At 35.5% G+C, this 72,089-nt stretch overlaps 2 long non-coding RNA genes across 2 annotated transcripts; one reads left to right on the plus strand and one right to left on the minus strand.

The window, feature by feature from the left end:
- Positions 1 to 30,208: 30,208 nt before the first annotated feature.
- Positions 30,209 to 34,311, minus strand: LOC137398510 (uncharacterized). Its single transcript, XR_010978952.1, has 4 exons — positions 34,147 to 34,311; positions 33,005 to 33,165; positions 31,971 to 32,105; positions 30,209 to 30,559 (listed from the first exon to the last, which is right to left on the minus strand). It is a non-coding gene; the product is annotated as an uncharacterized lncRNA (long non-coding RNA).
- Positions 34,312 to 41,266: 6,955 nt separating this feature from the next.
- Positions 41,267 to 45,586, plus strand: LOC137398881 (uncharacterized). Its single transcript, XR_010979036.1, has 3 exons — positions 41,267 to 41,681; positions 45,014 to 45,156; positions 45,454 to 45,586. It is a non-coding gene; the product is annotated as an uncharacterized lncRNA (long non-coding RNA).
- The last annotated feature ends 26,503 nt before the right edge of the window (positions 45,587 to 72,089 follow it).

Raw genomic sequence — 72,089 nt, forward strand, 5'->3', positions numbered from 1 at the left:
GTATATCGTATTAATCAATTTACTTTTGAATAAGTTATCTCGCAAAATTTATTTTAAATCATTCTCTCATGTAAAAATTTTTTTAATCCTTTATATAATTCATCTCAAACGAAGCATGAATTGTTCACTGCTCTCTTGTATTCATGATACTTTCACAGTTTTTGTTTTATTTGATAATGTGGCTGCAAATAAGAGCTTTTTTATTTTGTTGAAAATTAGATAAAATATTACTAACTATTTTAAAACACCACTTTAAAAAGCAACTCAGAATTTAAAAGAAAGATTCCTCACGTGTTTAAACATTAAAATTTGACCTTAGACACATTTTAACAGTGTCAGGGGCGATATAAAAATGTGCCTCCGTGTAGCTAAAAGCGCTACAGGCTAGTATCAAAAAACCAAGAGTTGTGTGACAATTTCTTTGTTGCATGTAAACTCATCAGCTAGGAAAAATTTAGAGTTGTGAGACCACTTCTGTGTATTATATAAATACGTCCTCCTTATTTTGTCATTTCTAGAATCAACACCACAATTTCGAAGCTCAAAAATTGGTAGGATGTACATGTAAAAGTAGTGATAGTCTGCTATGTGACAGACCACTTGAAGGAAGTTAGAATTTCTAAAGTTGTAAAAACCACCGAACCGATGCAGCTTTGTGTGCATGGTTAGTTCGATTGCCAACAGTTGTCAGAAAGATTAAGCAAAACTAAAACTATATTGATGTTATCAATTAGTGCACTTTTCACAAGATTTATTTTTACCCTAATCTTAGTCAAAACTGTAGTTATTGTGTTTGCTATAAGCTATAAGAAAACAAGGTCTTGAGTTTAGAATGCTTTGAATTATTTCTGTTAAAGAAACAGAGACTGGTATAAATTGCTTGTTCAAGTCATATGGTTGAGCTGAATTCAAGCCAGCTAACATAACAATATCAAACCTGCTTACTTTTATTATTGTAACTGTCTGGTGAAACATTGATCTGTGGTACCTTTGGTTATGATCAACGGAAACAATATTTTACAAAATGGAAACTCTATTCCTCAAATACGATTATCTGAACGCTAAAAGGTACAGCTCTGATGATATAAATGAAAAAACAGACTACCTTAATAGCTAAATGTGATACATAGAAAAAAGAGACAATAGCAAATACATGCAAAGGATTACCATTAAAACTACTCCACTGTTTTGGTAAAAGAATCACTTTATCATATCAAACCTTTGAATATAATAAATATTAACTCTGTCAGTCTCTCTTTCTAAAGAATAATGACTTTATATTCAAATAGAAATAAAGAAACGTGAGAACCTAAATATATCATACAAATATGCATTTGTATATATCATATGATTTGGAGGATATACAGAGGGGAAGGCTATGAATACATTTGTTTTAACCAAGATGTTTTAATCTACTCTACATGCCACTATGACATGAGAGAACCTCTGTATCTCAGGATGCTACAGCAATTCATTACCAGTGCTCTCCTTAAAATCCAGTAGTTAGTATAAAACTACTTACCTACAATAGCTGTCATGTACTGGTTAACACTACATATCAGCTACTCCTTTCCATTATATACATATTAGCTAGATGCTCAGCATTGCCCAGGGAACAAAAGTCTTTGCACCGAAAACTGTTTTTGTTTATTATATAACAACAGATACCATTTTAACTTTCAAATTTCATATCATGAGAATTGTTTTGGGCAGTTTAAAAAAATTAAAAGGAAAAATAAAACAACCATATAGGTTTTCAAATTTTGTCAAACAACTGTAACTTTCCAACTTCATATAATAAGGAAAATGCTTTGTGAAAGTCAAATAAATTGAGAAACAACATAAAATAACCATAAAAGTGTTTAAATGTGAATGTTACATAATTAACAGATTTATGTAGTAGCTAAATTAAATTTGCTTTAATGAATTATGAATAATTACTTTATAATATTGAACTGGAAATAGAGAAATATGTATTCCCATTACCAAGCACGACCGAAGTGATTGTTTGGGAGCTTTATGATAAATGCATATGCACACACAATTCTCGAAAAAAGTATCCATCAATGGCGGTGACCAAACCCTTGTACCGAAATCCCATCCAACAATTTACCCATTTTTGTGTAGAGCCGTTTAAGTATTAATAATGATACAAAACACATATAAACCTATGTAAATATGTTACTAAGTCTTTAAAAAGTTGACGCCATATCCTAAAAATTACTCATCTGATCGGATTATACATAACTAGACATATTAACTTGGCCTAAAATCGCAATAAAAACTTGAAAAGCATTTTTTAATCAAAATTAAGACCGACCAACAAAAGGCCGACAAAGCCGTGCGACAGAGAGTAGAACCATTAAGTCATCCGCATTTCACAAGAAAAACGTGCACATTTCACCAGTCTATGGCATTGTCCAATTGCCGAAGGATTCTGTAATTAACGTAGAAGTACTGAAAAGTAATCGTTTCTTTTCTGTCGATTCTGCCGGAATCTGACATTTTGCACACTTATGAGTACTTTGGTATTCCAACTGATGTCCAAAGCAGTGAAAGTGAAGGAAATGACGATGAAATTTTTTCAACTATTCTTATAATCTTATTACAATATTTAATTGAAAGAATAATTATTTGATTTTAAAAGATTATTATAATATATAGTTATAAGGATAACATTCAAATTTACAAGATCGAGGTATATAGTAACCGAAGGTGTGCAAAAGCTACTGTTATTATTTTTTCAAAGATTTTGTTAATGATACTGCGGCGGTGCCCAATATCGCGGTACTGCCAAGCCGTTTTTAATATCTGCAAAATTAAGTAATAGGTCTACATTTCCTTATAGATAAACATCTATTTCTATGACAACCAGCTAAAACAGGTTTAGATTTTTAAATTTAGCATAATCTTTTAGATATCAACACAAAAGTCTAGATCAATATCACAACTTTTTGATATTGGTTGCTATGACCAATGATATACAGCTTCCCGCGCCTCTGTATATTACACATCAGCTTGCCATTTTATTTCAATATGGAATTTATCTTATTGCAAGGAAAGATATAAACATATAATATTTTTCTTTCATTATTGATGTTTGTTGTACATAATAAAACCCAGTACATTACAGCAACCATTGCAGCTACCATTGCAGTTCTCTTATTTGACTGCAGTGCCATTTGGCTGCTAATATTTCATTTCTCAACTAGCAGTACCCTTTCTTTTTCCATGATCACTTCAGTTGTGAGCTGTATCACAGAGGAATGTCTAGCTGTATATATTAAATAATTTGGAGGATATACAGAAGAAGAGGCTAAATGTACATTTGCTTTAACCAACATGTTTCAACCTACTGTACATGCCACAATAGCATGAGAAAACTTGTGTATCTCAGTGAGCCACAGCAATTTATAACCAGATGCTCTTCCTGAACTCCTTTAGTTTCTAGTATTAAACTATTGACCTACAATAGCTGTCGTGTACAGCTGGTTAACACTACCCAACAGCTGTTCATCTTTTTTCATGTACATATCAGTTTGATGCTCGGCTTTGCGCAAGTAATAAAAATCTTTGCAACAAAAACTTATTTTTATTTAACATAAAAACAACAGTGACCTTGTAACTTCAAACTTCATATCATGAGAAATGTTTTTGGCAATTTAAACAAATTAAAAGAAGAAATAAAACAACTGTACAGGTTTTCAAATTTTATCAAACGACTGTAACTTTCAAACTTCATACACTAGAAAAAATTTTTGTGAAGGTCAAATAAATTAAGAATCAAAATAAAACAATTGTAAAAGTGTTTTATTGTGAATGTGTAACAATTAGCAAAGTCATGTTGTAGCTAAATTAAATTTGCTCTGTTATGATTACAATAAAACAAATTGTTTATGATAGAACTAGTACAAACTGTAAAAAAATCCTGAACAGGTTGAATTAATAATAACAGTTTGATGCATAGAAATGTGTGTATAAAAAAAGTTAATGTTCCAGTAGAAGATAAGTATCTAAACTTTAAATACAATGATACTGACACCTCCCGATACTGGTACAAATCTAAAAACAAGATATCCAACAGTCTTTGTCTGACCAAACGGAGAGAGACTGTAGAGGTGGTTCCTACTTGACATAACACAGTAGTTCGAGTGAAAGTATTGGCCTTTGCCAATTTTTCAATTGAACTGGAAATAGAAGTTCACAAAAAGCCGAAAAAGCATCATGTTTCATAGAGTTAATAGAGTTTCGAATATTACGTCGTTCAGCGTGTGATGTCAAGAATTAGGTGTATAAAGCATTTAATAAACACTTCTAATCTTAATTACCTTCATGGTCTCGTAGATAGAGATTTGGACTGCTAACCTTTAGATGGAATTTTTGTGAGATGGAGCCCATCAGATTGCGAAATTTCAATATCCAAGATTATATTAGCTACAGCCACCCACACCGACAGATATCCAAACAAAAGAACAATCGTTCAGATACGTATATAACAATATATGTTTATCTGTATATATAAGTATAATGTAGATATGTATATATATATATACTATAAATAAAAACATGTTATAATGTTTTACTATTGACACAACATCATATACATCCACACACGCAGTTAGTCTACTGTTAAAACAACTGAGGGTTTGTCTGTGTATAAACCACTCGCCTGGGAATGATGCCAACAAGACACTAAAGCACAGGCTACTAACTAAAAGTACTAAAAGTAAGTCAAGCATCTTTAGGGAGTTCTGCAGTTGCCAGACTCGCATTCCCAAATATAGTTCCTCTAACATGAATTTTAACTTTTGTGTAGCTGGACTGTCCGGTGATTGGTGGGATTAATTTGTTGGCTCTGTAATCCCACCTACCTTAATGATTTGAAAGAACCAGCAATAAATAGCTCATTGGATCATGCTAAAAACACCAGACCTCAATGTCACACTGGTGGGTTACTTCATCATATTTTACCTGTCCAACTTCGTCAATCTAGTATATGGCATGATACCATATGGTAGCTTTGGTATAAACAGTGGGACAAAAAAATTCACTAGCTAATAATATAACCACTCAGGTTCCATTATAATGTATTTTACTTGAATGTTATTCAATCTGTTATTATAAATATATTATTAGTGATAGTGTTATTAGAAATAAAAAATGTGTTATTTGGCTCATTATAAATACAATTATACATTTCATTATAACAAAGTATGTTATCACCTCAGTTGACTATAGCACAGATTTTATAGCCACTGTTTACTATAGCAAAGTTTATAATAGCCACGGTTTACTATAACAAAGTTTATATTAGCCACGATTCACTATATGTTTACAAATATCTTAAAACTTTTATTTGAACTCCACAGTGCTTTATTATTTTCTATTTTCTTTCACAGTGCGCTTCAGAAAATTGAAATTCAAATAAAAAGTGGCTTTGGTTTTTTAAACTTGCCTGTCAGACTTTTTGTTAAAATAAATTTAACCTTTTAAAGGGCAAAGTGAAAGTTGCCTTTATCTAGCAGTCTTTTTGGGGCAGAGCAACAATAACCCTATTAGATTAAAAATGTATGATGTAGCTCACCTGCATTAGGAAGCTGAGAAATATTTCTACCATTTGATTTACCATTAGATTTGTAGTCTGTTTCCGGTCTTGCCCAGAGACTCGTCAGCTTTGGCAATACAAGCCAAGAACTTTAATTCTCTATTTATACTGATTTTCAAAGCTAGTTGTCATATATTGACAACATTAATTATAATTAAATACAACTTTCTATGCTCTAATGCGTTAAAAAGCTCTAGTAATAGTAAAAGCCAATAATTGAGTGTTTTTTCGAGCTGTTGAGCACCATCTACAAAGAGCCTGAGAGATCCATAACAAAACAATAAATTTATTCCAACTGCTCAGACAGCTTAACTCATGCAAGTACCACCCTGAATGCTGGACGATGTTTGCTAGCAAGTCAATGTATCAGAGCACTCTTAAAGTTGCAATGAGTATCAAACCTCTTGAGAAAATTAAAGCTAATATAGCAAACTCAATTTATTTTGTTTTTCAATAAATAATCCAACGATCACCAATCAAGAGGTACATGTAGATGTGTTCTTTTAATGACAAATTCTGCATTCTCTTCACTTAATCATTTATTTTTCAATAGGATGTATCTCACTTTTAGACTATCATTTGTTGGTGTCACCTGTATCATTTAATGATAACTGTGGATACTAGATTACAATAAGTGATTGTCAAACCCCTCACTCCACATCTTACATCTAGCTAGCTACAAAAAGCTACTGTATCCTTTTCATTAAGTATCATTAAGGTCCATATTTTTGCTCCAACCGACGCCTGCAGTTGCATCTGACATGCCTTTGTTTGCAGGTTTAACACCCAACAAAAGAGATGTGAAAACCGATGCTGTTGATAAACTGCATCTTTAGCTTACACAAGTCTATGTGTCTGTGCAGACTGCAGCAATGAACCGACTGATGATATTGAGGATAGTAATCATATAAACAGTAATGATAAACTTTAGGATTATATGTAATAGTTTTGTTAAATGGTTGGCTATATTCCTGCCAGATTGATTGAAAAAATTTGATATACCATGATAAATAGGCTGGGTAACTTGGTAAACATGCTATATAATATGATAGATGTACAATGTAACAAGATGCCCATACCTATTGTACATTGTATTAGATTGGTAGAAACAGTAGTTAGAAATATTGTAGAGGATCGTCATAGCTTTGTAGCAAGAGTAGCTTCACATATCTTTTGCAATGCATATAGTATAAATACCTGAAATTTTTGCAGAGCTCAGTTTTTTAATATGTTGCCATAATAAATTAAACAACTAAAATGTTCTAGATAGGGTCTGAAATTTGAAAGAATTGTATCCATATCACGCATCTGAATCGGCAATTTTCAGTAAAATTGCTAGCAGTAAGCTTAAAGCTAAATTTTTACATAGATGGCATTGAAAAGGTCAAGGAAATATTAGACATTCACTTGGCTAACGGACTTTGTGACATTATGTTTGACAGATATCAGTTGGTTTGAATAAATAGTTTATAGCGCGTGAACACAAGTTATAAACTATTTATAGCTTGTTTATAGCTTGTAAAAATGAGCTGTAAACCATGGTGCCTGTTGACTTGAATAATTAGGATATAACATGGGAGCACAGACTATAAACACAACTGTTTCTAACAGGCTGGTTTCTAACATTCCTGTCATATTTTTCACCTTTCAAGCTCAAAAATTCAAAGGGTGTAACATTAGTGATTGTGCGCTAGGCGTCAGACAACTTGAACATTGAAGGTTGTAAAAACAACAGAACTGACGCATGTTTGTGTATTATAGATAAACTGTATATATATATATGTATATGTATATATATATATATATATATATATATATAGTACTATATATGATTAACGCTTTCATTCATGTATATGGAAACGATACCTTTTCATTTTTAGGTATGTTTGTTTGAAATTTTGATTAAAGCACAATAGTAATAAATATTAACTCTATCAGACATATAGTACTTTAGCTACTAATCCTCCTACATATATTGAGGCTAGAATTTTGAGGCTGTTCTGTTTACACAGGGCTTTTCGTTACTTGCACTAGAAACTTCTATTCAAAACGACATGATGTAAAAAGCTTTGGTCTGCTAAAAGTTTTTGGACGCTAATATCGACCATCTCAACTGTGCAAAAAAGAGGTTGAGGTCAGAAAACATGGTGAAAAACATCGAACAGCCAGCAGAATACGATATGGTTTTAGGCAGAAGCAACGATCAAAACAAAATTGGCCGAGCAAATTTAAAAATGGCAATATTTGTTTTTAAATGTTAATTTTTGTTGCTGTTCAGGGTTATTATTATGGTTTGCTTATGTCACTTTTTTTGAATACATATTCATAACATTTGATGAACTATTATTATTAAAAATCCTTTAAATTTGTATTGTTATAATATATTATTTGATAGCATGATTGCGGTAATCTGAACTAAGCTTAAAATAGACCGACGCTCGTAACTCCTGTTCTATTGCACATAAAAAGCCAGTTTTTGCGGCGAACTGTAACAAACACATCAACGAATGCAAAAGGCTTTCATGCAATTTTGTTAAACATACTCATAAAATGGAAGTTTACCTGCAAATTTAAAATAGAATAAAAACTTGAAAACTAAAATAAATTACACCGCAGGCTATAAAATCATTGTTGGTTAATTGCAAGCAATGAACACCAACTGTTAGCGACATGTATCAGCTTTCTCATGCATATTTATTGTAAATGCTACAACAAGCAGTAGGTAAATTAGCAAGTTTTTTTGCACTAAACATTTCAATGTCGCATAGCCTGAAGGACATTGTAAAATATAGGTGTTATTCAATTTGCCAGTAAGAGAGTTAAATTTATCTTTTCAACATTCTGACGAGGTGTTTGAAAAATACAATGCCACGTTTGATTTGAGCATCTCCTCTAACAAAGCACCACTCTAAGGAAGGCATTGAAAGGTAGAACACTATATTTTAGATACGGAATCCATGATTCGCCTCTCTGCTAATCCTCTCAAACAGAGCTCTTTTTTTCCTGCATCATTTCATGGAATCTGCAGATCCACTGTCACTATTGAGGTTTGCGTGCAAAAACATCTATTGTTAAATATTTCCAATAATATAATATACAAATATTGGTAAACATTGAGCAATCATGGAGATCTATGGCATCTGTAAACTAGGAGTTGTCCTTTCAACTACGGAAATGTACATGTATTTGCTCACTTGATTCAACACTTTTGGAATAGATGAAACATGGCTATGTTACAGCAATGGACCAAATATTGTATTCTGTAAGCGCTAGTTACATGTATTTATAAAAATTTCAGACCTCTGTTTTTGATCATGTATAGATAAGAATACTTTTCCTACTAGGCCCCTTTGACCTTCAAGTGCCTTTGTTTATCTTAATTAATTTTTTACTTGTTTGAAGTCTGGTGGCCATAGGTCAATTTTGTGTCAACAGGTGGCAAAAGATTGGGTCTATAATAATTAAATACTTTTAGCATATTTCTAACCTAGTCTTTATTATGCAAGTGTCCTACAGCTATTTTTAGTTTATAATCTATGAATAATTGACCATTAAACAGGGAGTAGTAATACTAAAATAAAATTATTCCTAAACTGTGTGCAATCAGTCAAACCAGCTATTCAGAGTCGTAAACCTACATTCACGTCATGTTGTAGTAGGGAGTATTTAATCACGCCGATAGAAATTAGGTTTGTAGTCTGTTTCCGGTCTCGCCCAACAACTCGTGAGCGTTGGTAAGAACAGGCGAGAACTTTAATTCACTATTTACACTGTTTTCCGAAGCTAGTTATCCTGGACTGCATAACTCACTATAATCAAATACCTCATTGTAATGTACTAAAAAGCCTCACTAATAGCAAGGAACCGATAATTGAGCGTTTTTTCGAGCTGTGGAGCAACATCTACAAAGAGCCTGAGCAATCCACAGCAAATAGACTCAAGTTATCTAAACAGCTCACACAGCTGAACTCATCCAAATACAGGGCTGGATGCTTGATGAGGTTTGCTAGCAAATTAGTGTATCAGAGAGCTTCTCAAGCTGCAAAGAATCTCAATATTCCGGAGAAAATTAAGGTGAGAAAACAGCAGAATCGCTTTAATTTATCTTTCAATTAATAATCAAATGATTATCAATCAAGGGATAGATCTATTCCTCTAATGAAACAATCTACATTGTCTTTAATTATTAATTTTTATTTCAAAACAATGTTGCTCATTGTTAGACTATCATTTGTTGGTGGAACCTGTATCATTGAGTGATAACTGTAGATACTAGACTACAATAAGTGCTTGTCAAACGCCTTACTCCACATCTTACATCTAGGTAGCTACAACAAGCTACTGCCTGTTTTTCCATAAATATCATGTCTATATGGTCTATACTTTTGCAACAACAGTAGTCTGCTGCATCTGACATGCCTTTGCTTGAACGTTCCACACCCGACCAGTTAATACAAAAAAACTGATGCTCTTGGAACTGCATCTTTAGTTTGCACAAGTCTATGTGACTGTGTAGACTGCAGCAATACAAGAAATGATGAGATGGAGGATGGTCATCGTATAGACAGTAATGACGAACTTCAAGATTATATGTAATGGTTTTATTAAATACTTCACAATATGCTTTTTAGTACCGATTGAAAGTTTTTGATGTATAATGATAAACAGACTGTACACCTTGGTAAACATGATATACAATATAATAAGCCAATGACGTAACAAGATATACATACCTATTGCAAATTGCATTGAAGTGGTATTTTGTATGAGTTGGGAATATTGTTGAGGATCATTATAGCTTTGTAGCAATAGTAGCTTCACATATCCTTTGCAATGCATATTGTCTAGATATCCTGAATTTTTTTGCATAGATCTGTTTGTTCACATGTTGGCATAATAAATTATATAATTAAAATGTTCTAGATAGGGTTTTTAACGGAAAATATTTGTATCCACATCAAGCAACCGAACCAGCAAATTACAGTAAAATTGCCAGCAGTAAGCCAGATGCTAAATTTTTACATGGAAGGCGGTGAAAAGGTCAAGAAAGTATTGGACATTTACTTGGCTAACAGACCTTGCGACATTATGTTTAACAGACATCAATCGGTTTGAATAAATAGTTTATAGCATAGTTTAAACTATTTATAGCTTGTTTAAAACTTGTCAAAATGAGCTATAAACTATGGAATCAGTTGACTTGAATAATTAGTATATAACATGGGGGCACAGGCTATAAACACAACTGTTTCTAACAGTCTGGCACATAAACTGGTGTTACATGCTATGAAGTCCTGTCATATTTTTCATCTTTGTAACGTGTAAGTGGTTTTACTGTCTTTTAATCTTTTACACAAATAGTCTCAAACTAAGCATGAATTGTTCACTGCTATCTTGTATTCAGGATGTTTTTACAATTTTCGTTTTCTTTGCTAATATGCCTGCAAATTAAGGTTTTTTGTTCTTTTGTTATCAACAAATTAGAAGATTAGCAACTTAAACACCATTCTAGAAAGTATATGTAACTCAGAACTTGAAATTAAAAGTTTTCACACGCTTTAACATGAACATTTAACCTTAGACATGTTTTAATAATCTCAGCTGTGATATATAATATGTGCCCTGCTGTAGCTAAAAGCGCTACAAGCTAATATAGAAAAATGCAGACTTGTGCGACGATTTTTTCTTAGCATGTAAACTCGTAAGCTATAAAGAATTGGGAGTTGTGTGACCACTTCTGCATATCCTATAAATATTTCCTCCTCATTCCTACGATCAAAACCACAACTTCAAGGCTCAAAAATTCAGAAAACGAAACACTAGTGATTGTACGCTAGGCGTCAGACAACTAGGAATTTTGTAAAAAGCAACAGAGCTGATGCAGGTTGGTGTATTATATATAAACGGTATATATATCATAATATATATATATATAATATATATACATTGACATATACATATAAATATATATTATATATATTTATATAAATATATTTATATATATATATACATGTATATATACATTATATACATAAACTTCGAGTAAAATTTCTACTTAGAGTTTTTAATACTATAATTACAAAATAGAGTCTCTTATTATACAAAAACTTAAAACTTAGGTTTAAAACACATTTATTACTAGTAATTTCATGCTCTGAAGGAGCAATCATCAAATAAAATATGTCAATCAACTACAGGTGTTTATATAATACAGGTGGTGCAGCTAACATTTTAAAATGTTTAAATACATAGAGTACAGGGTTCTATTACAGCTTATGTCTTGTGATTGCCTAACAAATATTTGTCCACAAGTATGGGTGTGGATGACAGTTCATTTCGCTTGTTCATTATAACCAACTCCGACATTGGTATGATGTAAAATTTTTCCCACACTGGATCTTGGGTTCTATATATTTAAACATTCTAACCTGTTAGCTACTTTACCTCCATTATATAAACAGCTGTAGTTGATTGAAATATTTTATATGATAATTGCTCCTCCAGAGCATGAAACTATTAGTAGTAAAAGTGTTTTAGCCATAAGTTTTAAACTCTCGTCTGTGTCTAAAAATATATAATTAGGATATGAAAAAAGTCATTTTCTCACCCCGGTTAACCCATATGGGTGGTAATTTCTGCTCAAACTCGTGTCTCCTACCAGAGACCTGGGAGTTTGAGCACTCAACCGTTTTTGAACCAGTAGCTCATTTTTCAAAGCCTTGTCCTGGTTCAGCTACAGGCAGCGCTGTCTTTAATTGATCGGGCGACGTCTGAGCCGGCATGGCTTTGGTTACTGCACTCATCATAGAAGTTGTAGACAATATACGGACAAAGGTTTTGTCTAAGGACTTGCCAGAAGGGTGCAGTTGTTGGGGTTAGAACCTAGGACCCATTTCTCACTGCCCCAATACCTTACCAACTGCACCATCTGTCCCAGATATACAAATCTGGGACAGATGGCGCAGTCCCATCTGTCCCAGATTGGACTGCGACATCTGTCCAATCTGGGACAGATTGGACAGATGTCGCAGTCTGTCCAATCTGTCCAATCTGTCCCAGATCTGTCCAATCTGTCCAATCTGTCCCAGAATTAATATATATATATATATATATATACATATATATATGTATATAAATATACATATATACATGTATATATATACATATATATGTAAATATATATATAAATATATATAAATTACTATCAGTAATACCTGGCGTTGCCCGGGTATTAAACAAACCTTTGCGCAGAAAATTGATTTGTATTTAACATACATGTATAATAACAACACTTGCCATGTTGGCTTTCAAACTACATATCATGAAAAAATTGTTTGGTGTAGATGAAATAATTTTAAAGAAAATAAAATCCACCGTAAAGTTTTTCAAAATTTGTTAAACCAATGTACCTTTCAAATTTCATATCCTGTAAAAAAATGTTTTGTTTGTTCAAATAAAATTAAAAACATAAAAAATATTACGATAAGCCATCGTCAAACGCCTCAGTCCACATCTTACATCTAGGTAGCTAAACAGGCTACTGCTTCTTCTTCATTAAGTATCATTATCATTTGGTCTATATATTTTGCAACAACCGATGCCTGCAGTTGCTCCTGACATGCGTTCACTTGCAGCTTCAACACCCAACAGTTGATGTGAAAGCCGATGCTGTTGCAAAACTGCATCTTTAGTTTGCACAAGTCTATGTGTCTGTGTAGACTGCAGCCATGAACCGACTGATGACATTGAGCACAGTAATAATGTAAACAATAATGATAAATTTTAGGATTATATGTAATAGTTTTATTAAATACTTTGCAATATTAAACTACATAAACTACGATTATTAGTATTTTTGAAGCATTAATAATTATCTAAAAATTAGCTTATATTCACAGAGCAAATTAAACTTCTATTCAGTAATCTTCAAGTCCAAAGCGAACTTTTTTTTTAACCATCAAACTTTCTAGTTTTAATATGGCTTCAGCAGGAAATGTCATAAGGAAATATACATATATATATACATATATATATATATATATATATATATATATATATATATATATATATATACATATATATATATATATATATAAGAAGGTGATACAAAAGTTGTCCGCATAATTCTTTAGTTATTGAACCTAAATACACAAAGTAAGTTATAACTTTTGATCATCAAGCCCTAAGTCAAAAACGACTATGTTTTTTTCTTCTGACAATTGAAACTTTTAATGGTAATATGTCTTCCCTAGGCACCTCCCGTGTTAGAAACAAAAAAAAACTGTTGATGACATAATAGTTGAATTAGATTTCAAATTAATCAAATACTCAGCCAATGAAAGCAACAGCACTGACTCAGATGGTGGTGAAAGTATAATAGTTTTGTACAAGTTAGGAGTATTGTAGAGGATTGTTATAGCTTTGTAGCAATCATAGCTTCACATATATTTAGCAATGCACACAGTATGGATGCATTAATTTTTTTGCATAGATTTGGTTGTTAATATGTTGGCATAATAAAATGTATAACAAAGATTTCCTGGATGACGTTTCAAATCAAAAAATTTGTGTACATACCATGCAGTCAAATCAGCATTTTTAGTAAAATGGCTGGCAGTAAGCCGAAAACTAAATTTGTTCATAGATGGCAGTGAAAAGGTTAAAGAAGAATTAGACATCTGCTTGACTAACAGACTTTGGGACATTGTTTGACAGATATCATTTGGTTTGAATAAATAGTTTACAGCATAGTTTAAAATATTTATAGCTTGTTTATAGCATGTGAATACCAGCTATAAACTATGGGGTCTGTTGACTTGAGTAATTAGTATATAATATGGAAGCACAGACTATAAACACAAATGTTTCAAACAGTCTGGCACATACACTGGTGTTACAAGCTACGAGCTTGTGTCATATTTTTCATCTTCGTAGCTTGCAAACAGTTTTAAATATTGCCTATTTAATTTTTTGAAGCGATTTCAACCTCCGATTCAAAAGAGCAATTTTGAAAACACTGTATCAACAACAAAGTACTGCTAATGATGTAAAGATCCATATTCATATTATTACACAATTCACTGCTATCAGAGGTTGGATTTTCATCGTCTTCATTAGTGACGTCCTTACAAGCCTTCTTTTGCAGCTTTGTTCTCAACATGTTTTAAAAATACTTTAATTACTGTCAAATACAGTATTTTAAAAGCACAATTTGAAAGACGATTAACATTTGTATATAGAATTAACCAATTTATTTTTTAATACTTTATCACGCAAGATATATTTGGAATCATCCTCTCATGTGACTTTATATTTAATTTTTTACACACATAACCTCAAACTAAACATGATTAGTTCACTACTATCTTGTATTCAGGAGACTTTTACAGTTTCGTTTCATTTGATAATGTTGCTGCAAATAGATGCTTTTTATTATTTTGTTATCAAGAAAATAAAATATTACTAACCAATTGAAAACACCATTCTAGAAAATAATTCTAAACTTGAATGAAAAGTTTCTCACTTGTTTTAACATTGAACTTTGACTTTAGACATATTTTATTAGCGTCAGGCGCAATATAAAATATGTGCTATACTGTAGCTAAAAGCGCTACAGGCTAATAGAAAAACGGGGGAGTTGTGCAGCAAACGTGCTGAAGTGTAAACACTTCAGCTATGAAAAATAGAGAGTTGTGTGACCACTTCTGCGTATCATATAAATACATCTTCCTCCATCCTCATTCCTTTCGATCAACACCACAACTTCGAAGCTCAAAAATTCATAGGATGTACATGTAACAGTGGTGATAGTGTGCTATGTGACAGAAAATTTGAAGGTTTTAAAAACCACAAAACCGATGCAGGTTTGTGTGCATGATTATATTGGTGGCCAACAGTTGTCAGAAAGATTAAGCAAAACACAAACTATCTTGATGTTATCAATCAATGAATTTCATACATGATTCACCTTGACCCTATCTTTAGGCAAAACTGTAGTATTGTGTTTGCTAAGCTATAAGAAAACAAGGTCTTGAGTTTAGAATGCTTTGAATTCTTTTTGCTAAAAAAACAGAGACGGACATAAATTGCTTGTTGAAATCAAATAGTTGAGCTGAATTTAAGCCAGCTAACATAACAATATCAACTCTGTTTACTTTTGTTATTGCAACTGTCTGGTGACACATTTATCTGGGGTAATTTTCATTATCACCAACTGAAACAATATTTTACAAAATGGAAACTCTCAATTCTTCTAATATGATTATCCGAACACTAAAGGGAACAGCTCTGATGATATAAATGAAAAACCGACTACCTTAATAGCTAAATGTGATACACAGAAAAAAGAGAATACCAAATACCTGCAAATGATTACATTTAAAACTAGTCCCCTGTTTTGGTAAGAGAATCACTTTATCATATCAAACCTTTAAATATAGTAAATATTAACTCTGTCAGTCTTTCTTTCTAAAGAAAAATGAGTTTATTTTCAAATAATAATAGAGAAACATGTGAATCTAGATATATCATACAAGTATGTATTTGTATATATTATATAATTTAGAAGATATACAGAAGAAGAGGCTATACATACATTTGTTTTAACAAAAATATTTTAACCTACTATAATACATGACGCTATGACATGAGAAAATTTCTGTATCTCAGGGTGCCACAGCAATTAATTACTAGAGGCTCTTCCTGAAATCCAATAATTAGTATTAAACTACTGACCTACAATAGCTGTCGTGTACTGGTTAACACTACCCAGCGGCTGCTCCTTTCCTTCATATACATATTAGCTAGACTCTCGTCTTTGCGCAGATAATAAAAGTCTTTGCACCAAAAAATGTTTTTATTCAACATATAACAGTGGTTTTCAGTGTTTAAATGTGAAACAATTAGCAAATTGATGTAGTAAATAAATTAAGTTTGTTCCGGTACAACTACAATATAAAACAATTTGGTAATGATATCATTAGTACAAACTGAGAAATCAAAATGAAAGTCCTGATTAGATTGAATTAATGATAACAATTGGTGGCATAGAAGTTTGTGTATACAAAAAGGTTACTGTTCCAGCAGAAGATATCTATATAAACTTTGAATACGATGATACTGTTACAGCGCCATACTGGTAAAAATGTAAAAAGGAGATATTGAACTATCTTTTTCTAATCAAACGGAGAGAGGATGTAGAGGTGGTTCCTATTCAAAACAATACATTGGTCCACGGTAAGAGTATTGGCCTTCCCAACTTTTCAGCTGAACTGGAAATAGAACTTCACAAAAAGCCAAAAAAGCATCATGTTTCATAGAGTTCTTAGAGTTTCAATTATTACGCCATTCAGTGTGTGACATTAAGAATCGGGTGTATGAAGTATTTAATAAAAATACTAATCTTAATTACCTTCGTGGTCTCGAGAATATAGATTTGGACTGCTAACATTTATATAGAATCTTTTTGAGTTTGAGTCCATCATATTGCGAAAGTTTATCATCAAAGGTTTTATTAGCTATTATAGGCAGCCGGACCGACAGTTATCCAGACAGAGGAACAACCTTTTAGATACATACATAAAAATATATATTTATCTGTATATACAAATATAATGGAGATATGTATATATGTGCTATAAATAAAAACAAGTTATGTTTTACTATTGATATAACATCATGTACATCCACACACACCGTTAGTCTACTGATAAAGCAACAGTGTTATTCTCTGTATATGAACCACTCACCTGGATATGATGCCAAGATGACACTAAAGCACAGACAACTAACTAGGAGTAAATGAAACATTTTTAGAAGTTCTGTACTAGCCAGGCTTACTTTTCCAACTATAGTTCCTCTAACATGATTTTAACTTTTGTGTAACTGGACTGTCCTGTGATTGGTGGGTTAGTTTGTTGGCTCTGCAAGCCCACCCATCTTAATGATTAGAAAGGACCAGCAATAAACAGCTCATTGGATCACGCTTAAAACACCAGACCTCAATCTCACACTGGTGAGTTACTTCATCATATTTTATGTGTCAAATTTCATCATTCTAGAATATGGCATGATACCATATGGTAGCCTTGGTATTACAGTGGGACAAAGAAGTTCACTAGCTCATAATATAACCACTCAGGTTCTATTATAATGTATTTTACTTGCATATTACTCAATTTATTATAATAAATATATTATTAGTGATAGTATTATTAGAAATAAAATATGTGTTATTTGACTAATTATAAATACAATGATATGATTCATTATAACAGGTATATTATACCCACGGATTACTATAGCAAATTTTATAATAGCCACTATAGCCACTATAGTTTACTATAGCAAAGTGTATAATAACCACGGTTTACTATAGTAAAGTTTAAAATAGCAACGGTGTACTATAGCAAATTTACAATAGCCACAGCTTACTATAGCAAAGTTTATAATAGCCACAGTTTATTATAGCAAAGTTTATAATAGCCACAGTTGACTATAGCAAACTTTATAATAGCCACGGTTGACTATAGCAAAGTTTATAATAGCCACAGTTGACTATAGCAAACTTTATAATAGCCACGGTTTACTATAGCAAAGTTTATAATAGCCACGGTTGACTATAGCAAAGTTTATAATAGCCACGGTTGACTATCGCAAAGTATATAATGGCCACGGTATACTATAGAAAAGTCTATAATAGCCACGCTTGACTATAGCAAAGTTTATAATTGCCAGAGTTTACTATAGCAAAGTTTATAATAGCCACAGTTGACTATAGCTAAGTTCATAATAGCCACGGTTGACTATAGCAAAGTTTATAATAGCCACGGATTACTATAGCAAAGTTTATAATAGCCACTGTTTACTATAGCAAAGTATATAATAGCCACGGATTACTATAGCAAAGTTTATAATAGCCACGATTTACTATAGCAAAGTTTATAATAGCCACGGTTTACTATAGCAAAGTTTATAATAGCCACGGTTTACTATAGCAAATTTTATAATAGCCACGGTTTACTATAGCAAAGTTTATAATAGCCACGGTTTACTATAGCAAAGTTTATAATAGCCACGATTTACTATAGCAAAGTTTATAATAGCCACGGTTGACTATCGCAAAGTATATAATAGCCACAGTATACTATAGCAATGTTTATAATAGCCACAGTTTATTATAGCAAAGTTTATAATAGCCACAGTTGACTATAGCAAACTTTATAATAGCCACGGTTGACTATAGCAAAGTTTATAATAGCCACAGTTGACTATAGCAAACTTTATAATAGCCACGGTTTACTATAGCAAAGTTTATAGTAGCAACGGTTTACTATAGCAAAGTTTATAATAGCCACGGTTGACTATAGCAAAGTTTATAATAGCCACGGTTGACTATCGCAAAGTATATAATGGCCACGGTATACTATAGAAAAGTCTATAATAGCCACGCTTGACTATAGCAAAGTTTATAATTGCCAGAGTTTACTATAGCAAAGTTTATAATAGCCACAGTTGACTATAGCTAAGTTCATAATAGCCACGGTTGACTATAGCAAAGTTTATAATAACCACGGTTTACTATAGCAAAGTTTATAATAGCCACTGTTTACTATAGCAAAGTATATAATAGCCACGGATTACTATAGCAAAGTTTATAATAGCCACGATTTACTATAGCAAAGTTTATAATAGCCACGGTTTACTATAGCAAAGTTTATAATAGCCACGGTTTACTATAGCAAATTTTATAATAGCCACGGTTTACTATAGCAAAGTTTATAATAGCCACGGTTTACTATAGCAAAGTTTATAATAGCCACGATTTACTATAGCAAAGTTTATAATAGCCACGGTTGACTATCGCAAAGTATATAATAGCCACAGTATACTATAGCAATGTTTATAATAGCCACAGTTTACTATAGCAAAGTTTATAATAGCCACGGTTAACTATAGCAAAGTTTATAATAGCCACGATTTACTATAGCAAAGTTTATAATAGCCACGATTTACTATAGCAAAGTTTATAATAGCCACGATTTACTATAGCAAAGTTTATAATAGCCACAGTTTACTATAGCAAAGTTTATAATAGCCACGGTTAACTATAGCAAAATTTATAATAGCCACGGTTTACTATCGCAAAGTATGTAATAGCCACGGTTTACTATAGAAAAGTTTATAATAGCCACGGATTACTATTGCAAATTTTATAATAGCCACGGTTTACTATAGCAAAGTTTATAATAGCCTCGGTTTACTATCGCAAAGTATATAATAGCCAAGGTTTACTATAGAAAAGTTTTTAATAGCCTCGGTTGACTATAGCAAACTTTATAATAGCCACAGTTTACTATAGCAAAGTTTATAATAGCCACGGTTTTCTATAGCAAAGTTTATAATAGCCACGGTTTACTATAGCAAAGTTTATAATAGCCACGGTGGACCATAGCTAAGTTTATAATAGCCACGGTTTACTATAGCAAAGTTTATAATAGCCACGGTTTTCTATAGCAAAGATTATAATAGCCACGGTGGACCATAGCTAAGTTTATAATAGCCACAGTATACTATAGCAAAGTTTAGAATAGCCACGGTTTACTATAGCAAAGTTTATAATAGCCACGGTTTTCTATAGCAAAGATTATAATAGCCACGGTGGACCATAGCTAAGTTTATAATAGCCACAGTATACTATAGCAAAGTTTAGAATAGCCACGGTTTACTATAGCAAAGTTTATAATAGCCACGGTTTACTATAGCAAAGTTTATAATAGCCACAGTATACTATAGCAATGTTTATAATAGCCACAGTTTACTATAGCAAAGTTTATAATAGCCACGGTTAACTATAGCAAAATTTATAATAGCCTCGGTTTACTATCGCAAAGTATATAATAGCCATGGTTTACTATAGAAAAGTTTATAATAGCCACGGATTACTATTGCAAATTTTATAATAGCCACGGTTTACTATAGCAAAGTTTATAATAGCCTCGGTTGAATATAGCAAACTTTATAATAGCCACGGTTTACTATAGCAAAGTTTATAATAGCCACGGTTGACCATAGCTAAGTTTATAATAGCCACGGTTTACTATAGCAAAGTTTATAATAGCCACGGTTTTCTATAGCAAAGATTATAATAGCCACGGTGGACCATAGCTAAGTTTATAATAGCCACAGTTGACTATAGCAAACTTTATAATAGCCACGGTTTACTATCGCAAAGTATATAATAGCCACGGTTTACTATAGAAAAGTATATAATAGCCTCGGTTTACTATCGCAAAGTATATAATAGCCACGGTTTACTATAGCAAAGTTTATAATTGCCACAGTTTACTATAGCAAAGTTTATAATAGCCACAGTTGACTATAGCAAAGATTATAATAGCCACAGTATACTATAACAAAGGTTATAATAGCCACGGTTGACTATAGCTAAATTTATAATAGCCTCGGTTTACTATCGCAAAGTATATAATAGCCACGGTTTACTATAGAAAAGTTTATAATAGCCACGGATTACTATAGCAAATTTTATTATAGCTACGGTTTACTATAGCAAAGTTTATAATAGCCACGGTTTACTATAGAAAAGTTTATAATAGCCACGGATTACTATAGCAAATTTTATTATAGCTACGGTTTACTATAGCAAAGTTTATAATAGCCACGGTTTACTATAGCAAAGTTTATTATAGCTACGGTTTACTATAGCAAAGTTTATAATAGCCACAGTTTACTATGTGTTTACAAATATCTTAAAACTTTTATTTGAACTCCATGTTGCTTTATCATTTTCACTCTTCTTTCACAGTGGCACTTCAGAGAATAGAAATTCAAATAAAGAGTGGCGTTGTATTTTCAAACTTGCCTGTCAGAAACTTTGTCAAGGTAAATTAAACTCTTTAAAGGGCAAAGCAAAAGTTGCCTTTATTTAGCAGTCTGTTTGGGGCGAAGCAGCAAGAACCCTATTAGATTCAAAATGTCTGGTGTAGTTTACCTCTGACTAACGGTAGATCTTTAAAGAAATATGCATTAGGAAGCTGATAAATATTTCTACCAGTTGTTACATATTTCTTGCAAGTAACCTACAATGATCTTATAACCTGCACTGAAATATTTTATAGCTTTAAATTTTTGTTTATTTTTTAAATTCAAGTCATATTTTCATTTTATAACTTTAATTAGCAGTGTTACATAACAGATAATTGCATTCATTGATGTTTGCTACAGTTTGCATCCAGAATTATTTTTTATGTGGGATATTAAAGTAGTATTGAGCGTCGACCCTTTGTAAGCCAAGTTTAGGTAACCAGAATGATGCTATCAAATAATTAAACGCATTAAATCAGCAAATTTATAAGTTATCTAATAATAATCTATCAAATGCTACAGATATATTTAACAACTGGTCAAATTAACAAATGTATTTATAACACATTCGGAAACAAAAATAAACTATTTTAAACCAAAAATATTTACATCGTTTACTAGTTCAGCTGCGTTCTGATTGTTGCTTTTGTTTAGAACAATTTCATTTTCTGGCTGTTCAATAACTTTCACAGTGTCTGTTTACTTCAACTTTTTTCCTGCACTGCTGAGGTAATTAATATTAGCATCTAAACGATTTTTTACCAGAGCGAAACTTTTCTTCATTGCTTTTTTTGCCAGTAATTAGGAACTTTATAGACGCATCCTCGCTATGCAAGCGTTTTAGTCAGAATATAGTAATGCATAGTTCCACCGTAGTCGCTGAAACATTTTTTGCATACGTCGAAGTAACAAGCCCGTGTTAAAAAAAAACTATTAATTAGCCTGATACAGCCGTAATTATTTCTATGGCATTGCATTCAGTCTTAACAAAAAAATTTAAGGCTTGCAATTTAAAAAACGGACTTCGACACAAACAGAAACAATGAGAGAATAAATTTTTATTTAAGTAATTGTCTCATCTTGGCATCATTTTAAAAGTTGTTTCCTCTGTAATTTTAATAGTAAACCAATCAGAGCAGCACAACAGAATTTACCAATCACATGAAAGATTGGGACATTTGAAAATTCACCATCTTGTTTCAGCTGAAATCTACAGTCTGATGATCGCGCAAGCAAGAAACTGACACAAAAATGATACCCCTAGGACACTTATGTATTCGCGGCATCTAACTTTCGCGTTTTCACAGTGTAATCCTCTCGCGAAAAGTTAATGAGCGAAACTAAACTATCATAACGAATGAGCGAAAGCGAAGTTAAATAGCTTTGTTCATTGATATCCACAATAAAATCGTAATATTAGAAATGCAGGCAACTTTCGTCTGTGGTTAGGATAAATGGGAAATTTCTGGTAAACTCATTATAGCTAATACACCAACTGAGCAGCATGGCAAAGCAATATCAGTTTAGTCACCGAATTTGTAACTGATGAGGATGAAAGTCTGGTAGGTGAAGTCGTAAAATTGAAGAATAATTATTGCAGTGATGAATTTTATTACCATCCAAAAACAATATCAACCCTCATCAGGTCCAACCACATTATCTCTTTCATTGCCAATCATGTACAAATTCGTTACCGGCCTAGTGCCAGCCATTTTACCGAAATTGCCGATATTGCTTCATGATATGTATACAGTATTTTTCAAGTTCTACTTTAATTATCTGTATAATCACGAAAATCTAAACTGGCTATTATGTCATCAACAACTAATTACCTGTTTTATGACTCGCGCGGGGTAGTTAATGAACTCACAGAAAAATGTTCGTTTTTAGATTAGAAATTCTCAAACAAAAGTTTAAAATTGCTTCGTTGTTTTAGGCTGATTTTATAGAGAAATTTTCAGACAACACAGTCAATTTCATAAAACACTTAAAGACCGTGGGTTATGTGGTCAACAAATAATAAAATCAGGTCACCAGACATTTCCTGAGAAAGTCAGAAAATGTGTTTATGTCAGTGGCCCCTAGAAAACGCATAAATGCGTTTATGGCAGCGTAAGGGTTATACAGTTTTGGTTGTGAAGTTGGTTGTTACCTATCTATTTTCTTCTTCTTGGGATTCGAGTGTGAAAGTCACGGCGGGAGGGACCTAGACGTCATTGATAGTCTAAGAAACAAATGGCAGCAAGTGATCAAATTGAATTGTCGATCTCACCCACACAGTTCAACCTGTGGTTTACAAATACGAACTATTCCCAAATTGAATTTTTTTCTTATTAGTGAAATGGACCTGAGGAATGTAATGTTTTTTTCCATTGCATTTATTTTCACACCACTATATTTTCGCACTCATCAGAGCCGCGAAATTAAGTTGCAGCGAAATTTTACTCTGTGTGCTACTCACAAAACTAAATACTAGCGAAATATAAGTGTCCTAGGGTAAGTACACAATCTAATTCTTTACTAATTAAAACTGCTCTCATCTATGTTGAGCACTCTGACTTTAGTTGTACGTATGATAAATTTCAATATATATAAACAAGCATATACATTGTATATTGATAAACTCTCATTGGCAATGGGATTTGTCTCCCTTACCTGCTCTAAGCTGTGCTGATGAAGCTCAATAGCTGAAACAGTACTGTCTGTAGCATGAGTATATACATATATATATATATATATATATATATATAAATATATATATATATATATATTTATATATATATATATTTATATATATATATATATATATATATATATATATATATATATATATATATATATATATATACATACATGTAAATATGTTTTTTATTCTTTACTATTCTGGGACAGAATGGGGCTCTAAGCTATATGTATAACTAGAGACTCATTGGCTGGGGAGGTGTGAAGCGCCCAGCTTTTGTTATCCTCAATTACACAGCCTATCAAGACTTGTCATTCTAATACAAAGGTACTCATAATGTGATTCAACCTCTATTTTAATATTTATGAATCCTGACGTAAGAGCATTATATACCTCTTGCAGAACCACTCATATCCTTTTATATTACCCTTTTTAACATATTTAGGAAACAGAATTCTGGACTCTTGGTAGCCTGACACGCCGGTTTGTTATTCTAATTTTCTAGCACCTGCTATTTCACTACATAGCTTAAATGTTATTTCCTTTATTTTTGCCTAATCGCTTACTGCCTAAGAGGTTTCGACATCTGTTATAATGACTAGGCAAACATATATAAGAATGCGTAAATCAGAAACTGTTCGAATTCCATGTTTTACTCACGCTCTAAAGAAAGTAAATTGCATACTTTGTAATGAGACAAATTTTACTCTTTGACGTAAAACTCCTGAAGTCATCAACTGGTTTGTAGCTACAAAGGAAAAAAGCAAAAAATCCCTTATTCCATTTGACGTCTGCGACCTCCACTTTTCTATTATACCAACTTTACTTAAAAATGTATTTCAATTTGCTGTCAGACACACTGATTTGACAGAAGAACAACTAAACATCATCATCTATACCAAAGATGATTAGCTAACAAATGAAAACAATGCTTTGGACTAAAATAGACTCAATGATCATGATGGATGTTACAATGGTAACTTTTTGATGAAGTGGAGACATGTGAATTATTGGGTAACTCTTTACTATCCTTACTACCTACCAACATTAAAAACAACACTAGGTTTTATCACGGCCTAGCCTCATGCAATGACACATCCCATAATATGGAAAAACAAAAAAATAGATCTGCAACATCTTCAATAAAAACAAATACTAATCAGAATAGAAGCAAACATGAAATGCATCACCTTTCTCAGATGTAACTCTAAACTTATATAACAACTCATACAAACTTTAGGCAAAACCTCATAACAATATACAGTATGTACAAAAACTGAAAACCATCATAGACAACCACAAAATTGTACCTGTGAACATAAACAGATTAATTAGCAGCCTGTTATCATCTGTTGCCGAGTTTAACAATGCAAAGGAGCCTTACTAGACTGCAGTCACAAGTAGCGGCTACCACTATGAGCTGGAACATATGCGACCAAGCAACAATGTAACCACCAATACGAAAAAGGCCCTCAAAACAATCTGGTACAACCCGCCATTCAATGCAAATGTACAAACACTTGTAGCAAATAGCTTCCGTTGATTGTTGATAAAAACCTTCAAAAAGACATCCTAAAGCAAAATATTTTACTGTAAAACTTCGAAAGTCAGCTACTCAACGATGCCTAGAATGAAAAGCAAAATAGATAAAAACAACCGCAAATTACTCAAGAATAACACGACTAGTATAGGTAATAAGTGCTACTGCAGAACCAAAGTAAAATGTTTTTACAACAAGACTGCCTACAAAAAACATAGTGTACCAGGCAACAATAACTACACTCGACAAACAAACCACTGAGCCCTATGTCGAGCTATGCGACAGTGACTTCAAAACCAGACTTCGCAACCACAGAGTGGGCTTCAAAAAAGTGATTAAAAAAACAACACTGAATTTAGTGAGCGTGTTTGGAACTTGAAAGATAACAGCATAAACGTCAAATATGATTGGAACATACTAAGGCCTGCAAGCGCATTCAACAGCAGATCAAAGAAATGCAACCTTTGTTCAGCAGGAAGGTTTCATATTATTGACCAACCAGAACAAACGATCATAAATCACATGGAGATGCTCACTTTCTAAGAATCATCTCATCTTTCATTTTAGTACCAACCAATCAGCAAGAAGCAGTATCATCAGCCAGCCAAGCAGAAGCTCAGCCAATCAAAAATAAGGAGAAGAAATCTGCCACCATTCTATTTTCAGTAGCAGCCTGATGATTGACAGGATAGGTCATAAAACTGGCAGTAGCTGCAGAGATAAGAACAACTATTTTCCATAACTAGTACTATTTGCTCTAAATTCTTCTAAAGCTCGTTTATTTTAGTAATAATTTATTGTATTACCTTATAATAATTTAGTAGAACCCTAGTTGTGATTATATATATAATATATATATAGATATGTAATCACAATTGAAAGTTCAGATTTGCATCGGTGGATAGAAACAATAACCATAGAAAACAGGCTACAGGATATTGACATGTTATCACTGGCTACCATAAAGATTTGTTGTTATAATTAGAATATTTTTTTCCATTTATAAAGCTTCTGCAAATTGTAATTCTTGTTCATGCTATGTATGATGTTCCTTTTTGTTTGCAGGCATTTCCTAGTTGTTTTTCTATTGTCCCTGAATAACCTGCTTAGTTGATGTGACAATACGTACTGTGTCTGTTCTGCGCTTGTCAGGTTTGTATGAAGTAAACATATATTATCTCCAGCTAAAGTAAATACATTTCCAGTGATACTTATTATTATTTATTAAGGTGTGAATAATAATATTCATTAGGATGAGAGCTAATATATTATATAAGCAGATATGATACAGCGATGTATGAGATAAGCTGGCTGGGTATTGTCCCAAGTACTCCAATCATTAATAATAGGTATCACATTAGGTTGGATATTTCACAGCCTTCAAAGCTCTAATCTTAGTTCTTTATACTTCCCTTTCTTTTCATCTCCTTTCCTCCCTACCCTGGCATCTTTTGAGATTGTTATATAAATAATCTGACGATCTGTTGTTTCTTTGTTGATTAGTACTAAATCTGGTGTCCAGGCCTCTATTATCTTATCAGTCTGAATGTTGAAATGCCATAACCGCTTTCCTTTTTATTTTCAGACGCTGGTTCCATTCTATGGTCATATCATTCATCTGTGTGTGGAAGGTTATGCTTCTTACAGCTATTCCAGTGTGTAAAGTGTGTAACTAAAATTATTTATTATTATTATTCCAACTGATTTTAAAACCACAAAACAACAGAATATCACATCGAACTAGAAGTAATTTAATAATAGTGCATTAACCATCCTCTTATTTTATCAACCAGCAATTTCTAAAACCAGTAGAAGCGATCAGAAGCATATCAGTCCATCTACTTAGATGCAACAAGCTAACGGATATTATCTGATAATGGTGAAGTTTCAATGCAAATATTCAAGCACCAAGTAGTTCTCTTGGACTGATATGGAAGATCGACATCGGATTATTCTCTCTACAAATGTGCCAATCTCTTCAGTTTTATTGAAAGGGAGTATAATAGACCAAAATAGTAAAATATGGAACAAGAAATGTAAATTTAATCTCAAGTAATTTTGCGTGGCTGCCGAAGTCTCGTTACATAATCTCTACAATATTGAATCATTCAATGACAATAATCTTCAGTCGGAGATATATTCGTGGGTGTCTGAGTCATCCTGGTTATTGACCCTAAAATCAATAGTTAATACCACCTTTACTTGCATATACTTGCAGCTCATACACTCAGCAAATCAATAGGCTGATTAGCGGTGGCTTTATGATGGCTGAAGCCGTATGTCCTTCACATTTTTAGTGATCTATTAAGTTACTCGCCTCGCATGTCACCGTAGACTTTGTATTTCAATAAAAGACTCAATATATAGACAATAGACACAACAATAGACACTATTGTTACCGATTGAAGCCAAAGCCTTCTATTTACTGAGTTTGGTCACAGGTGAAAAAATTAAATAAACAAGAGTGGTTCCATATTATCAGGTTTGAAGCCATGTAAACACTTACATACCTGTCTACATACAAAGCATTAGTGTAATCCTGATAAATGTCACGCACTGGACGTCTTACAACCTTGCTCTCTTTTGTTTCCATCTCCTCTTCTGACCTTTGAACTAAATTGAAGCACCTTTGGTCAAAAAACATATTTTTTCAAAGCCATTGAACTTAAAAATTACTGTTCATGACAAAATTTGCTGAAAACTGGATATTGATTGTAGTTGTCCAATATTCACTGATGAAGTTTGTCATTACACCTAATATTAAACATTTAATATAGCCACTTGTTCAGGCCTGTCATTTTACTAAGAACTAACACAAACAATATCATGCAGGTGTTCTTATTTTTAAATACGTACCTCCCCAACTAACAATTTTACGTTCCCAGAACGTTCCAGGGAGGTTCCGAAAAGTCCCAGAAACGTTACATCGTAACGTTGTCACAAGATTATTTGTAGACACATTTTCAACGTTCCAGCAACGTTGTGGGAAAAACATTGCTGGAACGTAACTCTCAAAACGTTCCATCAATGTTGTGGGAATTACTTTGCTGGAACGTATTTCCCATAATGTCCCTACAACGTTGTGGGAAATACGTTGCTGGGACGTATTTCCCACAACGTCCCAGCAACGTTGTGGGAATTACGTTGCTGGAATGTTAGCAAATGATCCTGCATAACATTCCCACAATATTGGGAGAACATTGTGTAATATTCCACGAACATTTCTTACATAATATTGTCTCAAGGCTATTAGCTAACATCCCAGGAAGGTTACGCATAGAACATTGGTGGGACATTGATGCGTAGGGATTTCCATCTTTATTATACAATATTCCTAGCTACTGAGCATCGCTTTCCTTGCCGCGGTAATCTCGTTGAGCTAAAACGATATATAATTATAAGGGCATACAAGTTAATGGGCATTGGCTTCGCTCTACTAACGTAATGATTTACATACGCGTCGGCTTGTCAGACGACACGTAGCGTTAATCAATCGGTAGATAGACTATCACCATCAATCTGACACATCATGTATATGTGGCGACTTGGTCAGTTGCGATGAGTTCACACCGTCGCGTTTTACTTTGACCCGTCTAGCTAATGCTTTTGGAGTCAGAGCTAATGGACCCTAGTCATTTTTGCGATATGTCTAATGAAGTGCGAAAATTGAAATTTGTAGTAACTTTTCATTTCATTTACATAAATCATTCAAATTTATCATTAGTTTTTTTCATTATTTTGTTTGTTTTTATATCTGTGATGAAAAATCTATAACATTTTTAATTTGTTTCATTTTAAATAATTTTTTGTTATGAAAGGGGGACAACTTCCAAAAAATGAATCATGCGTTTTTGTACCATTCTAGCTAGAACGTTAGAACGAGGAAAAGGTTTGCTAACGTTAGTATAACGTTGTTACAAAACATTGTTATCGAATGTCCTAGCAATGTTACAGGATTGCTACTTTGAAATGTCTGGGTATAAGCATTCACATAATATTGTCTTCTAATATATTCGGAACAGTATGGCATTTCACCATTATGGAACATTCAGCAGATGATCTGGTGCAAAATTCCTGCGGCATGGGGAGAATGTTACAGAACATTCCACAAGCATGCCTTTCATGATGTTGCCTCAAAGATATTAGCTAACATCCCAGGAACGTTTTCGTGCAGAACATTAGTGGGGTGTATCTGTGTAGACAATTTCTAACATTTTGATGTTTCACAGAATGTTCCTCTAATGAATTGCGTACAATGTTACTATAATGTACCGAGCATAACCGTCGACAATATTCTTTCCTTAAGCTATACAACATTCCACCAACATTACGTCTCCGAAGCAACCTAATTTTTCTATAATGTGCCATGCTTAACCTTCACACAACATCTCTTCTCAAGGCTGACGGACATTCAACAAATATTGCACCTTAGATATATACGAAGACTTTTACTAGATTATTCTTAAAATAATCTTTGTGAGCATCTCAATAGTTAGGGCATGGTTCCGAAGCTGTATATTTTGGTACAAACAGTTGCATGATATAATAACAAAAAATAATATGAAACACAATAAAAATATAGCTATAAAATGACTAAACTCTATATATATTGTCATCATCAAAACATGGCAGAAAAATACCACAACCTTTACACCAGAATAAATTATATATCAATGATACACAGAGACAAACAAGCAAAGCTATGATCATATTTGTGAATAATGCTACAGTCCACCAAATGCTTTACCACATTAGACTAGAGTTTTTCCAGCTCGTCCGTCCTTGGATTGTGGTGGCGAAGGCTGTTCTTTCATCCAACAATTCAGATTACAGTACAATCCTTTAAGCCCTGAAATGTGAAGAAGCATTTATATTAGCAGATGAGAACTGCTAAAAAGTACAGAATACAAACAAAGCAAATATGAGTATAAACTAAATATGGCAACAACCTGTTAACAAAGTAATTATGAACATCGAGGTTGATCTGCCACATCACAGTGTCACTTGCTAGATACATGAAATAGTACCAGCAATACTTTTCTTTTCACTATTTGTGGGCACTCTATAATAAGGTAATATTGTCCAGTCATTCAAGTTTTTGGAATCGCGATTCCTCATAATAGGCACAGGTGGATACAAGAGTGCACAACCACCATATTTTCAAAATCATCCTAATCAGCTTTTTATTTAATGGCTTCATAACTGAGCTTCCTATAAGGCTGCAACTTCATATTGGCATATTATGAAAAATGCACAAGCATATCATATTTAGGGTTGCGCTAGTAGTAAGTTTCTTCAGAAGCAACTAATGTCCTAGTCGCATTGTTCTTATGCTGAATTATCATTTTAATAATTTGAAATTTAAAAAAGAGTTGTTGTAGAATAGCAATGCGGTAAATTAATTAGTAAATCTCATGTAGCCAAAAACACGAACTTGGACATATCCATTAAAAAATAATAACAAACTGTAAGCTAACAACTCCGCATTAGTCGAGTTATTCACTTGGAGTAAACCTTTCTGATGAGACGCTATATGTGCAAACAGCTATATACGCAGGTAAATGAGAAGCACTGTTAATGCTATTGCAGATTGTTCCAAAGCTTTAAGAAACGCCGTGCAGATATTTAATGAAAAATTAAACGATAAGATTTTGTAAGTTTTAGTTGATCTAGAAGTATGCGAGCAGCCTGCCTTTTCAATTTCCTTTATAAGCTTGTTTGAATTAGCGCGTACACTCTTTTAAAAATACATAGTCAATCGGCTATTGTTGCCTCTTACATATTGTCAAATTCTTCAATCATACCTATCTTATATCACAATCAAATAGCTGAAAATCATGTCATAAAAAGAGAAAAAGAAATTACATCGCACTACTAGCTCTAAGTTGACATTTTGGTAAAAGGCAGCACGATTCTCAACCTAACATGCTTATCACAAGTTATACATAATCTAACACAATGCAAACTTTCAAGAGTTGCTTTCTTAATTATCTACACGTGCACACAACTCTTAGATTTCCATATTTTCTCTGCTTAAAATTCTGATGTGCTAGGTAGTTAGTGTTGAAATGTGCTTCCAATCTGCCAAAAAAATCTACGTTTTGTACTACAGCATTTCTAAATTTGAAACTAATTTTTCCAACTTTCAATAACAAAAATCACAGTTAAAGGGAGAGTAACTATAGATCTATCGTAAATTCAAGAGTACAAGTCGAGATCTGAAGTTTGGTTCGAAAATCCTGGTTTTGACATGTACATACCGTGACCTCTTCCATGGCCCAAATCTTTTATTCGCTAATAGTTCAATCGGGATCAGAGGCGGGCAATGCGTAGCTGAAGAAATGGCATTCAAAACACCATCAGTAAGGACGCCTTTTTTGGCGCCGTCGGGAATACTACAATTAACAAAAGCCTGAGAGTAGCATGTTATAGTGAAGATCACAGAGAACAAAAAACAAGCACTTAACCAACGTACTGGTTCACCTCAATACAAGAACAAAACCGCTACCTCGGATAATAGGTATTCAACAGTGTAGCAATGCCGCAAGACAGATTTCTGTCAGAAATCGTGATTCATGTACAAGAAAAAGGTGTGAATGCCCAATAGTGGATGTGTCAAATGGATTACTGAAGTGTGGCTTTGTAGGCAGATACTACAAAAACCAACATCAAATTCAAAACATATCACGTAATTCCAGAAGAGAATCCTAGTGATGACATTTCGAATGGTGAATAATGGGGACCTGGTGTTCCAATCAGCTCACATTGAGTAGGATTACTGGTATTGCACTATTTTATAAATAAATTCCTATATGTGATATCATGTAATTTTGATTCGCAACGGTTTTTTGAAGTTGAATTTTACTAGAAATCGTGCCATGAATTACATTACCGTCGTATTTTTGTGCAGACACCGCAGCAATACTATTTAAATTCATGAAAGAAACGAAGTCACTGTTGGGATTCAAACACAAATGCTCTATGGTAACATCTTCCAGCGCAGCGAGCTGGAAGCTTGTAGGTGTAGCATAAATACACACTGGTCAGTGCGCAAGGCGACATTGCAGTAGAAGGACTGGTCTTATGTACTGAATATTATATGGTATGTTTATCGAATTTGATATGGTTGTCACGACGTTAAGGGCTAAGGGCACAAATAAACAAACTTTCCATGTAGCTGAATTAAAGCATATTGATAACATATTAGTAAGCCTACAACATGTATAATAAAAACACAGACATGGAAAATTTGCAATAGTGATGGAAAAATGCAAGAAATATGTCTAGATCTCACCTGTCCCACAGTTATTGATACCGATTCAATTGGTTATGGAGAATTTACTGTTGAGCCGAACCGGTGTATGGTTGGCAAATTGACCATAGTAGTGGTGATTGACTAGATAGCGATTAGACGATTAGTTGCAAGGATAATGGCCAGATCTTGTGAGATTCATTCTAAAAAATCGCAAACAAACTACATTAGAGATCTTGCAAACAGCAAATCGATAAACTATCTATATGGTAAGAATCTAATGGTTATGGACTTGGACTGAGATTGAACCGATAACCTTGTAGTTGCAAACCCTAAATCTGGCCACTAAAAACTGCTGGTTGGTCACTACTAATATTGCTCAACATTTTCCAACTGAATAACAAGTTTAGTAGCTCAGTGACTAACAAACATGTCTTTACTCATTTGATATATGCGTATAGATCTTCATCTTTATGAAATTTTGGAGACAAAAATAATGGCAAAGAAAGATTTCTTCAAATTAAGTTTAGGAAATGGCGTTCAAACTTGTATCAGAGTTTGTCACATCAGAGTTGTCTTCTCTATTTTATGGCAGTCAAAAACTATTAATGATTCACCATTACTCCGTTTGTACACAACACACAGTCACTCGCAATGATATTTATTATCAACAATGCCTCTGAAGTAGGTAATGAAATCAAAAGATAATGCTACTACTCAGTAACATGCTTTACACATTTTTCTACGCATATATGGCTTCAAAGCCATTTCAATTCTATTAGCAAAAGCTCGCTCAACCAGCAAGTGTTTTTATCAGTTATTAAGACATTCGATAACATCGCTGTGATACGTGAAAAAAATCATTTTAAAAGTTGTACTTCTCTTAAAGCACAGAGGTACAGTTAAAGAACGAAAGCAATATGTAACCCTTTTAGTGCCATAGGCCTACTCTTTTTAATGAATTCCTGTTTACAGAAGCGTGACATTTTAAAGACAAATTATATCCATTCTATGACTCGCAAATGCTTTTCAAGCTGTTTTCCAACGTCAAACGCATCCAAGAACGATAATCCACTGCAGTTTACCACCATGGAGTGCAATTATTTATAAACACAGTCTTTAACACTCGGTTTTATTTACGGAGAAAAACTTGAATTTGTACCAATGCAAAAAACTTTACTCACCTGCAATAACGATCACAAAGAGCGTCAATATCATTTATTACTATATTGTGAATTTTATTGCAAGTATTGCAGATGAGTTAAGCATCGTTAAATCATTAATTGAACTACAACAACCGGAAAAATAAATCAGTATGGCGGATATTTCCTCCTCCTAGTTTTGCCTTGTCCGATATTTTCAGGCATAATACGATGTAAATGCATACCTTCGAAATCTTTCGAAGGAGTACGATGCGGATTTTTAGCTTTCCCACGCATCGAACTTCATAAATTCAGAAAAGTTATAACTGAATTCTATGTATATGCCCACAAACAATCTCGGTTGATATTTTGGTTCATTATACAGTAATACAAAAAAGCGTTTAATCTCTTTGTAAAGATTTAATAGACGTAAACTGACAAAACATCGTAAAACCACGGTTATGGAAGAGCAAGCGAGTCATACTTAACGCCGAATACCTGTTGGAGATTCCGACAAGTTGGTGATTTTTTCTGAAACTACCGATGTGATTACCGCTGCCTATACTCATGATGTTGTGTTAAAACTGCTAAAAGAGTTCTGAATAAATATCGCCGAGTGATTTATTCACTACTAATGGACGTGATTTGACGCAATTTGGTAAGAAACCTCAAATTGTTGATCAGTTACAAAACTGCCTTACACAAAGCCACTGCACACTCGCAGACCTGCGAAAATGGTGCCCGAAGGGTTGAAATCAACTTGATATCGAATAATGAATACCATATTTGCCTTGTGGTGACCGATTTAACTCATGCACTACTATAAACCCCTCTGTGGGGCTTACAGACAATTTAAATCAGACGGAAGCCCCTCACTGGAGCTTTTTTTATATTATGTGATTTGGTTCTCTTTTTGTAGCTACAAGTGAATGGATTCAAATTTTCTTGGTTCAAATGCTTAGTATGGAGACTATTGTTGTGTGTGCTCATGTGAAACTGACAGTAAAGGATTCTTATAAGTATTATATATATAGCATTTGAATTCATTTCATGTGAAACGTTAACTGCGGATGATTCCCAACATCTATAAGCACAAAATCTCTGAAACGCGCTCGTAGAGAGCATACGAATTTCATCGCATCTGACGAAGACTTGCCTTGTTTGGCCTGACCCATTTTGTGAGCAGCTGTTTGAATGGCTTTTGTTGACACAAATTAATTATGTTCAACCTAAAATGAATTACGTAGTGAATAAGTTGAAGACTCTTTTATGAGAAAGAGATTTTGAGGTGATTTTTTTGTGAGCAGTACATCATGTTTATGTTACAAAACTATTTATTGTACTGACTGAAAAGAAAAACGAAGTTGCAAGTTGTCAGTCAAGACTCAATAATCATTTTTTATTTACAGCATGAAACTTTGTTGAGTCCAAAAATAATCCATCAGACAACAAGCAAAGCAACCTTTTCACTTCTAACATTCCTTGCAAAAAACATAATTTTCAGTGATTTGTCTGCTAATATGTTACACAATTCTAAGAAAATTTATCTTTGCCAAAATTATTTAAGCATTGCCAAGTGGAAGTAACTTTATGCGGATCCATGGTCTATTCTAGCAAATACATGTAGACTAATTATTATGACATGACCATGTAGTAACTGTAATTTTTAATTTCTGTAATTTATCTAATTGTAATTTTTACAATTTGATATAAATGAGATAATCTCTCTTCGAGTTAAATTCAACAACAAGATTGCATAAAGGTTTGGAAATTTTTTTGAAGGTGCATCCCCCTTTTTCTTATTTTGTAAAGAGCAAATCTGACAATACAACAATCATTTCAACGGGTATGTGAACTGACTGTTTGATATAGCCGCGTAATTGCCTTTAAGCTGTATAAATCATCTATGTGAGAATTTTCTGCAAGTTGACAGGCTCGGTTACGATGGTTGTTTCTTGTGTCATTACTGACCAATGCCCCAGATGGGCGCAAACTATTTTGTAATTGCAAAAGGAAGATTTGTTTAGTAAATTGACAATGTCATATAAGCAAGCTAATAACAATAACTGAACACTTCATTGTTTTGTTAATTATTTGTAATATCTACTGTGACAAGCAACAACAAAAACTGAGCCAAAGGTTTCAAAAGAACAGTGAATATCACACTGTATTATTTAACACTGTTTACGAAAACCTACAATAGGTGTTCTCGTCATTTCATGAACAAAAAATAAGATTGTTATATATGACCTATTGTTAAAGGTTGACTTGCAACAAAATTCACATTACAGTTATTTGATATCAAAAGATTCACCGTGTCTTATTCTGTTGTGTTGTAGGTGCAAATTATATGGGAATGTGATTAAAAGCTTTTAAAAGCTATAAAAACCAACAGTAAATCGCAGCCACATGAGACCGCCGTAGTTTGAATTCTCTTTCCAAAGCGGCTCAAATGGGACGTAGTTGTTACAGGATGGTTTCTGTTTACACTTTCATGCAACCTCATTCGTCGAAATATTTTCACAAATATATTTCACACGTTCAATAAAACCAGGTCTATTGTTCTTACGCGTCTATTTTATCGTCATTGTAATGCAGTCACTTTTAGCTCTGATATATTATAACTTACCGTAAAAGGTCGTTAAACTTTCTATCCTTAGTTCGAAGGCGTACATATCATTGTCTGATAATCATGACGAGCCTGTTGGTCACATGTGATATTCGAAAATTGCTGCAAAAATTATTTGCGAAGTATTGGGTCACATGATCAGATTACGACTTGACGATTAGATCAAGCCAAAACAAAATTGAAAGTAGCGCGCATCTATATTTGATATGGGGTCTTCGGTAAAACCCGAAGTGTTTGTCATAAACTAGTGCTACGATAAGTTTTATATGGAGCTTTTTATTGGCCTTTCAATTCACATGAGAACATCACGTAACAAGACAATAACCAAACTGTCAGAACTACGTCAGAGAAATAAACAGATTCCAATTTACGGCGGCTTTTCGTTTTTGAGCTTTCAAGAGCTTGTAATCACATTTCCACATATTTGGCACCTACAACACAACAATGTAAGACATGGTGAATCTTTTGATACCAAATAACTGTAATGTGAATTTTGTCGCAAGTCAACCATTAAGACTAAAACTAAAGCTTTGGAGGCTAAGCTGCTTTTCATCAACAACAAAAACTTCAGCTTTTTAAAATTCACTCTCAGAGTCGTAGAGCTCATATGTGTGCTATACGGCTCTGTTCACGTCTACACATACTGTTGCAACAATAAAGCTATCTCTCCTTGGAGCAGACAATTCCACTTCTCCGGTAACTTTTAACTACTAAACAGCTATGGCATTCGTTAAAAAGTATTAGTCAGCCCAGCTTATAGCTCTATGGTGACAGTTTTGTCTTATTAATAGAAACGCACATGCAATAGATTGAAGGGGAGTCTATGGGTGATCGATCCGCATGATGCCACACTATCACAGTATTATCCAAGAATTGTATTTCAATGGGATTATCGCTCAACTGAGCAGTTACCGGTGTATCTTAGACTCGCAGCTTACAAATTTCTTACTCATCAATACTCTTTAAGGGTGGTCAGTGGTCACGTGAGAGCCGAAACGAACTAAACGACACAAAACAACGTCACTGTCAGTTGTAAACTGTTCAGCCGAAGACATTTCTGGCTGAAACGAACCATTTCGATCCTGCTCGAAATTTTGTGGTCGAACCCTTGCGTTTATTGGCTGGTTAAAATTCTACCGAGCACTCGTCACATTTCTATTTACGTGCGTGTGAGCAAAGGTAAATAGAAATGGGACGATCTTTTTATTTGGTTAAATAAACAACATCAAACAATTTATGACAAGGCTCTCCCGGACTTGTGATTGTGTTGCATGAATGTAAGATGTTGTGCTTGAGTTTTGCATAAATGTTAAAGAATGGTTGTGGTTTTATTTCCTGTAGAATATAAGTAATGTGTCATACTCATCCTGATGAATAATCGTTGCCTGTTTTATTTATGTAAAACCACAGTACTATGATGAAGACTGTATTTGTTTGTTATGTACTCAGCATAGAAAAACATTCATATATTAACAAAAAGTATAATTTTGTTGATGGAAGGTTTGGCAAAATTTTTCTATCGAGTGATTTATTCTGAGCAGCTGAACGATCTTCTGATAAGTCTGCTGTGTAATAATAATTAATAATTGTTCCTCAAAGTTTTTTGTTTACAATAGAAATATTTAGTTTAAATACATAAAAACTACCAATGAAACAGTGTCCTGTCTCCATGCGTATGGTATCTAGGAGGCGAACTGACTTCGGATGCCATGTGACATGTGGCTTAGCCGACCCAAAGTAAACTAACCTCCAAACCTAAGTCAGTTCGGTCGTCGCGTGACCACGGCTTTAGCGTGTCACCTTTGCAACATTACTAAAAGGCTGTGTTTCAAGTAAGCGAATCTATTACTGGTGCACCTTCCATTACATCACGTGGTCCATACATGCATACATAGCTGAGAGGTTCTATAGAGGTCTGAAGGGCTATACAATATTACATAGCTTTTTGCAGAGGTCTCTCCAAAGTCGTTCTGTTATCGAAGATGTCATTGGCAGCTGACCAAAATTAAAGTAAAACAACCATGATAGTTAGTGTAATTAATATAGTTATTCAATAAGTTAAAGCAATGGTAAAATAAATTGTGGCAATATGTTACAATGCAATACTGTTAGCAGCGGATGACATTCAATCTATATATAAATGTGAGCGTTTGTCGGTCGGTCCAGTTGTATACGGATAGTTTTAGTAATAAAAAATTCGCTTCGCAGAGGATTTAAACTTGCGAAGATTGTAATCGCAAGTTTGCAAACACGCGTAACTAACCACAAGATTGTGATTTTCGGCCATCTTTTTTTCAGTATCCGTATTGCGATTGTAGGTTACTAACTAAATGTATATGTAATTTTTACTATTAACTAATATTACCATTTGTTTCATTTTTATAAAGTCATTTTAAAATCCATTACCTATCTTTTAATGTGACGTTTCAATTTCAGATGTCCTGCTACACTCATATTTTCGGTTTCTTATAAAGCATCACTAAATCTACAAAGAACCGTGGTGCGCTTCATTGCTATACATTTGTACTGGTATCGTCCATAAAAACTTTTTCAATAGTTTTTCAAAGTAGCTTCTGCTGCAGCAGTAACCTTTGTATACACACATTTCTACATGTATATAGTCACTGTTATTAATAATTCAGCCTAGTCATGATTTTTATTTTATTTTTTCAATTAAATTGTGCAAGTGCACTAGAATATCGAATATCAGAATAGGATGAGGTTAAGCACTTTACAAAGAATCACAGCCATCTTTGGTACTAAAAATGATCAGTGCTTGTCCAATTACTACATGAATTATGATGTTATACTTATTTCTTTGGCAATTAGGCTTATTTGTGCTGTTTGTCTGAGGTTGGAAGGAGCAGAAAAGCCTCTGACCTCTTGTATAGAACGCACTAGAGTTTGCGCAAGCAGAGTGCCTCAATAGTTTAATAACCTAACCAGTATGGACAATCATTTGTGTCGCTTTGGTTGTCCACTAGTTTATTGAATGATTCATAAGCAGTTTGTTTGTGTGTGTGTATGTGTGCTCTGGTCACTCGCCTGTTCCCATACACGTCGCAAAGTACTGGCGACAGCACCGCATGCTATTAGCGGTGAAATGGGAACCTATGCGCCGGGTACAGCCAAGGACCGCCGATAGTTGCAGACGGCCTCGCACTAGTTTAGGGCTGTTCAAATGTCGCAAAAGGCCGCAGGCAAAACCTTCATGTAATGCTCGTACAGGTGAAGGTCACCATTATAGAAACGGCATGGCGAGCGAACATTTTATGTGATTCCTCGATTATGTTTAGCGATGTAGCTTATATGTGAACATATGCCACCGAGCCTAGTGCCGCAAGGGTTTTGCTGCGCAAGTTACCGCCAGAGTTTCGCAATCGATATGTGAACCAGGCTTTAGTATTAAGCTGCGTTCAGATCAGCCATTGTGCAGAGGCCAAGTTTGATCTGAGAGTGGGTGATTTTGTCCGTTTTTTATTTGCAGGGTCAGATAACTTTAGCTGATATATTTTAGTGAGTCACTCCTTGAATTTTGCTGACTGTTTCCTACAATGTTTTTAGTGAACTTTTTTAGCAAGCTGCCCGATTATTTTGCACTGCTCATCGCTAATAATGGATAACCATAAGGAGGACGATCTTTTGCTAACATAATGTGCTTCAACTATTATAATAACAGCAGTTTTCCGGGTTGCTGTTACTCATGAGTGAAGCTATGACAATAGCATACACAGGTGTGAAGACAAATATGGTGTTCATATTAAAGCCTGGTTTCCATATAACAGCACAAGGCCGCGACGTCCTGCGTGCGTAGGCTAGCTGTGATATGGAAACTTCAACACACGACGATAGCGCGACGTGCATACGCTAATCGCAAGGATCCAACAGAATGGGTCCTTGCGATGGGTGCGCACGATTATGTATCCCACAATACACCGCTAGACCTTGTCAACCCATCCCATAATTCAAACGGAGGGCTGTTTTCCGAAGAAATCCGTCTCTCCTACGAAAAAGTAAGGAAATTATCCACTCTGTCCAATGCAAGCGTGGTGCCTACGCGCGATATGGAAACACCGCATTGCGGCCCATGAAATGCATTGTGCACGATCACTGGGCTGCGCACGATCATTGTGCTGTCATATGGAAACCAGGCTTTAATGACACTATGGCTCACGGTAAAAAAGATGTCATTGGCTACTCAAATAGAATATCGGCTTTGAAAAAAATTTTTCTCTTTGGACTATATCGGTATCAGGCTTGTTTGCGCTGTTCACACGATACGATTCTCGGTCAGTAGAAAAATTGGTCAGAGAATTGACCCAAAATCGGCTGCTGTGACCGCAGCTTTAGTCTGTTAGATTTAGCTTTCTGCTTTTAGGAGGAAACTTATGTTATGCAAAAGCTATTATAACGAATATTGTTGGTTGGTCACATCGTGTATCTGCTCTAGTAGGGCAGTGGTGTCAGGTTTAATGCTTATTAGTTTGTTGTAGGGGCTTAATAGAAACTGATGTTTTTTTTTTCTTCTCTAGAGGGTATTCTCAGTAGAAGCATATATCTGACTTTCGTTCATTTTTGGCAATTGTTTCCAGTTCTAATTTATTGCAGCTTCAGTGGTAGTGTCTGCCTTTGAATTTTGAGCTAATATAATCGTGCATTGTGTTGCCATTTTGTGAAGCGACCAGCATTTGTAATCTTTAGTTACACACCCCATGAATACCTGTCATTGTGAAACAAAGGAACTCATCATGTTATTCAACTTCTATATTAGTATTTATGCATCCTGTCTTAAGAGTATTATACACATCTTACATAACCACTCATCCCCTTTTATTTAACCATTTCTGATGTGATTAGGAAACAGCTTTCTGGACTCTTGCTAGCTAGCCTGGGCATGGCTCTCGTGGTGGATATGGAGAGAGAGCCTGGGACACATAGCGAAAAAAAGGTAAGATAACTTCTGCAAAACGAGCGACATATGTTACATATGACGCTCAGACTGATACTAATGGAAGCGTGTCATTAGATTCGTATCTCACGATGTATTAGATGTGGCGCGTTTAAAAGCCTATTGTCACGGTAACGTGACTTGATCTAGTAAAAAGCGCTATTTTTTTGATAGGCTGGGTGGTTACGAAATACCTCGTTTGATAATAAAACGATAGGAACCATAGGCTACTATTCTCTTGCGTTTTCACGTTAGCAGTTTCATTTCCTATACTGATAAAAATGGAGCCATTCAAAAATTACTATCAAAGCTAGGCATAGTCACACTGAGACCAGAACAGTCTCAAGCTTTACAACATATTATCGCAGGTTTTGACCAATTTGTAGTTCTTCCTACTGGCTTCGGAAAGAGTATTTGCTTTCAGATGGCACCGTTTTGCAGTGGTAGGTCCGAGTTGTTCATAATAACTGTCGCGAGTAATAATACTCGTGAGTAAAATAAAACTGAGATTACTTTTTACCAGATAAACTTTTCTTTACTAGCAGCGTGCAATTCATTTTTGTTGTTCTATTGCTATTCGTTTGCTATGTTTGTATTGTTATTGTGAATTTTTTTTATTCAATTGATTCAAATTTTTATTATAATTAAATCAAAACATAATGAATTGAACATATGAAATAATAAAACTGTCGTTATTGATTTATTATGCAACCAACATTTCATACTTACTAACCAGCGTTTGTTTGCTGCCAATTCAGATTGAAAATAATAGATAATACTCGCGTAGATCATAAATAAGACCGTCACATGATACTCCTTCGGAAATAAAGATTGTGATATTAGCGACTTCAGAAGTCGGCTTTTAGAGTTGTCTTCCCCGCGTGTTGCGATGTGTCCCAGGCTCTCTCTCCCAATCCCCACGAGAGCCATGCCCAGGCTACTTGCTAGCCTGACACGCAGATTTATTATTCCAACTTCCTAGCACCTGCTATTTTACTGCTTAGCATAAATGTTATCTGCTTCCTTGTACTTACTCGCTTACTGCCTAGGAAGCTTTGCAGCGCCCGATCGTCTGTGATCTACGGATGTGACGATTGCCTGACTGATTAGGCAAACATATATAAGCCTGTGTAGATCAGAAACAATTCGAACTCCATATTTTACTCACGCTCTACATATCACTCTGCTCTTGTATCACTCTTTATATTTTTAGACTTGCGCAATGAGCATCGGCCATTGACTTGATTAGCCTTCATATATTTTATGTTTTTGCAATTGAAAGTTTGAATTTTTAATAAATATATTCTGTTTTAAAGTTTTTTAACTAAAACAAACCAGTCTAATTCTTGACATTAAATCTACACCTAAAATACAGTCCTTTATAAATTCGCAAATCATAAACCAACTACTTGAACCACCAATCCAGCACTTATAGTTAATAATCCTTTAAACAGAGGGTCATTACAATTTCTATGTCATCAGTCAACTATTCAATTGACAAGTTCATTACTGAAGCAGCATGTTTGTGGTGGTTGTAGATAGTAGTTTGTGATTTTGCTGCCAGCAACTTTCTAACAGCAAATTGTTTCCAGCAAAACTGTTGAAAATCTGAGTGTATTGATTTTAACTATATACATTGTATAATAACCGCAAGTACATCACTAGCTTCCATACTATACTCCACACAAGTTGCTTGTAAAACTGTGTATCTCATAACTGAATATTGTAAGATGGCAGATCTCTTCATGAGTGTTTCTATTGTATTCTCAAAAATCTGGTTAATCATTGATTGGCTTGGTTTGCTGAGCATTAGTATCTTTGTCAGACTTATTATTGTTGGCATAGGCCTGAAATCCTCAATTGCTTTATTTGTTTTCTCTATAAAACATGTTATAATGGAACTCTATACATAACAACCCAAAGGTAGACAAATGTATTTTATTTTATAATTTTAAAAGTATAGCACTATGATTCTTCGTCTTAACTTATTAGTATGCTGGACTTGGTAGATGGCATCGAAATCTGCAAGCAAACACATTAACAATCAAATATATTACAGAATAGGAGAATGTGTTCTAAAAATGGTAACTACCCTTGTTGCTAAGCTCGCACCTATTTTTTGGATCAGCTTTAAAATGGCTTTTTTGCTAGAAAAACAGCAATACTGTTTCTAGTGCTTTTTGATTCAACTTAAACCATAACTGTCACGAACAACTTTTATTGTAGTTACTAGGTAAATCAGACACGCTGATTCCGATTTTGTACTCAAAATAAAGATTAGTCCACTAACCTTCAAAGTCATTTAGGCTTTTTTAAAGCGTTTCAATATCCGTTTCGAAAACAACACAATCGGCATTACAAGCTCCGCCCATAAATATGTGACGAAACCTAGCTTTTTCAGAAACGGAAGTTAGGAAAGTTTAGTCCGATTTAGAATAATAGAGATGGGTGTCTTAAAACCCATTATTATCTAAATCCAGCCTGTAAAATAATTTCAGCTTTTTATGAAAAGGATATAAACTATTTAAAATTGCTCGCAGCTTGTTACATGACGTTTAAATGGGCTGGACGCCGAGAAAAATGAGCTCTAAAAGCGCGGTTTTATCACGAGCTAGCGTTGTTATCGTGCTTTTTAAATATGCAATGCTAAATAGCTTATCTAGCTTTCAGAAAAGACTGATATTATTTTTAAAGCTGGATTTAGATATTAATAGATTTTAAAACACCCATCTCTATTATTCTAAATCGGTCTAAACATCTCTACGTAACTTCTGTTCCTAAAAAGCTAGGTTACGTCAAGTATTTATGGGCGGAGCTTGTTATGCCGATCGTGTTGTTTTCGAGACCGATATTAAAACGCTATAAAAAATCTTTTATTACTCTGAAAGTTAGTGGCCTAATCTTTATTTTGATTACAAAATCGGAATCAGCATGTCTGATTTACCTAGTAAATACGATAAAAGTTGTTCGTGGCAGTTATGGTTTAACTAGCCCATGTTTATTACATTTACTGTGACTAGCATGCTCACTTATCACCACTTGCGACTCTACTACATGCCATTCAGTCACCTAAATGCTGAGTATTATTTAATGTCATACGGCAACCAGCTTTATGGATGCAAAGCTTTTATGTGAATTTAATAATATTTTTAAAATTAATTGCTATTAAATCTAAGTGGTAGGTACAATGGCTGGTTTGGAAACTTTGGATAAATTTTGGCACAGTATTCCGATGTCACTCATGAAAAGATCCTGAGACCTACCGAAATTTATTAAAAATAGCATTCTTTGCAATTGTGTTATGCAATTAAAACTTGATTTTAATGACACAGATGGCTCCTGCCCCTACTTCTCTCATCTAAACCAAGAAAGAGTCATGTAGAAGGTGACGATGACTTCCATGATGATTTGGAATCAAGCGAACAGCTGGAAATCGAACTGTCAAGGTCTGGCTCGAACATAGTGGAGTGCATCGGTAGGTAAATATGACCAATATATCCAGGTTTTCTACAAAACAAAATATCTGGCACACATTGCAGCCTTGCTGCATATGCTAAACTGCATGGCTGCTCATATTGTGGTGCATAATTTGGGTATATAAATGTATTTTGGTATTAGCTACTTTCACTTATTGTTAGTGTATAAAGCAGATATACAGAAAGCAGAGTGGCTTGAAATAATACTGCAGCAGATCAGCGATATGTAGTTAAATTTATTTTATGGTTGATACATATGCTTTTTATAATAATATTAGCATATGGTATTTATTTAGCAGGTTATGAGGTACAGAGCTTAAAACTCAACTGCAATGACTGCACCAGCTTTATAGCCTCCTGTCCAGGTTTACGCATCAGGGGATGATGCGATACTAATCGGTGTAAAAGATAGAGGTGGTATGTTTCCACCTCATCCTGTCATCACAAAGATATGTCTAGGCTCAGAACTGAGCATACGGCAGGGTGTTGACTTACAAGGAATCACTGCAGACATACACAAGCTGGTGGTCACTAAAACTCTTTCATCGGTTTTACAAAGCAATTTGCATCAGGGATTTCCATGCTCGTTCCACTGCACAGCGCAACGTTAGTTAAAATATCACCTCCAGATATTTCAGGATTATAATTCATCAGGAGGCTACAAAGGTAGCAGCTAACAAGGGAATCTCAGATCATGGCTCAGCCGACTGGTCGTCTTTAGTCATGTGTAGCCTTTCACAGTATGTCTAGAAAAGTGTACCATTTGTCGCTTGTTTTCTACGAGTTTGCTGATGCTGTTTGCATAACACCCAAGACCCAACATTTATATTCATGGCAGACTGCAATCAGCGTACGATGTACCAGTGTGTATGCATTTGAAATCAGTTTGTACACCTAGCTATCTGACATGTTAGCCCATAGCATATGGCAACATTGATAATTTTGCAATATCTTTTGGAATACATGTGCATCAATATACACTTTTACTCGCACTTTTTATATGAAATATTCAACTTTATGTTTATAAATTTGCAGGGTAGGAAATACATAGTGTATAAGCGTTGTATCTAAAATTTGAAACAAATATCTTGCGTGCTTTAGTAGTTATATCGAATTACGTGTAGCAACAAAAATTTCTCTTGATTCTTTCAGTGTAAACAATGATGACTCACTTGCCTGACCAGCTGCAAGTGAACAAAGCATTGCCCTTCTGTCACAAAGCATGCGGCTATTTATATAGGACATCACGGCTTTGCATTGCCCAGTCTCCTATAGCTAATAGGTCTTAAATAGGCTCGTAAATGTCACCTTCAAGAAAGGGTAGTGAGCTTCAGCCAGCGCATTGGCATTTAAAATACACCAAAGGTCAAGCTGAGAATTAAACATGAGTAGCAGTACGCAGACCAACACACACAGGCACACATACATATTGAGCTATCCCTGCTACTTCACTCTGTATGGGGTATAAGTGGTAACATCACTTATGAGTTCAATATAGTGTCAGGGTCAGTCATGTAGTAGGACACTCCCCTGGTCATGAATATAATCTCCAACATATCTATGGCAAAACAGTCTTCAGCCATTTTGCCGCTGTTTAACTATGTGAATACAATTGTGAGAACTTTGCAAATTTTATGCAATTCAAGTTAGTTTATTTTTATCCTATAAAGTTCTGATCAGACATCAGCTGTAATCAGCAATTTGGATTTAAATGCTCTCTGTTGTGTCCTTATGAGGCTTACAGCGTACCCATACCCGTGGTTTTATAGGACTATTTTGACTATTAGGACTAAAAATGGCTTGAGACAGCTGGAACAAACATTTACTGAACCAAAATGAATCGAACAATATTAGAGCATGAGCGTTTAATTAATCTAGCAAAAGGGCTACCCAAATATTGCAGCAGTAATATTAGGTGCTCAAAATTAGCCAGTTCAACCTTCTTAGGAGGGTTTTTGACATACACTATTTTCCCATGATGGGCAGTGCTTCGGAGTTGCGCCCTTTCCGAATCATGGAAACGGCGTCTTCGCACTGAAATCACTGCGCACTGATCAGTGCGAAGTCTGTGCAAATTTGCAACAAGGAAACAGCAACTGCGCAGTGGCTGCACATATCTCCCATGCCATGAAAACGGATTCTTCGAGGGCCATGAAATAGTACAAAAGCTATCCTGCTAATCTTGTTTTTTTCTAATCTGATTTTCTTTCACCTATATTTAATTATGGTCTGCGCCCACAAGGATGAGGTGATTACTTTCCAAGACTTTGTTATCGATGCCAACACCTTTCGAGAAACAGGAGGCACGTCCTAAATAACGTTTAAATAATATATTGCTTAAAAAATTCTTATTAAAATTATATTACTTTGTAAAAATTGTGTTAAGTTTTGTAAAACATTGTGATTGTGTATTGTAAATAAAAGTATAATGATGACAGAAGCATAAAAAGACCTTTTCTGATGTTCGGTATCCATGATCGATTCAATTTCTCCATCAGGCGATTCGATTTATACAATGTCTCTTCTCTGGCTAATTTGCTGAAAACCGCTGCGCAGCATGGTAACGTGTCAATCCCTTCGACTTCGGAGGGGGCTGCATCGCAGTACTGCGCACCATGGAAACATAGTTATAGTCCTTTTAACATTGCCCTAACAATAGACCGATCTTTAAACAGAGCAGCTCGTTTATTGTGAACGATATTTGCAATAAGGTTTCCTTTTATACATTTGGAAAATTTGCAGGTATTTTATAACCATAAAACAGCTAAAGATTTTTGCTTAGATTTTAAAATAACCTATCTAAAGTTTTTTTTTAATTCTGCAACTGAATAAAGCATTGTTGCAGAAAAACAGTGATATCTTATAGAGAAGTTGTTTTCATTGCATGAAGCAAGACTAAAGCTGAATAAGGATACTTCATTAATAATAATTTTGTTTGTGTTTTAAAGAGCATTGTTAAATATTAAAATGGTTTTCTATTCTGTGCTAAAGTTTTGCATGCAAACAATAAAATAGAAGGAACTTAAATGACAACATAGGTGAAACAAGTGCAGGCCTCGATTGAGTAAAATGTTGGTGTATTGTACCTAAGTTCACTTGAAATGTAGAAAAGAGTAAATTGAATGTAATAAAATCCTGCAAAAGTGCTCTCAACTTCAATGAGGAATTAGTACGAGTGACTGCGCGTTACAATCAGAGAATATGAATAATTAAGCATTTTGCTATGTACACACTGTACTCTGCAATCGAGCGTTTCAATAAACACTTGCTGATGTGGATTTAACACCAGGCTTGACCTCATAGGTCAAGTACTAGCCTAATTAATGACTCAATAAATAGCCAAGCAGTCTTGTCCCCGCTAAATTAGCAGCAATGATTCGGAAGGTTGGCACATTGAGACTGCTGAAATGGAAATAGAAACGGCTGAATCGTGAAAATGTTTTTAATGTGATTGTCATCGATATTCTAATGCACATTAATAACACTAGTGCCGTTTCCATAATTGGCAAGAACAATGGATTCGATAATGTTTTGTAGATCGCAAAACTCGCTTAGTTTGCGGATTTATGCCGTTTCTATGACGCAGATAACTTGTGGATTGGCTCAGTTTGCAAATTATGAGCGTCATGGAAACGCAGCTATTGTATGTTAATTCTCTAGCATGTTGAACTCTTCTCTAGTTGAGCTCTAAGAGATGAGCGAATTAATCACATCCTTCAAATAGCACTACAGTAGATGGTCTCACTGTCAAGGACTGTTACACAGGCTGAGGATGTCTGACTGCTAACATGAGCTCAGTCCGTTGACTATCTTTGCGTTGACTATCTATGCCATCTCACCGTGCGGCGCAATCTAACCATAATGTTTTGGAATGTTGCATATATGTTACAGCCATTCTGAAAATAGAAATACACACAAATTTTTATTAATCATTTTGATACTTATGTGGCTACAACATATAATGGCACTGTTTTGAAGCTGTCTTCAATTATATTTGCAGATGTGTCAAAGGTTGGCTTGCAATAAAATTCACATTACAGTTATTTGGTATTAAAAGATTCACCATGTCTTACTCTGTTATGTTGTAGGTGCAAAATATGTGAAAAGGGATTACAAGCTCTTAAAAGCTCAAAAACGAAAAGCCGCCATAGCTTAGAATCTCTTTATTTCGATGACGTAACCACGAAGTTTGGTTATTGTCTTGTCACGAATGTTCTCACGCGAATTGAAAGGCCAATACAAAGCTCAATATAAAACTTACCGTAGTATTAGTTTATGACAAACACTTTGGGTTTTACCAAAGACCGCATATCAAATATAGATGCTCACTACTTTACAGTTTTGCTTCGGCCTGGTCTAATTGGCAAGTCATAATCTGATAATGTGACCCAACACTTCGCAAATAAATTTTGCAGCGCTTTTCGATCATCAAAGGTGACCAACAGGCTCGTCATGATTATCAGACAATTATATGTACTCCTTCGGGGTAAGGTTAAAATATTTAATGAACTTTTGCGATAAGTTATAAGATATCAGTGCTAAAAGTGACAGCATTACAATGACGATAAAACTGACGCGTAAGAACAATAGACATAGTTTGATTGAATGCGTGAAGTATATTTGTGAAAACATTTTTACGAATAAGATTGCATGAAAGTGTAAACAGAATCCATCTCTCACAACTACATCACGTTTGAGCCGTTTTGGAAAGGGAATCCAAACTACGGCGGTCTCGTGGGGCTGCGATTTTATGTTCGTTTTTGAGCTTTTAAGAGCTTGTAATCACATTTCCACATCTTTTGCACCTACAACACAACAAAGTAAGACATAGTGAATATTTTCATATCAAATAACGGTAATGTGAATTTTGTTGCAAGTCAACTTTTAACAACTAAACACCTGGCCAGACATTTAGTTGTGCTGCCAAAATAGATGACTATGGTATATTTAAACCCACCAGTCTCATGTGCATCGCATCTCCATCATTCGCTCATTGAGCAATGCTATGGCTGTCCCAAAGTAGGTATTATTCATGGAGTAAGCTCTATGACTGCATGAACAGTAATCAATCAAAAGTTTACTATTTTAGTCATGTTTACCAGTTTGCCTCTTCGCTATGACATCACTCAATAGGCTTACAGTGGAAATGTCTTACGGTGTGTTTACACTGCAGCAACTACTATCAATTTTAGTTGCACATGAAATTGGCTGCAATCACATAGCTGCAACTTCCTACAACTCCACCGATGATTGCACAGTAAAATTTTAGATTTACCAGACTTATTTGTTTTTTGAAACATGTAAACAGTTAGAATTTATATTTTCGAAGCTTGATGCAGTTGCGCGAGTGCATTGGGCGGAGTCAATGACTATCTTTGACATCAAACATCTTTGTAAGCTTTTGCCCTTATAGATGTTGTTACCCGCAGCTAAAGCTTGGAACATCAGCAGAATATATAACAGAATCTTTGTGATAGCTTTTGTCATGTTATGGAGGATTTTGTTCACCCAACCTCAGACAAGCTGACTATTTTACAGCGCTTACTGCTTGCTGTTTGAATTTTTCACCTTTATTGCTCTTCTATATGAATAAACATGTTTCACCAATCATTGCAAATGCTAGTTGACTTTGATCATGTCTCATCGCTTTTCTTCTTTTCACAGTGTATGACTTAGTATGAGGCTTCCTAGTTCATCTACTAGCAAAGTTATGGTAGGGATACTTAACAATCACTTTCAATACGTCTACTTCATTTAAAAGCTACAGAGTGACAAATCTAAACATCTGAGGTATGCATGAGTTGACATTAACTGACTTGCCCTTAATTCGATTATGGAGCAAACTTTGAAGGCATGGTATCAAATGAAACCATATACATGTACCTCTGAAAGGTGTTATGAGGTCACTTAAGTTAAAGTTAAACTAAGCCAAAATAAATTTGGGCCTACAAAAACAACACTTGAGCTAAGGTTAAAATGGTCCGCTGCTTCTGTAAAAAGTATTCACAAAATTAGCCATTATTCTTCTTTGAGGTGGGTTTTCAGATAATATGTCACATATTTCAAACATTCATCTTGTTCATTGCTAATAAGACTAATATGCTCATTGCTAATATGATTAATTTATCTCTGCAATACATTCCAGTTCATTAGAACATTGTCAAGACATGCACAACGCTTCATTTATTACTAGGTGAATGCCCTGCGTTGCAAGGGTAATAGAACTGCTTATAAACACTACATTACCTACTACATTACAATTACAGTACATTTTCTGCAACTGTTTATAAGTTGTTTTATTACCCCTGCAATGCCAGGCATTCAGCTAGTGAGGCTATGAGCCCTGAAGCTAGATGGTAATTATTATCATTGCTATAACAGGACTACACTTAGACACAGATTAATATATATATATATATAAATATATATATATACATATATATATATACATATATATATATATACATATATATATATATATATATATATTGTAATGGCTTGGCCGGTAGCTGAGCCAGCCTTACTATCCTAACAAGCCGGTGCAGCCTGAACTCTGGGCCTTCCCCTCGTCGGCCTGCCTGACACACCTAGTGGTCTGATCAGGCCACGGCTGGTTGCCCCAATCTCAGGCTCACTTGGAACGCTAACACAGCCTGCTCTCTGAGACCCTATCTAGGCTAGTCTAGGTTCCGGGCTAGCTTACTGTAGGGCCTGATCTCTAATGCTATGGCATTTCTGATCAGGTCCTGTTGTAGCGTAGCCAACCCTTAGCCTTCCTTAGGTATCTCCCAAGCAGTCCTTACTTGAAGCTAGATCAGTTTTGGTAGAATGGTCCTGACTAAGCCACCCAGGCAGGCATAAACGTGATCAGTCGGTGTGAGTGAATTTAGCCTATTTATTATATATAATCATGAATACATGTTGCACAGCGTCGCCCACTTACATAATGATTACATAACACCTAATTACGTTGCGGCAAGCCTGTGAGGCAGGCCTAGATATGCAGTGTTACATAATAGGGTATAATAGAAAAACACACATAAGGTTGTAATACAGAACATTGATATCTAAGGATAAGAGCATAGTTAATACATTTGTCTAGTCCTCCACAATATATATATATAAAAAATTGTTTCCTCACCCCGGATACCCCGTATGGGTGGTAAATTCTGCTCTAACTCGGGTCTCCTACCAGAGACCTGGGAGTTTGAGCACTCGCCTCAAGATCTTAGCTGTTCCCAATAGCGCACTTTTCTGCAACTCACCTGAGTTGATTGCTGTTGGTATTTGGGCAAGCCACATTTTATGCGCCGGTGTTATTGCGCCCAGTGCCCCAATGACTACTGGGATTACAGTTGTTCTTACATTCCAGCATTTTTCAATTTCTTCTCCAGAAAGGGAGATATTTATATATCTATGTATGTATCTATTTATATATCTATTTATGTATGTATATATATATACATATATATATATATATACATACATATATACATATATATATATATATATATATATATATATATATATATATATATATATATATATATAGTTTATTAAAAACTACAGGTTAAAATCATTACTACTATTAGTTTCATGCAATCGTGTTGCAATCTTCAGGTAGAATGACTAAAATGTATAATGTACAAGCTATAAAATTACTTAATAAAGCTGAGGGCTTAATACTATTGTGTGATATATATATATTATAGTATACAGCAAATTATGTAGTCAAATTATGTTATTGAGCTAATTAGATGTTTTCTGGCATGCCGGCATGTGGATATTAGCTCACTTCTAGTGTTAAGGCTGGCTAACTTCGGTTCGAATATGATGAAGTACTTTTCCCATAGACATAACTGGCAAGATTTTGTTGATGTGTTGTAAGATCGCGCTCTTTTGATGATCTTCCAGGTTATATTATAGCGAATGTTCTCGTCTTTTAAGTCCCATATGTATTTACTCAATTCTGTTTGTAGCCTTTTAGTAGGATATTTAAAGGATGTATTGTGGTTGGCTAGTCTTGTTTTAAAAGTTGTTTCGGTTAGGCCTACATACGTTTGTTTCTCTTGCCCATCGCGTTCTTCAGACTCTACGGTTGCCTGATATACTATGCATTTTGAAAGGCATTCTCCATTTAGAGGGCAATTTTCCCGATTTTTGCAATTGCATTTTCTGTCGGTGTTGGTTGGTTGTGATAGTGCTTGTTTATTGTGCCCGCTAATTATGTGGTTGATATTAGAAGCACAGCTATAACTTAGTTTTACGGAGTTTTTGTTGAAGATTTTGTGTAATTTGTGTTCTGGTGGAAATTCACTCTCCAGGATCTGGAAAAATTGTTTACCGATCATGGTGTTAACAGCTTTGTTGTTGTGTAATTTGTGTTCTGGTGGAAATTCACTCTCCATTTGTGGTTGCATCATCATCATGCTCTAATTGACTCAATTATTGAGCACTTTACTTTACAGTGTAAACCACATATACTATATATATATATATATATTTATATATATATATATATATATATTTATATATATATATATATATATATATATATATATATATATATATATATATATATATATATATATATATATATATATATAGACTGTTGTTTATTCATTAGGCTCAGCTTACTTTTGTAGTCTATCAAGAATCACATGTAAGCCCATGTCTATTATTTTAGTGACATCTGTGATTGACTGGTTTAGAACATCAACTAGCCAGATATGCAAAAAAAAACAGAAAATAAACGCTCCATTTGCAGATTATGGTTATGTACATAGTGTTGACACAAAATTTTGCATAAAACACGCAAATAAAATTACATGGAAAATGATAGCAAGTAGGCAAGCAAAAACCAAATGTGTCGACAAGCCTGAACAATGATGTTGTGTCTTCTAATATACAACCCTGATTCCTAAAGCTAAGAGCTGTCTGATGTGGACTACTGAGCCGTAGCGATACTAACTGGTAGTCTAAACATTTTACTTGAACATTATCTTTATGGTAAATGGATTATGATATACCTTAAATGCACAAACCCTATTACCCAAACAGACAATAGAAAAACCATTTGTGGTTGCATTGTACTATAGCCATTTTGCTTAGTATCAAATCTACATATGATGTATTTTAACAATTCTAAAGCCAAATTAATCTAGCTTATCCTTCAGTGTCCTATTTGGATCTGAACTGCAACATGATAAAAATGAATTTTTTTAAACTAATTTAATGTGAACTTGTTAAAGATTTTCATAAACATGACTTGACTTGGAGCTCTCTACATGCACATGTATTTTTTTATGTAATGCAAAAACACTGATTCAGTTCAAGCATGTACTCAGCTGCAATCTATTTCAATAACAGATTACCCAGTTTTTTCCAGTTAGAGTTTTCCCTCCTTGGAAGGTTGCATCTATGAGGTGTTAATCATGCCTCATAGCATTTCCCTAGAATTACTAGCAATTATCTGATACAACCTCCGGTAACTTCTCTTACTGCACCCTAAAACTTATGCTTAGTACCATGTGATTCTGCAAAAGAGTTGAAACCTGACAACAACAGAAGCTATGAAACATCCTGATAAAATACACCACAGTATAACAACTCCTTACCAGGTCTTTAGTATAACTACTAAATTGATGAAAACTGCCATATTTGGTAAAATCATCATTTATTATTATTCTAACATTATGACAGAACTAAATTATTTAGCGGAATGAAAGGTATATACTTTCGGTACTATGTTATGCAAATAAAATGTATGAATAAATCGAGTATTGAATAGTAATTTGAAAGTATTCAAACAATGTTGTTTTGGTATAATAAATCAAAACTCAAACCAAAAATGTTTAAAAATATTACACAGGCTCACAACAGCAGACTCAAGTCTTTTGAAATAATTTCAACAAAATACATTTTTAATTAATTGGTTGAAAACATTTAACTTACAAAACAAAATGTAAACATGAAAAATTTGTTTAAAATGTACTAATACACATATTAAACTTACTTGTATTTCGTCTATATAATTTGTAAAAGCTTTTAATGATAAAAAAACAAATATCTGGCAAGCCAATTGAATTATCGTTTTTGGAATTTCAGTACTTAATGCTACAATTTTTAAAACCTTGCCGTAGTATTATTAATTCCCCTAAAACATATCAGTTGATGTTACACACATAGAATCAAAGTACTTGTTAATAAAATGTCGTTTGTCAATTTATATAAAGACTGTTTTTTGCATCATCATTACTTCTAAGAATTACAATTGTAGCTGAATGCTTTATGCCTATTTACCAAATGTATATGTAGAACAGTCTAAACAGATGCAACTACTGTGAACTAGTAAGTGCTGCAGCTTTATAACCTCGTTACTTTATATTACTGCTACACTTTCCTCTTTAGAAACTCTTTGTTTGCATTCAAACTTCTTTGCGTTGGCCTGTTATCAAATTAGCTAATGTTTTACTTTTTCAGCGCTCTCTGAAGTTAGTACCAGTATCAGTTGGTATTATTTTTGAAATTTGCTCTTTTCAACAATATTTGCATTTATCTCAAATTTTTAACAGGTTACTAATGAGGTTTTAACTACATTACTAATGAGTTTATGGTCAAAACGCATACAGCGGTAGTCTGTCATTCTTGCTATAAACTTTGTAGTATTATTTTAGATACCTAGTATTTAGGATCTTCAGTTAATAGCATCTATAAACTGTATGCAAAGTGAATACAGTGTCTTTCTTTTCGTGAATTTTAGCAAGTCAATAATCTTACTTTCCATTTTATTGACTACTGCAGTTTAACTATGTTAGTTTCAAAAAACTGCAAGCATCAACTATTATAGCAATTTAATAAAAACGAGTTAATGTGAAACTAAAAGTTGTCCTTTTGTTAAAGCGTAGTGGTACAACTCCCAAATTATTAAAACATCACTTGAAGTTACTGTATCTTGCTGCAAAATGAGAAGGTAACTTCTATGTAATTTTGTATGCAAAATATAAATATTGTGTGGCGTGCTCCGAGCAAATATGTCAACAGCATTGTTGCTTTTAGATGCAAGCTCATAATTTGTTTAAATAGGTTTCTTTCTAAATATTATTGCATATCTCCCAGCTGAAAATTTGGGATCTAGAAGCGACCACTAGCGGTGGAAACCGTCATGGTCAGGATACACTTGCCTGACCATAATGTTCCTGATTGCAACTCATAATTAATCACATTTGGCTAATTTCTAAAACTCTCTGTACCATTGTGCTCGATTTCTCAAAATAATGAATATCGATAGAGCTATTAATAATTCCCATACAAAAATGAGAAAAGTAAAATGATTGCAGACAGCTGTTATGATGAAAAAGACAAATGATTGCTATCAATTGGTTTTAGTCAAAACAATATTTGCATAGGAGGATGGCAAAATGGGTAAAACTAAAATTAATCTTTTTTTTAATAGTTTGTTGTTCGCCTATTTATTAAACTACCAACAAAAGCTCTAATAGAACCAGTTATACAACTATGTACATATGTTACACCATAATGTTATAGCAACATAGCAAGCCAATGTTATACGCATGTTTACACTCCAACATCCCAAAGTAATGTTTTTGTAACATTGCTGGGACATTTATTTGAAAGTAAAAACAATATAACACCATAATGTTTTAACTACATTGCAAGGCAACGTTATATAAATGTTTACGCTGGAACATTCAAAGGTAATATTTTGGGAATATTCCTGGGACATTCATTTGAATGTAAATATGATGTCACACCATAATATTCCAACTACATAGCAAGCCAATGTTATATGAATGTTAACACTCGAACATTCCAGAGTAACGTTCCTGTGACATTTCTGGGACATTCATTTGAAGTTAATGATGATGTCACACCATAATATTCTAGCTACATTGCTAGCCAATGTTATATGAATGTTTTCACTCAAACATTCCAGAGTAACGTTCCTGGGACGTTCCTAAGACATTCATTTGAAGTTAAATATGCCGTCACACCATAATATTCTAGTTACAATGCCAGCCAACGTTATGTGAATGTTTTCAATTGAACATTCCAAAGTAACGTTCCTGGGACATTCCTAAGACATTCATTTGAAGTTAAATATGATGTAACACCATAATATTCTAACTACATTACAAGCCAATGTTATATGAACATTAACTCTCGAACATTCAAAAGTAACATTCTTGAAACATTGTTGGGACAATTATTTGAATGTAAATATGATGTCACCCCATAATATTCCAGTTACATTTCAAGCCAATGTTATATGAATGTTTTCACTTGAACATTCCAGAGTAACGTTGCTGGGACATTCCTGGGACATTCATTAATAATGTTCGCTAACGACGTTATGATAACGTTTCCAAAGTATATTCCTGTAACATTCTGCTGAACGTTATGATAATATTATTGCACAACATTCTATGCAACGTTCCTGCGACATTGTTGGAACATAATTCCACAATGATCATCAAATAACGTTTGTAGAACGTTATGACAATGTTTTTTTTTTAACGTTATTTCAGCGTAACGTTACGGAACATCCCAGGAATGTCGTTGTTAGTTGGATATCCTGGTGAATGACAGGAGTTGCCCATTGTATTAGCAATTGCGAATGCAGTATAGAGTAGATATGCTGCTTTTACAATTATATTATATTCATGAATAAACTAACTTCTATTCATGAATAAAATATCAAATATATCCTGGGACATTCCTATGAAATTCATTTAAAGTTAAATATGATGTTACACCATAATATTCTAGTTACATTGCAAGCTAATGTTATATGAATGTTAACCCTCGAACATTCCAAATTAACATTTTTGTAACACTGCTAGGACATTCATTTGAAAGTAAAATTGAGGTAACGCCATAATATTCCAACTACATTGCTAACCAATGTTATAATAATGTTTGCACTCAAACATTCAAAAGTAACATTCCTGAAACATTGCTAGAAAATTCATTTGAAGTTAAATATGATGTCACACCATAATATTCTAGCTACATTGCTAGCCAATGTTATATGAATGTTTTCACTCGAACATTCAAAAGTAACATTTCTGTAACATTGCTAGGACAATCATTTGAAAGTAAAATTGATGTAACACCATAATGTTCTAACTACATTACAAGCCAATGTTATATGAACATTAACTCTCGAACATTCAAAAGTAACATTCCTGAAACATTGTTGGGACAATTATTTGAATGTAAATATGATGTCACCCCATAATATTCCAGCTACATTTCAAGCCAATGTTATATGAATGTTTTCACTCGAACATTCCAGAGTAACGTTGCTGGGACATTCCTGGAACATTCATTTGAAGGTAAATATGACGTCATACCATAATATTCTAGCTACATTGCCAGCCAACGTCATGTGAATGTTTTCACTTGAACATTCCAGAGTAACGTTCCTGGGACATTTCTAAGACATTCGTTTGAAGTTAATTATGATGTCACACCATAATATTCTAGTTACATTGCAAGCCAATGTTATGTGAATGTTAACACTCAAACATTCAAAAGTAACATTCCTGAAAAATTGCTAGAAAATTCATTTGAAGTTAAATATGATGTCGCGCCATAATATTCTAGTTACATTGCAAGCCAATGTTATATGAATGTTAACCCTCGAACATTCAAAAGTAACATTTCTGTAACATTGCTAGGACATTCATTTGAAAGTAAAATTGATGTAACACCATAATGTTCTAACTACATTACAAGCCAATGTTATATGAACATCAACTCTCGAACATTCAAAAGTAACATTCCTGAAACATTGTTGGGACAATTATTTGAATGTAAATATGATGTCACCCCATAATATTCCAGTTACATTTCAAGCTAATGTTATATGAATGTTTTCACTCGAACATTCCAGAGTAATGTTGCTGGGACATTCCTGGGACATTCATTAATAATGTTCGCTAACGACGTTATGATAACGTTTCCAAAGTATATTCCTGTAACATTCTGCTGAACGTTATGATAATATTATTGCACAACATTCTATGCAACGTTCCTGCGACATTGTTGGAACATAATTCTACAATGATCATCAAATAACGTTTGTAGAACGTTATGACAATGTTTTTTTTGGAACGTTATTTCAGCGTAACGTTACGGAACATCCCAGGAATGTCGTTGTTAGTTGGGTCCTCATTCACTGCATGTATCAGAGGATAACTCCAAGTATTCCCCATCCCATGTGATAAAGAGGGAACAATACCAGCAAGTATGAAGTAATTTTAAAATTTATTCTAGATGAATATCTAAATAATTATTGAGAATTTTAATAAGAATTTCTTACTCAGTGTATTTGGTAAAAAAGAAGCATTTATACACACCCTTGAAGTCGTCCATAATTATTAGATTTTCAAAACAATTTACAGGAATAGAATAAAAATTTACCACAAATTTTTATTACATTTTGGTAAATTTAGCAGCTATTTCAACTCATTTTTGATAGAAAAAGCTAAATTTGAAGTTTACCAAAATATAGGCTATCTTGAACTTACTGTATCATGCTAATTCTTCAATATACATTTGAGTAAATATTTGTCATATCATTTGAAGTAGATGTAATCTACAGCATCTGGAGTTTCATAAAATGGTTTTATAATTTAATATAATTTATCATTTTAATATTATACAATTATAATTGTAATAATTCTAACTTTGTAAACTATAATAATTGTATTATTATAATTCATCAAATTATTTTATAATTTTATAAATTATAGTATAACCCATACAAATATAAATTAAAATACATGATTTATATTCTGTACACAGTTCTTCACATACATGTACATAGTTGAGCTCTACGAAAATTGAACAATATTAATTAAGAAATGTTCTATCCTTTAACTTTGTAGTTTCAAAATGATAGATACTAAAAGGACCACAGCAAATGGTAAAAATGCCAAAAATAAAACTTTGTTTGAAACTTTCTTTAGAAATGCCACAAAAAATTATTATAAATTTGAGCAAACACCATTAACTTAATACTTTGCAAAAGTCTCCAAAACTGTTTAGGAGCCATATGTATATTATCTCTATTTTCTCTATAATATCAAAAATATTCCTACTAGTTGATATCTTTTGCTTGCAATCGATGTGCGATGAAATTATAGCTTTTGGACTTCTTTTCAATTTGTTTGAATCTTCAACTTTTTAGCTTTTAAATTATTTGAAGACATATTTTTTATTATATATAAATGTTTAACAATGTTGCATGAAACTCATTGTGCTCATTGACATGTTTGCTACAGTTTGCAGCCAGATTTAGTTTTTTATGTGCAATAGAAATGGAGTTATGAGCTTCGATTGATTGTAAGCCGTCTTAATTCCTTTGCAACCAACCGCGAGTTAAGTCGCGAAAGACGCTACCAACTCGAGTTATCTCGCCTTGGAAATTTACCCATATCATGTAAAGTTATTTATAAGTTATAGAGGAAAGTCTATAACTGGTTCGAAAGAAAAAGTTCTGACTAATCAGAAAAAAATTTAAATATGCTTTAATGATGTTTTTGTCAGATGTGATGGACAAAATACTAAACCGATCTCGATGTCTACTTAAACCGGAAATCATCGCGATCATTTCATATTTTATCATTCGCAACTTCTTTCTTTTCACTTTAGAAGTAAATATGCAGATTCAGAAGTGGTAAGACATTGAAAGACGGCATAAATAAAATTAAACATTATTTTTAACTTTTCAAAGTTTTTTATTATTTTTTTGTTTTGCCAATTTGAATTGTTATGCTCAAATAAAAATGCACTTTTAGGCAGTCAACCATAGTCACACTAAAGTTATCATTCAATCTCAATAAGATCATATTGATTCCTAAAGCTGTATATGAAGTCAGAAATGTCAACAACAGTTATTGAACGTATGTTTATTATTTGACACATGTTCATGCAGTTTATTTGAGTTATACTGGCATGTAGATTAGCTATGTTTTGGTTTGAAGGATGATTCTTGCGGAGACAAGTTCAAACCATTAGAGTTTTATGATTTTGAAGTTAATTCCTAGCTGTTATCTATAAAAATATTATTTATAACTGCGTATTGTTTGTAGGCAACCAATAATTTTAGCTAAACTACATATCACTTTAACAGTTTATTGTGAAATTCTGACTTTGTTTCAGCAATTAAAGGTTTTTTAAGTCTAAAATTTTCTAAAACTACACTTTTGAGACACGTGTACACATGTAAGTAGTATAAAGTTTATATGTGAATTTTATATCATTTGAGAAAAAAGATTTCGCCTATTATTTTGAAAATTGAATGGGTAACCTATATCTTTTCAGTTTCTCGTAGTAGTGAGTTAATTTATTGCATATTTCTAAGATATTATTAGTATTTGCAGCATTTGAGGTATTTGGTAGAATGCCAGCAGCGGTTGTTAGCTGGCCGATTCTAGCAGAAGGTTGCCATTTACTTGATGGGCCTCTTCACGCCACTCCGAAGAGTAATATGTCTGTATTAATGCTTTCGGATCATTGTACGTGATGGAAGGATGACATTGCCATACTGGAGGCCATGGCTAGAGCGGTGCCTAGTGCTTTCAATGAAAAGGTGTTCCGCTACTTAGGCTTCTAGAGCTAATTCATACAGACCAAGGCACTCAATTTGAGAGCCAACTGATGGAGAAACTCTGCTAGCTCTGAAAGGTGAGCAAGACATGCTCTACTCCCCACCATCCCCAGGCAAATGGAACTGTAGAAAGAAACAATCGATATCTGGGAAATTCTTTGGAAGCCATGTTGTTGGCATGAGAAAAAGGGGAATGAGATTAAATCTGGTTCCAGTTCATGCGAACGTATCAAGGCACCCCTAAACTGTGACAGGCGAGACGGCAAATTTCATGATGTTTGGCAGAGAGTTGTGAATGCCTGATCAGTTAGATTGCCACCCTCCTTTCACTTGAATGCAATCTACCAGTGAATATGTTATGCAGAAACTGCAGAAGCTGGAAGAGGCGCCCAAGGCACTCCGGGAGGCCTACCAGAAAAATTGACAAGCAGACCAAAAAAAACCACCACTAGTCACGCATTGAAAATGAGTGCGGTTGCTGAACAGGCGGCGGCAAAAGGGGACAATTGCTAAGCTACACGCTAAGTTCATGGGCATCTACAACGTCAGAACCATTTAGCTCAATCACACCTATGTGGTAGAAAGACAAGGTCAAACCTCGACCCAACCCGAGTTCAGGTTAAAACTCTACCATGCTTGTCCGGACAACCTTGCATGTGCTCCAGCAATACTTGAGGCTCGACGGGGATTAAATATGAAAAGGGTTACGATGTCTTGGCCAGCACAAAAAGACAACATATCTATAATTGTGACGAAGAGTTAATGGATGTCTTCTCTCTTCTTAAATGAATTAAGCTGTAAGGCTCGACAAAATGGGGAAGGCAACTCCACAGGCCAACACAACAAATGAAAACTTTTACAAAGGTTCAAACTTTGAGCCTCCTGCAGCAAATTTAAGAGAAGACGAACCTCTCCATTTTAGAAAGCCTCGGTGAAATAGCTATGGACCTGAACTCGGGACGCTTAGCAATGCGCCCCAGGCCATAGAAAATTCTGTCTCCAGTACAGAAAAGCTAAACCACCATCTATTCCATACTAAACAAAGGCCGGAATGATAGGGTTATTGGATTTACCAAACAACAGAAGAAACTGAGGAACACGATACGATGATAATATCGGGATCTCCTTTAATATATAAAAGGAGTTGGCAGAGGCAGGTGTACAGCCGCTGCACCTCGCAAGTATCAAGGTCAATTATATAGATCTCGACACGCTACTACAAGAACTGGGACCTGAGCTCTAGCAGGACAGTACGAGCGCACTAAAAACCAATAATCTTTGACTTCAGAATATACATGTAATTATCTACAAAGATAAGCCAGCCTCACCTACAGCTTCCACATCCCTGGTGCTCAGCATACACGCTGAAAGAAATTCCTTCGAAGAGGCCACTTACCTGGTGCCCAGCCTTGCCCCTCCTCATATAAACACTATACAATCAGCAAAAAAGGGTACGGACATTAAGGAAACTCTGCCCAGACGGCCCTGCTCGGACAAGATAGTGCAACTCCTGGTAGAAGAGACTAAGGAACAAGCCACAGCAGCACTTAGAAAGCACCACAGACATTGCAAACTACACGGTTTTATTACCAGTGCCACATGAGGTAAACTCCATTTACTGCAGCAATTTGCCATACATGTTTGCCCCTGTTGCTACTAGCATGTATCGAGGGATCAACTAATGCTACATCAAAAGCGTTGCGCAGTGGTACAGGCAGACCCCCTTGATATATTTAGTAAACCAACTACATTGGGCACAGGAAAAACAAGGCACAATGATCTAAACAAGGCGTGAGACACTACTACCATGATACCATGCATACCCTCTTTAACAACTAGCAAGAACATACAAAGGCCTAGACATAACCTGAGCCAACTGCCTAAAAAAAGACAAGCCACAGGCCAGACAACCTAAGAGCCTAGCCCAGACCACGCTGCTAAGAAAGTCACAATACAGCTTTTGACTACTCAATCGTATCCGGACCATACAGCAATAGCTACGTGAAAAAAAAGAGAAAATGTATACAGGCGGCCCGTAGCACCAGGGCAAGGGCACTACTAGTGATCCGCTGACAATAAGCAATCGATTAGTTGAGAAATCTCAAGGCCTAAACATTACGCTGAGCAGCCAAAGATGTGGGCCCAGCTGGTTGCTTCACCCTTTTGTTTTAATTAAACACAGCTCAAATGGAGGGGATTGTGTCGGGGACATTGAGCCATGACTTTCTGTTAACGGGTTACTCTTATAACTATTGCCTTATATGTTATATGTTGTGTTTGCTTTTTTTTCTTATGCATTGCATTGTTAATAATTTGTTCGTTTATTATATCCATACCAATGCGTAAGCGATTCTGTGATTCTTACGTTTATACGATTTCCTACTCAGTTCCATTATCCCAAATGGGTACTCTGCATGTATATATAAAGAGGATTCTTGATAAGAGAGCAGAGCAGTAGTTTCAAGTGCCTCTACTAATAGAATTTTCTTCAGTAATAAAAACAGAGAACTACAATCATTCTCTTACATTTATGCAACACTTACCACAAGCTAGATCGTGCCTGAGGCATATTCTTTCATAATATATATGTATCTGTTTTAATGCTGTTTGTATTTTATTGAAATTTTTCAGATCTGCAATGACTTAAAACAATCTCTTATTCTCAATTCTTATAATATTTTGATCCAATACCTTTGTTTCAAGATATGACGACTCTAATTTGTCCAGCCAATTTCTAAACAGATTAATTTCATATGTCAATGTTTAACAAAACTTTGCTGAAGTTTGAAATAACTCACTATCTATGGCCTGTAGGTTGAGCGTTGGCGATGGGTTAACTTCTGGTAATGCAACAGCCATGGCCTGGGAGGCTGACCTTCAAATAGAAACAGCAAGAGTTATAATGTTGCTATGCAATTGCAATTCAATGTTGTATTGTATATTAGTATGCTATAAATACTTACTGAGCAGATTTCCTTTTATATATTCCCAGAATGGCAACCAGAACAATGATGATGATGATTATGAAAGCACAGACAACTGCAATGGGAGCAACTGTTGTTGTCTTTATAGAGGTTGCTGACGTTTTTGGGTATATAGAGACGTGGGAAGATAACTCAGAAGTTACAACGGCTGTGCTCACTAGCTCTGTAGTTTCTGATTTCGGAATCACTACAACAGAGATGTATATAGCTTACAAAATAAGTTAGACTGCGATAAAAAAATCAAATCTATTGGAAGTTAATGAAGATTATTAGCTACTTTAGAATTGGGAAACATGCAAAGTTTAATAAGTTAAATCAATTCTTTTTCTAAGCTACCTTACACTCCTTCTAGACTACTGTACACATTATCTGAACTATTGTACACTTTCTCTGGGCTATTATACTTTTCATATAGGCTATTGTACACTCTTTCAGAAGCATGTTGCTGTGAGGTTTATCTCATAGCATCATTAGACGTCACAGTCTGTCTTGGAGTTACAAACTACATTTAACTACAGTTCTGTACATCATAATGTCGGATTCAATAGCAGGTCATAAGCAATAGATAAATATTTGGTAATTTTTGAGTGAAGGTGGGAAGTTAAATCAATAGAAACAAATTTTTCCACCATAATATCCGGTTTAGGTAGAGTCTCGTTGGCTCATCCAGACTAACTAGTATTTAATTATATTATATAAGAAAGATTGCATTGAGATAAAGAGATATATATATATATAGATATTTATATATATTATATATTATGTATTATATATTATATATATTATTGTATATATAATATATACATACATCTAAATGCATATATACATATATTGCATTTAGATAGAATAATATATATATATATTATTTTTAATTTTCACGAGCGACATCTGAAATTCTTAGTAGGTATTCCATTCTAATCATTTTAATCATCTGATTATGTATATCTTACATAGAGCATATTCTATTACGCGAGTTTCATCTAATGAGTGGAGTCATTTTAAGTGTGCAAAGCTAAATAATAATAAAATGTTGCCAACTTTTTAGTTCTACGGTTTAATACATTTTACACATAACCTGCCAGGCATTGAGCATTTTCTAGTAAAAGTTGCACCCAACAATTTCACTCTATATATATATATATATATACATATATATATATATATATATATATATGTATATATATATATATATATATATATATATATATATATATATATATATATATATATATATATATATATATACTTGCTTGTCTCTATATCTTTTGTGATGATAAGAGCTCTGTGCACTATGGTTTTTTGTAATGTTATATGTTATTGCATATCATAATCATTAAACATGTATTTGTTGCTTTGTAAGTGTAGGTACTGATTTACAAATTTGAAAAAACAAACAGATTTCTAACAATGTAGCGGCGAGAGTTTAGAATTGTTAGCGCCTGCTATTGACTGCTAATGCAATTGTATAATCTGTTTGCTTTGCGTTCATGGTTAAAATGCTACATGTATGTTCTTTTAAATTGACAAACGATTTACTTGCAGCTCTGTTGTATTTTTCTTGGGCAAACAGTTTATCCTTATGTTCAACATCTTGAATAGTGTAAAATTAATGAGAATTCAATAGAAATCTCTCTATATTAGCTAAATGCCTAGACAGAGCACAGTGTGAAATAGGGGTTATCTAGCTCAATTATTTGATATTCACATTTGACAACATACAGTCAAACTACTTAGACAGTCTGCCAATGTATTCAACAAAGGCCTGTCAACAGGTATACGTAGCAACCATTTGTTCAACTTCGTTAAGTTTGAATTTATACCCTAGTGTTTAGTTGAATGAATGTATGGGTGGCTAATGACAAACAATTTGATAGTGTAAAAGTTTTGTGCGACCTTCACTTTTCTTCCAGTAGTACAAGACTCGGTGCATGAGTGTATACATATATTTTTACTTAGTTTATAAGTTGTACAAGAATGATCAAGTAACATGCAATGAACAGGCTCATATCAGCTCGGCCTTCTAACTCAAATGTTCATGCTTATACAGCGGGTAGGCCTCGCCTCTGTTCTACCTGGCTGGGTCCCGCCCAGCTTGGCCCAGCTTGGCTCGGCTAGGCTCGGCTCGGCTCTGACTCGGCTTGGTTCTGGCTTGACTCGGCTTTGGCTTGGCTCGGCTTGCCTTTAGCTTGGCTCAGCTGGAAGTGAAAGCCATCCACCACGCACTCCACCTCATTGATGACAAGGGTTTCCAATCCACATCTTGAGAGAGCACCAGTTGTTCCAGGGCCTCATGATAGCAGGCTCTGTAGTGGAGGCACTCCACTTCATCCAGCAGCAACAGGCGCTCTTGGCCCTCCATGTGTCCTTGCCTCAGAATTGTCTACATGGTTTCCGCAGCCCTCATCCAACCCTGTGCATCCTGGGCCAACAGCCGGGCTGCATTGTGCGCTAAATTTGCTCCATTGTGTCTGCAGGAGAGTTTGGCTAGCCAGAGTCTGTCCCACTATCTTGGCAAGTGTGTGGTGTTCAGATTGGCCCAAGGCTGTCTGGCTCCTCCAGGTTGAGGCTGGGCAAATCCGGGCCGGAGAGCAAGACTGCGTTCAGGCCTGCTAGACTCCTCTTTGTAGGCTGTGATGTCTCCTTTCTAGAATGGTCGGAGTGCAGGCAGCCATCGTCAGAAAATCTCGCTTGTTCTCCTGGCAGAATGGCTTTAAGGTATCCTGGTCGACCAGATACACCACCGACTGTAATTCCTCCTGCTGGTGAGTAGTGTGTTGTATCCGCATCTGGTCCCGTGACACGTGCTGCCAAACACAAGGATATACAAACATGGCATAGTGTTGCAGCACATGAAGGCGGATTCGTTGGGTGCTGGTCGGAAACTGGCAGATCCAGCAGCTCCCATTCTTTGGCTGCTCTTCCATTCGTATGACAGTCCGGGCAGACAGATAGTTAATTGTCTTCACCACTGGCTTCTTTTTTGGCCTGTTCTCCTCAGGTGCCGGCTCCCTCACGGGCGTACTCTCCCTAATCGCAACAGCCGGTGGAGAAGAGGACAACTCCGGTGAGGGGGGTAGATCCATCTCCTTTTGGTGCATATAGCAGCCACCAGGCCCTCCTCCTCTTCTTCCTCCGGCAAGACTTCGTTGAGCAGGGCCTCTATTCGCTTTTCCATGAGGGTTGCATCCAGCAGTGTCTCTATTCTCTCCCTTGTAATCTCCAGTACGGCAGAGTCTGGTCTTTGTGCCATGTTGAATTCTGTACTATCCCCCTTGTAGGCCACCACATTTGCCGACGTTGGCCTCTAAATTCTTTATCCAGCTTTTTGTGGGCGAAGTCAGTAGATCCTGCAGTAATGTGTTTCCTTCGCTCTCCATCTTCTCGAGCGCTCTAACGTCATCCAAAAAAACGAGTGCGTTAAAAGGAAATTTTTGGTTGCCTCTGTGAGAGCTGTTTTGCTGTTTTCCCAAACAATGTCCGGACCGTTTTCCGTTTTTCGACAATTCCATGGAGTAGCATGCTCTATCTACGTACTGTTCCGGCTTTCTAGTGGTCCGGGCTGGTCTCGGATTGTGCCGGACTGGAGCTGATGGAATTTCTGGAGTTGATGGGATTTAAGGAGTCGCGGTTTCTCCGGCCTGTTCCGGGTTTGCTTTTTTCCTAGTGGGACCAAATTGACTTTTTTTAATGAACTCGGTCTTTGGCGCTCCCCTTCCTCCGGTCTGACCGGGTTTTCTGTGATTTGTCCCCTGTTTTCGTTTTTCTGCAGCCTTCATCAATAATTTTTTCCAGTTGAGGGGCGACATTAGTGGCACTGGGTCGCTCTTGACTTCCTCCGGTTTTCTCTTTAGCATGCTGGGTCGAGCTCCTTTCATGTTAGGGCCCTATTTGACTCCAGAGTGGCCGTGGCTGGTCCCAGTTTGTCTGGGCAAGCATGGTAGGGCTTCAGCCTTGCTTCGCTCTGGATGGAAGACTGGCACTGTCACTCCACCAGGTATGTGTGGTTGCCTAAGGCCTTCAGGAACTGGTATGGTCCCACAAACTTCGCCTGCAGCTTGGGATTTTCTCCCCGTCTCTGGCGTTTGTTCATGAGCCATACCCAGTTGCCTGGGGGGTACAACAGTGGCTTCTCCCGGCCCTTTTGTTTCACCTTTATCTGACTCTGTTTTAGTGCCTCTTGTACCGTTTGTAGCCTTTGCTGCACCTTAAGGGCATGCTTGTGAGCAGGAAAAAACTCCGTCGGTGGGGGTGACTCTCCAGCTGGTTCCGCAACCTCAGCTCTAATCCCAGCAACAGCCTGTTGGCTGTTTCTCTGGTTGCGGAGTGGGGGGTGCCTCGGTATGCCCTTATCAGCTGGAGAAGCAACAGATACTATTTGTCTTGTCACCGGGCCAGGAGCAGTGCCCTCAAGGAGTCTCCGAGTCCCCAGTTATGCCGTTAAACGATTCCGTTGGCCTGTGGGTGGTGAGGAGATGTGCGTGTTTTCCCCACGTTTCAGAGTTGGTACAGTTCGGCCATCAGTAAATTGACTCTCGAACTGTGCCTCCTGGTCTATGTGGATCTGCTCTGGCAACTCCAGGTAGTAGAACACCCGCTCGTCAAGCGCGTTTGCGACCACCAGTGGCGTGGCATAAGGCAGTGCCAGTTCGTCCTGCCATTGGGTGAAGTGGTCAGTGAGAATCAGAATTCACTTGTTTCCTCTTGGCCTGACCAGAAATGGTCCCACCAGGTCCACGGCCATCTTCTGCCAGAGTCGTCTAGCATAGAGCCTTTGTTTCTCTCTAGCCGGCTTTGTCCATCCATGCTTTGCAGCCTGGTACACCTAACAACTCTTGATGAGCCATCTGACTGTGGATGTCAGTTCGGCAAATACCAATTCAGCTAGAGTCGGCTTGTCATCCTTTCCACTTCAGAGTGAGCCAGGGCATGCGTTTGCCACACGGTGGTCTCCCGTGTGGTTGGGAGCGGATGGCGCACCATATAGCGTGGCTCTGCGGAATCCCGCGTGCTTCCAGCATGCCATCCTGTCGTATGTGCAGAAAACCCTGCATGTCATGCAGTATATATCTCTCTCTGCTACCGACTTCAAGGTGTTCTATTGGCACCTTCTCTCCTGTGGGGATGGCACGATACATGATGGCCACTGGTCCCTGTCCGGCGGCCTGTAGCCTCGCCAGCCCGCTCTTTGGTCTTGACTTCCCTGGCGGGGCTCGTAGCTTTTCGGGAGAACCACCGGCACTCAGGTTCATTCCCGAAACTGTTAGGGCGGAGCCCCATGCGAGTTGCCGGCTGGCCCCTTAGGGTATGGGTCGTTGCCCAGGGTCGATCCCACCCTGTTGAGGGCGAGAGTCCCATCCAGGCAATTGGTCGGTACCCATGTGGCTGACAGCCCTTCTTCCATTGCCAGCTCCTTTCATGAAGGGCTTCCGTCCCTCTGCTCAATGCTCATGCATTGCTGGCAGTCCTCGCAGGTCTGCCTACTCAGCCCATCTGTGTTTCCGTGGCAAGTTCCTGACCGGTGTTCCAGAATGTAGCGGAACTCCGCCAGGACCTCAAGCCATTTGGCCACCTAGTTCGAAAGTTTCCTCCTCTTGCACAACCACCGGAGTGATGCGCGGTCCATTCGTAGAAGGAACTCTTGTCCATACAGATAACGGAGAAAGTGCTTTACTGCCTTGACTACCGCGAGCAATTCTCGCCGAGTGATGCAGTAGTTACACTCTGAGGAGGTGAGGGTTTGCTATAATAGGCAATGACCATCTCGCAGCCCCCTTGTACTTGAGACAGCACGGCCCCTACTCCACATCCACTTGGATCTGTGTCCAAGGTGTACTGCCTCCAGGGGTCCGAGTAGTCCAACATCGGGGCGGTGCTAATACTGCCCTTCAGCTTGTTGAAAGCGTTGTGTTCCCCATCAGTCCATCTCCAGGACTCTCCCTTCACAGTCAATTGGTGCAAGGGATGCCCTATAGTGGCAAACTCTGGGATATATTGTCGGTAATAGCCGACTGTCCCGAGGAGTCCTTGGAATGCTTTCACTCCTCGCGGATTCGGTCATTCCGTGTCTGCTTTCATCTTGTCGAGGTCCATAGAATCTCTGTCCTGGTTTATGATGTGACCCAGGTAGCGGACCGGGGGTTGCAATAGTTAACATTTAGACGGTTTCAGTTTTAATCCTGCCCTGTAAAGTCTCTGGAAGACCTCCTATAGCCAGTGCAAGTGTGTATCAAAGTCCAGTGCAATGACAATAATGTCATCAAAATATAGCAACAGCTTTTGCCAGCAGATGCCATGTAGGACGCGTTTCGTGAGCCTTTTAAAAGTGGCTGGAGCGGACGTCAACCTGAAGGGTAACACCATCCACTTCCACAATCCAGATCGTGATGAGAAGGCGACTTCTCTTGTGCTTCCGCATCTAGTGGTACATGAAAATAGCTGCTCACCAGGTCCAACGTGCTGAAGTAATGACTCTCAGACAGTGCGTCCAGGCTGTCGTCGATTCTGGTTAGGCAGCCTGTTTAGTGACGGCATTCAGCTGCCTGAAATCAATGCAGAAACGCCATTTCCCGTTCTTCTTTCAGACCAGCGCCACGGGAGAGCTCCAGGCTCCTCCTGCTGGTTTGATGAGCCCCATTTTGAGTAGGTCCTGGACCTGTCTTTTGACCTCCGCCTCCTTTATTGGCCTGAGCCTGTGGGGAGGGCTGCTATATTGGACGAGTGCCCTCCTTGAGTGGAATGCAGTCTTCCAAATTGGAGGTCTTTCCTACGTTGTTGTCGCCTGTACTGAACATAGTGGCATACCGACACAACAGGGAGGCCAACCTCGCTGTCTGATTTGCTCCCCCCACAGTGTGGTTGAGCTGACTTAAACAACTCTCCAAGGTGAGCTGGGATTCCATTGGCTGAAGTCGGATCGGCTTCATACAGTAAGGGGTCGTCTTCCTCGACCTGTAGGTCTCCACCTCTGTGTGTGTGCCAATGGTAGCTCCGGACTAGAAGGTCAACGGCCACTCTGTTGCGTTCATACCTTGGGTGATGACCTGTCCTGTGGGTCTTAGCTAATTCAGGCTACTTGACACTGGGGGTCCATTAGAAAACCCTTCACTCAACCCCATGGGGCAGTAATTCCGCATGGTGATGCAGCAATGTATCGCCATCTCCGTCCGGGCCAGAACCACCACCCCTTAATCACCTGTACTTTGCTTTAGAGCAATCATCTATGCCAGTTCGTGCAGACTAGCTGCCTGCCATCCTTTTGGAACCCTGGTTGTTCAAACTCAAAAAAGCACTGATGGGCCATGAAGAATGG

The sequence above is a fragment of the Watersipora subatra genome, chromosome 6, assembly GCF_963576615.1.
Source record: "Watersipora subatra chromosome 6, tzWatSuba1.1, whole genome shotgun sequence".
Taxonomy (NCBI): Eukaryota; Metazoa; Bryozoa; class Gymnolaemata; order Cheilostomatida; family Watersiporidae; genus Watersipora; species Watersipora subatra.